The sequence below is a fragment of the Thalassophryne amazonica genome, chromosome 18 (genome assembly GCF_902500255.1).
Source record: "Thalassophryne amazonica chromosome 18, fThaAma1.1, whole genome shotgun sequence".
Classification (NCBI taxonomy): domain Eukaryota; kingdom Metazoa; phylum Chordata; class Actinopteri; order Batrachoidiformes; family Batrachoididae; genus Thalassophryne; species Thalassophryne amazonica.
In genome coordinates this window covers 7,199,842-7,271,930 of record NC_047120.1, presented here as the reverse complement: position 1 = coordinate 7,271,930, position 72,089 = coordinate 7,199,842, and the positions used below count along the sequence as shown (strand labels likewise).

Below are 72,089 nucleotides of genomic sequence, written 5' to 3'. Positions count from 1 at the left end.
TTTATGCTAAAATACTAACAGGCTGATACATTTACAAATGCCATGAATAGCTTCAAGAAACCCTGCACAGCATTATGGGGAAAAAGATAAAAAAAAAAAAAAAAAGACTGTGTTGCTTTGGAATGCCTCGTTAAAGCTACAGAATGCAGAATGTTGTCAGTGGAAAGAAAGCGGTGACGGTCGCTCCAGCAGGATTACTGTCAAATGATGATAGCAGCCGCGGTAACTTTGCAGTGCTAATTAGATGGAAAATAATTACACATAATTGAAAGATACAACAACCTTGAGTTTATGCAAAGCATGACATCAAAACAGGAAAATCTGGCTCTGTTGTCACAGGAATCAACTCTTTTGATGTCACATCTCAATTTAACTCTATGATGTTCCGCACATTATTCCTGTTCATCCGGGTGTCTGTGCTCTCAAATAACTCATCTGCTGTTGTATTTAATCATCACTGATGATGTGCTGTCATTTATCCTTCCAGGCATGGGAAATTTTAAACTTTTTATAGACAGCACGTAATGGCACAATGTTTTGGTGTTTTTCTCTCCAAAACAGTGGAACATATGATTTACAGCAGCATTAAAGATGGTGTCTCTTTCTTGTATCGTCATCATATGTCCAGCATTATGTCGTGTAGCTTGGTGTGAAGTTGCAATGTGCAGCATGAAAGATTTCCCAGGTTTGGGAGAAGGATGCAGATAGAAATGTGCTGAAAACAAAGAGCTCAGTAAGGATGAAATGAGGACTGTGAAGGTCGCAAGTGCCTGGTAGACCTCCCTCTGGAGACAACCACGGGTCCTCCTCACCCGATGTATGAACCACATTAGATGGATTCTTTCATTGCAAAGAAGCAGCATCTATACTCCTACACTGAGTCAGACAACCAGAATAATAATAATTAAATAAAAAGAAGTATGTTGAATGTGGTTCCTGTCATGGTTCATGTTTGATTATGTATCTGTTATGTGTGTGTGTATTTTATCATTGGATGTTGTTTCTCGCATGTATTATTATGAAGATTTTACCTTGTACTTTCTCTTGAATTCTCCGTTATTTCCTCTTTTAACTTGGCAGGAGATCATTGTATATTTTCTCAGCTTTACTTCCTGACAGGACCTCAGGTTTCTGGTGTCAGATACACACTCAGTTTCTAGTGAATTCAGTCACGTGCAATTTTAAGTATCGCAGCCCTTCGCTCCAGCACGAGATTAACTGCTATGCTTGCTCTCTCGTGTTAGTCCTCCATGTCTGAGTTGCAGTTCCTGACCCACGTTGCCTTCCTGAGACTCCATCTGGTATGATCGCTAACTGTACAGTTAGCCTGTTTCTTTGGCTAACCCATTTAGCAAGTCCCTCACAGACACTGTTCCTTTTTGGACTGCCTTGTTTTGTCAGAAGCTTTGCTCTCGCCTAAGTTTAAATGACCTCCCCTGTTGTGAAGGGTCTGTTGTTCTGCAAAAAAGGTTGATGGCTGCAAGTAAAAAAAGTTTGCCTTTTACATCAGTTTGGTTTTCTACTCAGGGGTCTTTGACTCACCTTATGTGTTACAGTTGAAAGATGAAAATGATCGATGTATTGTTTGTAAATCGTATTACTGAATAACTGTCGTAGCAGAAGTGACTCTGCTCACAGTAAAACAGCGATGAGTCCAGGTTGTGAACTGCACACGAGTAGGCACAGGTTAAAATCATGGCATGCATGTGACACTTTCTGCTGTTAGATGTTTAGTGTAGAAGCGATTTGTGGCAGTTATTTTTCACCTGCCCTCAGTGCAAGCAGTTACTGGAAAAAATGATCATCTAAATGCCAAAAATGTGCAATGCCCCTATAGCAATTTTCGAAGATTGTAGAAGCACTTTGATTGGAAATAAAAGCTTTTTACAAACCATCCAGAATAAAAAAAAAAAGCCAATAAAGGCTTCTCAGCTCATCACGTTCAGTGGTGGTTTGGTCAGCACTGTTACTAATAACTGCTGATGAAAATGACAAAATCCAATATAAGCCCATGGATGAGTTGCTGAGGTTTCTTATTACCAGCCAGTCATCTGGAGACGAATTCATCCACAATGACAACTACAGCTCAAATTTCCACTCATTCTGCCATCTTCAGCTTAGAAAAGTTGGCTTCTTTGGTTCAGTGAACAGATCTTATGAAATCAATTATATCCTACTCATAACTGCAATCATCTCCAGACAATCCTTTACCAGATTTTCATTGTGTGTGACATCAGTCTGACCATCTATAACATCCAGGGTCCACCCTGTTCCTCCATTTACCTAAAGCATTTTCTTCTGCTCAGATCCCACAAATTCGGTTTCCTAAACTTTTACTCAGATGGCCGAACGAAGACATAAAGGAGTATTTTAGCTACTTGCTCCCACTTTTATTTGGAAACCCAAAAATGCCTTCTTCTTTTTTTTACAATAATTGACCTACCAGTGATACAATCTCACCAGTTGTTAATGTGCACAGTTGATCTAAAAAAAAAAGAAAAAAAAAAGAAAGAATAATTTTGAAAAAGTCTTTCTTTTGAAAAAAAAATGGAATAATCATTTGTTTCTCTTGTGAAACATCATAGATCCGTGTCAACCTACCAGAAATAAACCCAGAATGATTTGGTAGGAATATGACCAATTTCTGATAGAGAGAAGGGAGCAATGCTTGTGTAAAATTGACAGAGAAAATATTTATTTTTCAAATTTGGAGTTAGGAAAAAAAAAACTATTATTTTTATTATGATGATCCTGTGTGGGTGAATGACACATAAATAATCCTGTGGCTTATAATAATGATATCATGTGAAAATATCATTAGATATCAGATGAAGAGATTTGAAAAGGTTTCAGGTGTACAGGTTTTGGGAGGACCGATGATATTCTTTTCGGGCATTGGCCCCCTGACGATCTTGACTTTTGGCTGTTTCAAAACATTATTCTGTCCATCTTGATTTTTTTTTTATTGTACATGCACCTACTCCAATGCTTGTGCCTTGGTTCTGGTCACTGTTCTCTTTGCCAGTGGTGGGCACAGTTCCAATAATCCAATAACCGATAATTATCGAAGATTATCTTTTCAGATAACTTTGAATACCATTATCAGACTAATTATCTTCCGATAAATTTTTGTCTGAAATTTTTAAACCGATAACGTGGTAAACAAAGCTGAACAGCTACAAACTCTTATAAAATTTAAAATCAGTTAAGAACCTACCTGTTAAATGTTTTGTAGCAGATGTGTAGTTCTACCCTCTGCAAAAAGAGAAGAGCTGCTTCTAGAAGAAACCACTCTATCTTCTGCAGGCAAAGGAAAAGGGGTCACAAAAAAAAATCATTTCTTTTAACCCCATCCTGATATGACGGCAATATCACCCAAGTCATCCAGAGGCATACATTTTTAACTTATGGTTAAAATTTTAACCAAACTAATTTCGGTCAAGTTATTTAAATTAACGTCATGTCTGAAGTTTTATAAAATGAAAATATCAGATATATGTTTTAGTTTTAACACTAGCACTAATTTTTAAGGTTTTAGTGTGGACATGGGACATGCTGTGTCCAGGTGCATTATGGGTATGATAGAGTAATCTCAGTATGTTCACGACATGAAAAATGCATTTAAGACACTCTGATTAGTCTCCACGGATAACAGCATTAAACTCTAGTGCCTAAAACTCTTGTGAATATATTCTGTAGGTTTATAGACATTATTGTGATTGCGTTTATTAAACTCCACGCATCTTAAATGTAGCAGAGTAGCATCAGACACAGATTATTTGGAATTTTGTTTTGGCAAGTCTCTACTGCCATCTACTGGCCAGTAGTGTTCATGGCAGTATTCAAACTGAAGCTGGGCTGATATTTTCAATCACTGTACTTGGTTCCATACCACAGAACCGCACAGTGTAAAAGTTCAGAGTGCACGATTTATGTTCTCACACACATTGTATGTTCAAAAACCACACGTCGGACTCGTGTTTCCAGAAGCAAAACATAAACAGAAGCTTTTTTTTCAAACTTAATTTACAAAAACTCTCAATGGGAGACATCAAAGTTTAAAAAAAACAAACAAACAAACAAACAAAAAATTACAAGACAGGTCTGCGGTGTGTGCAGGTCGCGAGATTTTAAACGCAGCTCGTTATTTCATATATACAAAACGATGCAGGATGCGCGATTAACCTGAAACTCAACTGAAAAAGGGCCAAAACTCGCACTAGCACCAGTAGATCATGGCAGTGTTCTATTTATTTTGACACCGGTTATATCAGACGGTTATCTAATTACAACTTGTTTTTTCTTTGTTTTGTTTTTTTTTTGAAAATGCCTTTTTTTTGGCATATTTTACAAAAGCGCATTTATCTGTAAACGCCAACACACGACACCTCACAACATGTTGGTTTACATAGAATGAACCAATCAGAATGCCATCTGTCTGTGTTTGTTACAAAACTTCAGAATTAGTGCATTATTCAACATTAAAAGATGTTATATCTTAACTTTGCACAAATGACAGAATTGACATTAATGGAGTTATTCTATCAGTATTCATTTTATTTACACCAACCCATAACTCAGCACTGCTTTATTTTCCAACACCTCAGCCTGATGGCAGCGCTGTGATTGGGTAGAGAGTTGAGCTTTGTGGCTCCTCTCAGTTGCGTCTGTGCTGGAAGCCATGTAGTAACCTGGAGCTTCCAGCAGGGGGCAGGACACTCAAAGACAGAAGTCCTGACTCACTGTTTGGGTCTGTGGACACCTTTGATGCTTTCAGAAGTGATTGTGGTGTTAAACTAAAAGTCATCTTGTTAGCAGTTGCAAGTGTACCAGAGACAATACTGGAATTTATCGGTTATCTGTAACTTCCGATACATTTTTGGGTGGTTTATCGTTTTAACTTTATCAAAGATAACTTCTCAGTTATCTGATTATCTGTTATCGAAGTTAATTTTTTGGTTATCTGTGCCCACCACTGCTCTTTGCCTCATTTCCTTGACTATAGATTTCTCCATTTTGCACGTTTGTTTACTCTTCGCATTTCATCTTCACTCGTGAATCACACAGTTCCACCACCAGCCCTTATTCACAATTACTGTCCTTCCTTTCTAAGAGTTCATGGTTAGCAATTTGTGTCATTTCTTTCCATTCAATATTGGAGTATCTCTAACTGCTTGCTCATGTACAGTTGTGCTCAAAAGCTTACATACCCTGGCAAAATTTTTCATTTTGGGGCCATTTTTAAGAGAATATGAATGTTAACACACCTTTTTTTTCCCTCATGGTTAGTGGCTGGCTGAAGCCATTTATTGTCAAGGAACTGTGTTTACTCTTTTTAAATCATAATGACAACAGAAACTACCCAAATGACCCTGATCAAAAGTTTGCATCCCCTTGTTTGAGCTTCTGATTCAGGTGGAACAGAAAAATATAGTCTACATAGAGTAGTGCTCAAATATTTACATCCCCCTGTTCTTAATACTGTGTGTTGCCCCCTTTAACATCAGTGACAGTTTGGATTCTTTTGTGGTCATTGTAGATGAAGCTCTCTGATGGTGAAGCTGCCACTGAATATGTCTTGGACTTTATTTACATCAGTTATGAAGAAATACAAACATTGTGTGGAGTAGACAGTTCTCAAAAACTGAGTGACTGTGCAAGAAGGAGAATAGTGAGGGCCCCTTCACACATAATACAAATAAATAAAAATCAGGGTGAATCACAGTGCAACACCTCGTATGAGTGAACCACAAAAACATCGAGCTGACAAGCAGGCGTGAACGATCCCGCTGCGATGGTTGCGATGTGTCATGCACACTCGTGCATGACACGTCGCTTGCAGAAATGGTTCATATTTTTATTGTCCGCTTGATAAGAGGACAATAAAAATATGAACCATTTGTTCCTCTGTAGATGACCCACGGTCACAGATATGCAGTCATGAAATGACATGAATGAAGTAGTGTGCTCTTATGTCCACATCTACTGGTCCAGTGTGTCCACCCGGCCCGACAAGCATGTCTTGTGGATGGCGCGCCACAGGACAGACATCACGTCATGTGGAACAGAGCTCACGTGGATGATGTGACATTCAGATCACCTGCTGCGTGTTATGAGCTGACAATCCCTTTCACCTGGGGCAGCCTGGCAATATGTGGACTGTGCGCTCGCTCGCTGCTGCCCATTGCAATAGTGATATATGTTGTTATGTATGTCCATGTGAGGACAGTAAGCAGACACACACGCATCACAGTGCACAGTTGTAAGTTCATGTCCATCCAAATATGGTACGTGTTCTCCAGCTGGGATGTCCAGAACCAGAGATTTCAATAGCTGCTGCTGTTGCCGGCTACACCCCCTGTCAGTCCAACACACACCAATGTGTCACTCTGTGTCTGTGTTATGTGAGCTGTCAGTGAGTCTCTGGTCAGCAGCTGACAGGCACCTCACTGTGCTGTGTGCGCTCAGACCTGCCTGTCCGGCCCCCATGTGTTCATGTCTGTGCAGCATTTTATGCAAGTGTGCTCCCCACATGTATGCCACATGTGTATCGGGAGGGGGAGTGTGACACATGTGCAGACATGCGATACACATGCAGGCCACATGTGTGTTACTTTTTGCAAAGGTACACTCATGGGGGCACTGAGACAAATTTCACATCCAGCTCCAAAGTGATTGTCTCCTGACTGTTTTCATGCTAACAGTGTGAATGGCCACACATTTTCAAAGTGCCAAGCGAGCGGTGTTAGATGTTCGTGTGTGTCACCTGGAATTTGGCCAACACCTGCCGCGAAAGGGATCGAATGGGCTCTCACAGGGCACACTCTCTCTTTTAGCCACTGGTGTGTGCAAATAGTTACAAGGCGTTAGAGGCAGTAGTGACGTGTACGAGGTGTTGGAGGCAGCTCCGATTTTTTTTTTTTACGATTGACATGACACCTCCTTCCTGCGCTAGTCGACGTAAATCATGTTATGTGTGAAGGGGCCTTGAGGAAAGCCACCAAGACACCTAGACAACCCAGAAGATGTTATAAGCTTTGTGGCTGTGATTGGAGAATTTGTGCACAGTGCAACTTTTGCATATTGCATGACTACTCTTAGATTCATAGTGGAGTAGAGCAGAGAAGGATATTCTTTCACCAAAACAGATCAAATCTAGGCTTGCATCTCAGATGTACTTTCTGGCAATTTGTAGCTAAATTTGTAGGTCTTCATTTTAAGAAAATCCTGCTCTATACCACTTCATCATGAAGCTGAATAACTGGTGTTACAAAATGCAAAGCTTAATTAATCCATGATTACTGAGGAAAAAAGTGGGCCATAATTTTTAATGGCAACACCAAAGGGAACTCATTATGAGAACCACTGCCAGTTAAGCCAGTTAAACACCATAGCACAAGTTAGGAGCCCTTCACACATAACATGATTGAAGCCGACTAGTGCATGAAGGAGGAATTGCATCCCATTCATGAAAAATTGGAGCTGCCTCCAGCACCTTGTACACGTGCCACTACTGCCTCCAATGCCACGTACACCTGTCACTACAAAGATTCATGCACACCAGTGGCTGAAAGACAGAGAGTGCCCCATGAGAGCCCATTCGATCCCTCTCGCAGTATTGACCAAATTCCAGGTGACACTCAGGAACATCCAACACCGCTCACTTGACACTTTGAAAATGTGTGTCCATTCACGCTGTCAGCATGAAAACAGTGAGCAGACGATCACGTTCGAGCTGGATGTGAAATTTGTCTCAGTGCCCCCACGAGTGTGGCGTTGTAAAAAGCAACACACATGGGGTGCCAGAGTATCAACCCCCCCACACACACACACTTGGCGTGCGGGGGGGTGAGCACACTTGTATGACATGATGATATGTATTTACAGACATGATCATATGGGGGCCAGACAGCCACGTCTGAGTGCACATAGCCGGGCTGCAGCACAGCACGCACAGCACATGTTGGCACGCTGCTGCATGTGAAACTGACCGTAAGATTATGCAGCAGGCGATTTGAATGTCACACGTGACCGGCAGAACACGCGTGACATTCAGATCGCCACAGGACCATGACAATATGTCAAGCCAACAGTACCACAAATACGACACTTTCAGTCATGTATCACCAAAAATACGCTGTAACAAATGCTGTTTTGTCAGTTATTACGGTGCTTTTTTCTTTTTTCCCAATACGTTTATCTCCTTGTTGATTGTAGCCATTTTACACTCCTGTTATAAGACAGTAATTGTAGCACAGTGGTAAAATTTCCATCTGGAAATCTGATCTTTTGTAAACTGTAGGTTTGAATCCTGTGAGTGACATTTATTTTTTATTTAACCAGGGATATTTAACTGCAGGGTACTGTATTGCACCTCATTTTACTTATTACTGATATCAACCCAGTGATGTTCACCAATTATACAGCTGGTTTTATTTTTCTCCACATCAGTGGCACGATGTGGTGGAATATGTTCCAGCTGCTCGCACTGTGTTCGTGAACACATTTGTGGTTCCCCATTTCATGTTTGTTTGCAGATTTTTTTCTGATTTGTGCATCTTTTGTGTTATGTGTGAAGGGGCCCTTACCGATGCACGAGTGTGCCTTCTTGTTTTCACCTTTGCGCCTTGCAGTGAAAGACTCACCATTATGGTTTTCACTTGAATGTCAAGCCATCTGTGGTGTCATGATGTGGCGTGTGATACATTCCCAAGCTCATTCTTAACAGAGACTGTAAACGTGCCACTTGCTGGCATTTCTAATCACCACAGCTGCTTTCAGAGGATTCCAGAGAGGCTGGTGGAGGAGGGCGGCAGTTTGTTCACACGTCTCCTTTCGGTGCAGAGATTCAGCACTACAAAGCTGGCTAACAGTAAAACAATTACATTAGCATAAATATGTTTAATTATACATGAAGATTTGAGACCTGGTGCTTTACAACAGGGAGAAAATGTGCTGAATTATTCAGAAAGTGTAAATATTGGTTAAATCACTATGAAACAACAGAAAGAATGGGACTTCATTAGCCTGTGGTGGCCTGGGAGTGCACCATGTGCTTTTGTCCACACCGCATTACACTGTTTACACAACCTCTGCACAAACACGCACAAACAATGGCAACATGGCTTTACATGTCTGACACACATCACTGATACCAGAACATCTGGTTCTGTGTGGCTTTGACATTTCAACAGCTCTAACTAAAAGAGAACCTCTTCATCCTGAATGACTACACAACACTTCTGTCACAATAAATCCAGTCCAGCTGCCATTAAACAGTTACTATCTTCAGCTGGACATCTCAAGGTCACGCAAGGTCAAAGTCATGTGACCAACAGAAAGGTAATACCAAGCGGCAACCTGAGACTGCTAGAAATAGAGTCGATGCAGAAGTGCAGTACCTTGACCGGCTGCTTGAGGCTTTCTCCAAAATAGAGCACTTTCTCATAGGAGTCCATGTTAAAATGTCCAGCATTAGAGCAGAAATAAACATGTTTACAGCCTGGAAACAACAACAAAAAAAGTTTTTGTCTCAATAGTTAGTTTCAACCTCCATGACAATGAATGTTTTTCAGTGAATGTTTTTTTAGAATAAGATATTTAATGCTGCGTTTACACATAATGACGGCAAGTCACGAATGCCATGAAGAATACATTCTTGGCTGCTGATCACAAATGTGATGATTTGAGGCAGAGGCATCAGGTGTCCTCAGGAGCTGCTGCAACCTGTTACCACGCGTTACAATTAATGGCACGTGTTGCTGGCAAATTATCAGGAACCATTACGCACAGTCAATAATAATGTTGCACGCTGTTCCACACTATTGCGCATAACAGCGCATCATTACATTCTGTCACGTTGTGAATGAGGTGATTTGTCACCACACACACACCCATATTCATCCATCAGCTGCTGAACAATTCAGATCGCTCCAGTTTGCTCCTCAAAATATACAGCAGAAAAAAATTGTGATGCTTAGTTGTGCCACTCCATGGCACAGAGAGGAGGAGGAGACTGAGAGAGCCAGATGTGTGGCTCCATGTGGCTCTCATCTCGTGCATTTTCACAAATATCAGGCACAGCAGCAGCAGGTGAAACACCTGCAAAAGCTTGTTGATGAGCATAGGAACAAAACTTTTAGCTGACTTGGTGTCACTGACCTTCTTCAGCATACTGCAGCAATGAAACTGAATGTGGGGTAGCAGGGTTTAATTGTGCGCACATCAGAGAAGAACGCTGTCACGCTCTATTAAAGATCACCACTAATCAAGACAGATCAACACGCTCAGTTGCGACCTCCACGACATGAGGTGAAATGAGGGTGGTGCATTACATTTCGTGGAAGGTTTTTGACAGCCAAAAACATGCTCCAAGAAAATCACAAATATCACGCACCAACACGCACTATTAAGAAACCGATTCAGATGCATTAAGTCACATTAAGAATGACAGGAATGTGCCAAGAATTACACAATTATGTGTAAATGTGTATGTGCCTATGTGTAAATGCAGTATAAAGCCATAAAGTCTTGTATAGTAGGGGCGTGGTCACTTTGCGTGACAGCAGCTGACTTACCTGGATTTCCACAGCTTGTCACTAGTGGCAATTTTGAGCAATAAATCCAGTAGATCTGTAAATACCAATCATAAGACTGTTTCATGTCAACACACTAAGCCTACTACCTGTGATTCAGACAGAATCCATGAACAAAAATAGACATGTGGATTTCAGGGGCAGACCCCCCCCCCCCCCCCCCCCAAATTTCAAATTCAAGTTCTAATTAATAATTAAAAAAGGTAAATAAAGTATACGTTCTCTACAGTTGTTGTATTTTGAAATATTCACCAAAATGCAGGAAATGGAATGTTGTGAAAGTGTAGGAACACGGACCCACAACAAGGGGCGCAAATGAACGGACAATGGAGGAAGTCAAATAACAACACTTTACTGTTGTGAATAAGCACAACAAACACAACGGATCACAACAATAGACAAAGAAGTCAATTTACAAGAATGTGTCACGTGGGCAGGCTCGAAGATAAGAGACGTCTGTCCAAAGCAGAACCGGAACCACACGATTTCCTCCGCCACCGAACCCCGGGAATACTGGAGCCGCCAAGTCCCGAACTCCCAGGTGGCCACTGCCTCCGCGTGTCAGATCTGGTACTGCTGGCGAGGAACAAAAACAGTTAAATGTGGGTGCGTTTGCACCCAGCAATCCGTATGGCGGGGAAAACCACCTCCACCTCTCGTTGGAAGAATGTCTGCTATTTAACGCACAAAAGTAATAAAGGGTTACTGTCAAAAAGACAACACAGTCAGCTGAGTACGGTACCTTCTAGGTAGAGCGATATCTCAGCAAAGAGGTGGAGATGTCGTCCTGCTGATATACCACTGCTGATCAGATGATTGGTGACAGCTGTTGTAGGTGATAAGTGACAGCTGTCACCCCGGCTGCTCCTGTGAGGCGGCAGCGCCCTCTGGTGCCTGGAGCCCACACTCCAGACAGGGCGCCCTCTGGTGGTGGTGGGCCAGCAGTACCTCCTCTTCAGCGGCCCACACAACAGGACCCCCCCCTCAACGGGCGCCTCCTGGCGCCCGACCAGGCTTGTCCGGGTGGCGGCGGTAGAAATCGGCCAGGAGGGCCGGGTCCAGGATGAAGCTCCTCTTCACCCAGGAGCGTTCTTCGGGTCTGTACCCCTCCCAGTCCACCAAATACTGGAAGCCCCGGCCCATCCTACGGACATCCAAGAGCTGGCGCACAGTCCAAGCCGGCTCGCCATCGATGATCCGGGCAGGAGGCGGCGCCGGACCCGGAGCACAGAGGGGTGAGGTGTGATGCGGCTTTATCCGGGACACATGGAAAACAGGATGGATCCGCAGTGAGGCCGGAAGCTGAAGCCTCACTGCGGCTGGACTGATGACCTTAAGGATTTTGAAGGGGCCGATGTAACGGTCCTGTAGTTTGGGGGAGTCCACTTTGAGGGGAATGTCCTTTGTGGACAACCACATCTCCTGCCCTGGCCGATACGCAGGGGCCGGGGTCCGCCAACGGTCTGCATGGGCTTTTGCCCTCTTCCGGGCCTTTAGCAAAGCAGAACGGGCGGCGCGCCACACCCGACGGCACTTCCGCAGGTGGGCCTGGACCGAGGGCACACCAACCTCTCCCTCAACCACCGGAAACAACGGGGGCTGATACCCCAGACACACCTCAAAAGGGGAGAGGCCGGTGGCTGAAGACACCTGGCTGTTATGGGCATACTCGATCCAGGCCAAATGGGTACTCCAGGCCACCGGGTGCGCGGCCGTCACACAGCGCAAGGCCTGTTCCACCTCCTGATTTACCCATTCTGCTTGCCCGTTGGTCTGAGGATGATACCCGGACGAGAGACTCACCGTGGCCCCCAGTTCCCGGCAGAAGCTCCTCCAGACTTGCGAGGAGAACTGGGGACCGCGATCGGAGACGATGTCTGCTGGAATCCCATGCAGCCGGACGACGTGGTGGACCAGGAGGTCCGCTGTCTCCTGGGCAGTCGGGAGCTTCGGGAGGGCCACGAAGTGGGCCGCCTTGGAGAATCGGTCCACTATCGTGAGGATGGTGGTGTTGCCCTGGGACGGCGGGAGGCCCATGACAAAATCCAGGCCGATGTGGGACCAGGGGCGATGAGGCACAGGCAGCGGCTGGAGCAGTCCCGATGCCCTGCGGTGGTCAGCCTTGCCCCTGGCGCAGGTGGTGCAGGCCTGGATATAATCCCGGATGTCGGCCTCCAGGGACGCCCACCAGAAGCGCTGCCAGACAACTGCCACGGTCCTACGCACCCCTGGATGACAGGAGAACTTGGAGCCGTGACAGAAGTCCAGGACTGCAGCCCTGGCCTCTGGTGGGACATAACGTCTGTTCTTCGGCCCAGTTCCGGGATCCGGGCTCCGTGCCAGGGCCTCCCGGACGGTTTTCTCTACGTCCCAGGTGAGGGTGGCCACGATAGCGGACTCCGGGATGATAGGTTCCGGTGGATCCGACAACTCCGTTTTGACTTCATCTTCATGTACCCGGGACAAGGCATCCGATCTCTGGTTTTTGGTCCCGGGATGGTAGGTGATCCGGAAGTCAAAACGGCCGAAGAACAGTGACCAGCGGGCTTGCCTGGGGTTCAGCCGCTTCGCGGTCCTGATATACTCCAGGTTCCGGTGGTCAGTGAAAACCGTGAATGGCACGGACGTTCCCTCCAACAGATGTCTCCACTCTTCAAGAGCCTCTTTCACCGCAAGGAGTTCTCGATTGCCGACGTCATAGTTCCGTTCGGCCGGGGTCAACCTGCGGGAAAAATAGGCACACGGGTGAAGGACCTTATCGGCCTTTCCGCTCTGAGACAGCACGGCTCCTATCCCTGAGTCCGAGGCGTCCACTTCAACCACAAACTGGCGACTAGGATCGGGCTGCACCAGAACAGGTGCAGACGAGAAGCGCCGTTTCAACTCCTTGAACGCGGCATCGCACCGATCCGACCAGGTGAAGGGAACTTTTGGAGAGGTCAGGACTGTCAGGGGGCTAACTACCTGACTGTAGCCCTTAATGAACCTCCTGTAGAAATTCGCAAAGCCGAGGAACTGTTGCAGCTTCCTACGGCTGGTGGGTTGGGGCCAGTCTCTCACCGCCGCAACCTTGGCCGGATCAGGAGCGACGGAGTTGGGGGAGATGATAAACCCCAGGAAGGACAAAGAGGTGCGGTGAAACTCACACTTCTCGCCCTTCACAAACAGCCGGTTCTCCAACAACCGCTGCAGGACCTGACGGACATGCCGGACATGAGTCTCAGGATCCGGAGAAAAGATGAGTATATCGTCTAGATATACGAAGACGAATCGGTGCAGGAAATCCCGCAAGACATCATTAACTAATGCTTGGAAAGTCACGGGGGCGTTTGTGAGGCCGAACGGCATGACCAGGTACTCAAAGTGACCTAAGGGGGTGTTAAATGCCGTCTTCCACTCGTCTCCCTTCCGGATCCGAACCAGATGATACGCATTTCTAAGATCTAGCTTAGTGAATATCTGGGCTCCATGCAAGGGCGTGAACACTGAATCCAACAAGGGCAACGGGTATCGATTACGAACCGTGATTTCGTTCAGCCCCCTATAATCAATGCATGGACGAAGTCCGCCGTCTTTTTTACCCACAAAAAAGAAACCTGCACCCATCGGGGAGGTGGAATTCCGGATCAACCCGGCGGCTAAAGAGTCCCAGATGTAGGTCTCCATTGATTCGCGCTCAGGTCGTGAGAGGTTGTACAGCCTGCTGGACGGGAACTCAACGCCTGGAACCAAATCAATGGCACAATCGTACGGACGGTGGGGGGGGGAGGGTGAGTGCCAGATCCTTACTGAACACATCCACAAGGTCATGGTACTCCACCGGCACCATCCCAAGATTGGGCGGGACTCTGACCTCCTCCTTAGCCTGGGAACCGGGAGGAACCGAGGAACCTAAACATACCCGATGGCAGGTCTCGCTCCACTGAACCACTACCCCGGACGGCCAATTTTAACATCCAAGGGAACCCGAGAATCACACGGGAGGTGGCAGGAGTCACGAAAAACTCGATCTCCTCCCGGTGGTTTCCTGACACCACCAGAGTTACTGGTGGTGTCTTATGTGTGATTAGAGGGAGTAGGGAGCCATCTAGTGCCCGCACCTGCACAGGCGAGGTAAGCGCCACCAGAGGGAGCCCTGCCTCCCTGGCCCATCTGCTGTCTAGCAGATTCCCTTCAGAGCCCGTGTCCACCAGTGCTGGGGCCTTCAGGGTTAAATCCTCATAAAGGATTGTCACTGGGAGTCGTGTGGCAATATGGGTATGTCCCACGTGAATGTTTTGGCCCACCCCTAACCCAGTTTCTAGGGGCGGGCGTTGGTGTTTAACCGCTCGGGGCAGTCCCTCACTTGATGCTCTATTGAGCCACAAACAAAGCACGCTCCGCGGACCAGCCTCCTTTGTCTATCTGGTGGCCTAAATGTGTCCCTGCTCGTGTCCATAGCTTCAGCAGCAGGGGGAGCTGTAACCACACGGAGCGTAGAGGCCGTGGAGCATGGGGAGGGCGGAACTCGGTCGGAACCGGAAGGGAGAGGGACGGCGCGTGCCCGGCCACGCCCTTCGTCTCGTTCCCGACGGCGTTCTTCTAACCGATTGTCTAATCGTATAACGAGATCAATAAGCCCGTCTAAATCCCGCGGTTCGTCCTTGGCCACCAGGTGCTCCTTCAGGACCAACGACAGTCCGTTTACGAAGGCGGCACGGAGGGCAGTGCTATTCCAGCCGGACCTCGCAGCCGCGATGCGGAAGTCGACTGCATAAGCAGCTGCGCTCCGGCGCCCCTGTCTCATTGACAGCAGCACGGCTGAAGCGTTCTCTCCTCTATTTGGGTGATCGAACACTGTTCTGAACTCCCTCACAAACCCATCATATGTCAGAAGGAGCCGTGAATTTTGCTCCCAGAGTGCTGTAGCCCAAGCGCGTGCCTCGCCGCGAAGCAGATTAATTACATAAGCTATCTTACTAGCATCAGTCGCGTACATGACGGGACGTTGTGCGAAGACGAGCGAACACTGCATAAGAAAGTCCGCGCATGTCTCCACACAACCCCCGTACGGCTCTGGAGGGCTTATGTATGCTTTAGGGGAAGGTGGGAGGGGTCATTGAACGACCTGTGGAACGTCACTGTTGCGCACAGGATCGACAGGAGGGGGAGCCGCAGCAGCGCCCTGAGGGCGCGCTTCCACCTGCGCGGCGAGAGCCTCCACCCTGCGGTTAAGGAGGATGTTCTGCTCGGTCATTAGATCCAGCCGAGCCGTAAAGGCGGTGAGGATTCGCTGCAACTCACCGATTATTCCTCCTGCAGACGCCTGTGCGCCCTGCTCTTCCATTGGCCGTTCAACAGCCGGTTGACGCCCCTCGGGGTCCATGACGTTGGCCGAGATATCCTGTTGTGAAAGTGTAGGAACACGGACCCACAACAGGGGGCGCAAATGAACGGACAATGGAGGATGTCAAATAACAACACTTTACTGTTGTGAATAAGCACAACAAACACAACGGATCACAACAATAGACAAAGAAGTCAATTTACAAGAATGTGTCACGTGGGCAGGCTCGAAGATAAGAGACGTCTGTCCAAAGCAGAACCGGAACCACACGATCTCCTCCGCCACCGAACCCCGGGAATACTGGAGCCGCCAAGTCCCGAACTCCCAGGTGGCCACTGCCTCCGCGTGTCGGATCTGGTACTGCTGGTGAGGAACAAAAACAGTTAAATGTGGGTGCGTTTGCACCCAGCAATCCGTATGGTGGGGAAAACCACCTCCACCTCTCGTTGGAAGAATGTCTGCTATTTAACGCACAAAAGTAATAAAGGGTTACTGTCAAAAAGACAACACAGTCAGCTGAGTACGGTACCTTCTAGGTAGAGCGATATCTCGGCAAAGAGGTGGAGATGTCGTCCTGCTGATATACCACTGCTGATCAGATGATTGGTGACAGCTGTTGTAGGTGATAAGTGACAGCTGTCACCCCGGCTGCTCCTGTGAGGCGGCAGCGCCCTCTGGTGCCTGGAGCCCGCACTCCAGACAGGGTGGTGGTGGGCCAGCAGTACCTCCTCTTCAGCGGCCCACACAACATGGAACCTAAATATTCAAAATTTTCTGGGGGCCTGCCCCCAGACCCCTCTACAGAAATCCCCCGCCCCATTGTACAAAATCTTTGATCTGCTTCTGGATTTGCAGGATGGCTTCCAAAGTACAGGTACAGACTACGGATTTTAGAGGTCACTTTTTATGTTATCTGGGTTTTATTTTGTGCAGAAGCAACTTTTGTGGGGAAAACTGTACGGGGAAGAACTTCTCCGAGCACAACAAACTTTCCAGACTGTATCCTGTGACGGTTTTCTGTCACGTGAATGAGCATAGGCGTGTGTGTGTGTGTGTGTGTTTGTGTGTGTGTGTGTGTGTGTGTGCGTGCGTGCGTGCATGTGTGGTGATATGGTGCCACAGAGAAATAACTTTACTGGAGAAGACACAGGGTGCACAGACACAGTTTGACGTCATGGTCCTGAGCTCATCCTACACATGCGTCCTAATTCAAGTCATGAGGTTCTGCTTTCTGTTTACCAGTGAGGAATAAAGACCAGCTTATTTAACTGCAGAGAGTCGACTGCTTGAAACAGGCAAATGTGAATTTGTGTGATATTTCAGAAAGGAATTACTTTATAATCTCAGAAAAATTCAGCTTTTTAAGGTTATGTCATCAACCTGCACCCACACAGAAGACATTTAACGTCACAGTCCAGAACTCACCAGAGCCAATTTGTTTTCAGACTGCAGTGAATCACACTGAAATCCAGCTCAAATCTGGCTGAATGACCTCTGAGAGGCAGGTTGAAAAGAATACTGCTTAAGCCAGATTTGTGTCATTCAGATTGAGAAAAAACCCTATCTGACTTAAACAGGAGCAAACCCGAGTCTGAAGGGGGCCTGAATGAGTTTATCATTTAGCTGCTGAGAACATGGCTCCGCCCACAACATAGCCCAGACACGGGCTTATTTCTGCTGTTCCAGGTCTCTGTAGAAAACCAGTAGGTGATGTCACGCATGTTTGGTCCAGGATATATACAGTCTGTGAGTGATACACAAGTTAATGTTAGTGTTAAATAGTAACCACAGGAGTATCGCTAATCATTAAAATAGCTTTTCTACATATCACCCACAGAAAGGATTGGGGTGAAACACTGACCTTAACATTATGTTTTGTTTTTCCTCATCAACTTCAAATTACTGACCCACAATCACCGCACCAAGTCTGGTCCAAAGTGGACAAAATGTCTCAAAACAAACAAACACACACACACACACACACACACACACACACACACACACACACACACACACACACACACACACACACACACACACACACACACACACACACACACACAGGCTCAAAAACAGTACAGACATATGTGCTGCTTTAGTGGATCGTAAAATAGTCTGATGATGATAATGAAAGCTTGTGCAGATTTATATCATTTACAGATTTACATCATCACAACTGGAATATGAGAATTACCATAACCATAGCCATGATCAGTACACAGTGCTCACTAGGAAGGAATTCAAATCATCAGTCTACAAAATAAGATAATAATAATAATACGAGTGTAGCACCACACAGTGGCGCGAGGCTCGCTTTATGGTAGACAGAGGCACAAACCAGAAATGTCACAAAAAATCTCAGCAGTGGGGAAAAAGCCACAAGCTGTTGTTGTAAACAGATGTAAAAAGCCACAAACCAATGGTAGGCAAACACAGACATTATAAAGAAGAGTAGACGCTGCATTGGTTGCTGAGGTGCAAGAAATGCGACGACCATCTTGGAGTGGTCACCGTAGTGATTCTATCACTAGGCACAGTGAAGGACTGATTTTATAATCTTATTTTCTTTTATAATCTTTCTAACGTAATATGTGTGAAATACCAATTGTTCCAATACTTTTGGAGGGCACTGTATCCTAAGCTTATGATGAGTGCAAAATGAGTGTGGTGTTATTACTGTTTTGTTTAACACTGGCAGGCCCAGAGATTTTTGTTTCTGGTGACTGCCCCCTCCTCTTTGCAAAACATGGTAATTCCTCTCCATATGCTAACATTTGGAGAGGAATTAACATGCAGCTCAAGTGAGCCTGTCTGGGCACATTCCAAATAAACAATAAGCCACATTCCTCTGTCGTGTCTGATTGAGCTTGAGTGCAAAAGTATTATTTCAGCTGGAATCTGCCACCACTGCCCCTGCAACATTATTCATTTTGCAGTCAATTTCATTGAGGTCATATTTTATTTCATGTACTAAGAGTAACCATTTTTCATTTTATATTTTATTTAGCCAACAAACAGTTTTACCCTATTTTTATCATTTGATCCAAGATACGTTATCTGTTTGTCATAAAAAAAAACACTGTAACAATTGCCTGTCATTTTTAGAAGGGCAGAAGTATTTCTGATGAAAATCCTTCATGGTAATTTGGTTGTAGGCCAAACACCTTTTACAATGACAGTGTACTGTACTAAGCTCACAATATCATAGAAGTGGGATTAGCGCACCCCCCCCCCCCCAAAAAAAAAAAAATTCATCTTGGAATAACAATAAACAGAAGATATAATGTCAGAAGAAAACAAAATTTTATTTCTCCCAAACAAAAGGCTATACAAAGCACACAAATGTAGCGTACAGTCATCATAACTAGCAGTTTCTACATTCCCAAAGTGCGTCCTACATTTGCCACAGGTGTATTTTCGGCAGTGTACACAACATACAGTGCTTCTGTAATTATTGCAGAGTATGCTCACTTGGCACTGTGTCTTTTTCTGCTGAGAAACTCTCATCTCACAACGCTGCTGTTTGCGCTCTTCCCCTAGTGCCTGTTCCTGCAAATGTCTGTTTTGAAGTTCCTCAGCAAGCTCCAGCATGAACAATTGCTGACTTTCTTTTGGTCCTGTACATGCTGTGTATAAAACGTGCATTTGTGGCAGCCATGTCCAGTAGGTTGTAAACACAGCCATGGGCCATCTCCGTGTTCCTGCACACGGAGTAGTTGCGTAATTTCTGGTCCATGATATCAACGCCGCATTTGAAATGGTTGTAATCAACAACAGTGTTGGGTTTTTGTTTTCTGGTGTCCACAATTTCCACTTTCTAATGCACGGTGCTCAGAAGAAAGACAAATTTCTTTTTTTTTGTTGCGTACACCATCAGCAAGACACTTCCAGATATGAACACCTGTGCTGAGTACGAGGTCTGTGATAAAAGTAACAGACCTTATTATTTTTTTTCAAAAACCATATGGATTTGAATCACGCGTGATTACATCAGATATGCTTGAACCCTCGTGGGCATGCGAGAGTTTTTTCACGCCTGTCGGTTACGTCATTCGCCTGTGGGCAGTCTTTGAGTGAGGAGTGGCCCACCCTCTCGTTGTTTTTTCATTGTTTCGGAATGGCTCAGAGACTGCTGCTTTGTTTGATAAAAAATTTTTCAAAAACTGTAAGGGACAACTGAGTGGACACCATTCGATAAATTCAGCTGATTTTCGGTAAAAATTTTAACGGCTGATGAGAGATTTTGGTCTGGTAGTGTCGCTTTAAGGATGGCCCACGGCACCTGACGGTGATCTGTGCTTCGAGGCGGCAGCGTCTCGCCGTTTCAAGTTGAAAACATCCACATTTCAGGCTCTGTTGACCCAGTAAGTCGTCAGAGAACAGAGAACTTTCAGAAGAAGTCAGCATGAGGAGTTTATTTGGACATTCCATTGTTAACGGACATTTTGTAATGAAAGAACGTGCGGGCAGAGTCGCATGTCGGGCCGGACCCGACAGCGGGGGGGTCGCGACAGGAAAAACACCTCCGTGTTGGAAACCTTAACGGGCAAGTTGGAACATGCCCAAGCTGTTAAACAATTTCTCAGTTACTCACTTGTTGAAAGCCATCAAAAGCCGCCTGAATTTTACAAATGGTTTTCAACACGGAGGTGTTTTTCCTGTCGCAGCGCACACAGATTCGCCGAGTCATCACGGAAACGACTCGGCGAATTTGCGCGCACGTCTTTCATTAAAAAATGTCCTTAAACAGTGGAATGTCCGCATAAAGTCCTCATGCCGGCCTGTTCTGAATCTTCTCTGTTCTCTCACGACGTCCTGGGTGAATTAAGCCTTAAATTAGGATGTTTTCAGGTCGAAACAGGCCAACGACGGCGCCTGGAAGCGCTGCGCGATGTCCCGCTCCGTGGGAAGTCCTTACAGCGACAGAAACACCCCATAATCTCTCATCAGCCGTTAAACTTTTCATCGAAAACCAGCTTAATTTCTCGAATAGTGTCCACTCGGATATCCCTCACAGGTCCAGAAAAAATGTTGATAAAGCAACGTGCGCCGTCCGCAGTGGCTATTCAGACAAAGAGATTCCGACGGGCGGGGTGGAGCACTCCTCACTCAAGGCCTGCCCACAGGCGAATGACGTCACCGACACGCGTGAAAAAACTTACGCATGCGCAAGAGGGTTCAAGGTTGTCTGACGTAAAAACATATGAATCAAATCCATTTATTTTTTGAAAAAAATAAAAAGGACCGCTTTTTTCATCACAGACCTCGTACAACTGGCAGCCCGAGGTTTCCTTGGCAGTTGCTGGGAGCTCCCAACGATTTTTGTTGATGGTGCCAAGCAGAGTTGTTTTTCGTTGAAGAAGCCTGTTAGCCAATAACAGAGAGGTGAGGAAATTGTCCATAGTTACAGTCCTTCCCTGGTCCATAAATGGTTCCATCAACTTCAAAACAACATTTTCTGACAGCATCTCTCCCGCCGGACGAGTGGGATCTTTTCCCAAGTAAGAGATGGCATTACACATGTATTTCACGTCCAGATCTGCTTCAATCCAAAACTTCCAAACTTGTCAGGCTTGGATATAATGTACTGCAGAAAGGGACAATGAACCATTGATGGAAATAATTGCTCATCCACGGTAACATGCTGCGTGTAGAATGACACACACTTCTCAACAAACCGCTGTCAGATGTCAGAAATTGCTGCAAAATTGTCGATTTGCCGGATGCATTCCTTGCAGGTGTCCTTGTTGTTAAAGTGAAGGTACCGCTTTATTTCAATGTTCTTATGATTTACAGAAATAATCCTGAATTCTAGGATTATTTCTTTTGTTTTTGTGGTGTTCAGTGGTAGGTTGTTAGCTGAACACCACAGTGTCAGTCGGGTGACCACATCTCTGTAATCAGACTCATTCCCCCCTGAGATGATTCCAACCACAGTGGTATCATTAGAGACTTTTCCTTCTCTATAAAGAGGAACCCTACTTTAGCCAGTGAAGACAATGGGTGAATATGATGATTAAGGTCTCACTCAAAAATAAAGTTTCTCATTCTTATTGTCCCACCCCCCAGATTTGTTCATAATGTGAAAAGAAAAAAGCTGACAAAATTTGGATGTATTATAAAATATTTACTGGTAGCTCAACAGCATCAGTGTTTTGTAATTTTTGGAAAATTTTGGATATGATAAATCACAGTTGTTTTAACATAAACATAAGAATATAGTAGAAATACTTAAAATGAAGACTAGCAGCTGCTAGCAGTTACTTCAGAAGTTAATAAGTAATTTTTGTAACAAAAACAGACTAACACAAAAAAATGACTGAAAATGTCACAATGCACTGTCCAGAGAATGACTTTACTGCAGCTTTAGCAACAGCTTCATTTGTCTTCCTGTAGGTGTCCAGCTCACGCAGTAGCTGCAGATCATTTTGTGGAGCAGATGGCGCACACATGCATGTGAACCAAGCCTTGAGGTAGACCTTCATCACAAACAAGGTTGGGTAGGATTACTTTGAAAGAATACATGTGGATTACATGTATGTATGTACATACATTTGGATTACTTGTAATCTGATTACTTTTGGATTACATTTCAAAGTAATCCTACCCAACCCTGATCACAAATGTGATGAAATGGCCAAGAGACAAGCGTTCTTGTGCAGTAAGTCTGAACTGGGAATGAAAGATGTATATCTTCAGACTGCATATGAGCTTTGCTATCATCTAGCTTGATGGAATGTCTCAGGAGCCTGAATGTGTACATCACCATTGCAGTCAGATCCCAGAAACAGTCGTCAGCAAGTGCAGGAACTCACGGTAATTATCTCTGGAATGAAACTATGTTAATGTTGCTGAATGAAGCGAAAGGTATCAACCTTAACTGGACTGACAGCTGATGCTATGAACTCTACATCTCGTCTGCTTTCATAGCCAGACTGGTCACCTGAGCCCCACTTATATTACATGATATAGGAAACACTTCAGTTCATTAATAGTGAACATCCGTATATCTGAATGAAACTTGTAGTTAATATGCTTCATGAAAGGAAAAAAAATAGAGGGTGGGACCTGGAAAAAGTAGACATTTTTTTTGGCCATAATATTGAGTGGCACCCTAGTGATGATGGATGGGGGTAATGTTTGGCCAAACTTTCCGTGATACAGGTCAACATTGCCTTGCAAAATCTGGACACAGAATAAAGCCGGGTCCTTGGGAAGTGAGTTACCCGGTTGATGGTGCAGTCAGAATGTTTTCATGGTGTAAGAGACCTACAATTTTTACTTAAAACCACTCATAAATTCAGATTTTCAGGTGAGACTCTGGACACATCTGGAGGACAGGCAGCCAGCTGCTGCCAATTATGTCACTCAAAAGAGGGATTAGGTAAAATAAAAGTAGAGCCACACCTTGTTGCAGCCTCTAGGTGGAGGTGGTATGAACTGAGGAATGAAAATCCAAGAAGTACTGGGTTGAGTAGCGAATCAGTTAGATGGAACTTTAAGTGTTTGATGTCTCTACATGGCAACACAAGACAAATAGTTGTCTTATGGATGACAGGAGCCAGCACATGACCATTCAAAGCATTGCCATGTAGCGGGTTATGAAGAATTTCCAACAGCATAAACAGATGCTGAGCCATGTTCCAGTCTATTGTCCACCCCAGAGTTGAGAAGGATGCCCATTCCTATCAGGCCGGATGCAACCTGGAGCACAGTGGTGATTAATGGTCTGGATAGGGATGACAAATCAGACAAGTGGCTCACCAGACTTCCTCCATCTACTGGTGAGCCCTGTCTTGATGGAGAGGAAGCAAAGACGTTGCCCAAACCCCTGTAGTATATGCAGTGACTCATCCTGACCTGCTGAGTTTGTTTCTCTAGTTATTAATGAGGCCTTCCAATCTGCGTGGCGTCTTCAGGTGTGGACAAGAGCACTAGAACTGGAGGACTTGGTGATGGTGGCTAGGCAATGACCTGAGGGTGTGAGCAATGCCAGTGGATGGCTAAGGACCTGAGATGCTGCATGTTGTGTTCTAGAAATTTCTGGTCTATCTTGGTTGCCAGTGCCACCACTGGGTCAAAATCTTTAGGGAGGTACAGTGGTCCTTCAGTCTATCAGTAAGCCCATCTGTGAAGGTAATAATAATAATAATAATAATAATAATTATACATTTTAGTTGGAGGCGCCTTTGAAGTCACCCAAGGTCACCTTACAAAAAGTAAAAGCATTAAAGATCACAAATGTTATTAAAACAAAACATCAACATAATAAGACAATCTCCACTTAGAGGTCATATGCCAGTTTGAACAGATGGGTTTTGAGTTGGGACTTGAATGATGTGATGGAGTTTGATTGTCTTATGTGTGGGGGAGGGAGTTCCAGAGTCTGGGTGCTGAGCAGCTAAAAGCCAGGTTTTTTTTTAGGATGGGTGTGATGGCAGCCAGTTTGAGAGTGGGGGGTACAGTATCAGTGGTGAGGGAGGCGTTAATTATGTTGGTGATCAAGGGAGAAGTGGATGGCAGACAGGCTTTGACAAGGGAGGTGGGAGGAGGATCAAGCTGACAGGTGGCGGTTTTGGCTTTATGCATGAGTTCAGAGATGGTGTGTTCTGATACTGTTATGAAGTCAGAGAGGGAGCTAATGAGACGTTGGCCAGTGATGATCATCCAGGCTGGATCATGTGAGGAGGTGCAAGATGCTGGCACTGAAAAAAGAGTGACTATGAACCAGGGCAAATGCCCATGAAAAGGACGGAAGTGCATAAAAATGATAATGTACCAGGAGTTACAAAAAAAGAAAAAAGAAAAAGGGAAAGTGATCAAAGCATGAACCATGGCACCACCATCCTCGGTGACTGTGGTTGGAGGTTCCACAGACCCTAGAACACATACAGAATCACACTATGTTCACTTATTCATTATTAAAGATTTTTCAGGTTAAATATATTTTGGTTTTAATGTGTTGATATATTGCAGACTATGTTACACAGAAGTTGGGTTCACTGCAATCTAATATTCACAGTGTTGCATATCAAACTTCCAGCATCAAAAAGACCCCACCCACCCGGCAAGCATGATGTTTGTTCCTCTCCCTTCAGACAGCAGGCTGCGGAGCATCAGGTGCTGAACCAACAGACTGAGAACCAGCTTCTTCCCAGATGCTGTGAGGGTGTTGAGTTCTGGTGGAGCACTATGGCTCTGTTGCTTCCTCCACATTACCTACACTACCTCAGACAGGTAAACACCTGTTAATTCCTTGGCCATTTTTGCATTATTAAACAAACTTACAAATGGTGCAATCCAACGTGAGCAAATATTCAGGGAACACGAGGATTTACTTCCAAATGAGGATAATTGGCTCTGAAAACAATTTTGATTACCAAGGCCACTGTGACTGGAGTTGCGCATAGAACTGCAGTTGGCCCAGAGTGCAGTACAGCAAGGAGCCAGGAGTTGTCTGTGCCCACACGTGCTGACCACGCTAAGCGTCCTGGCATCAGGGGCATTTCAGCGTCAGCTGGCTGATCCATTAGGCGTGTGCCAGTCAACCTTGCCCCGAGCCACTAGCTGTGTGGAACACAATCATGCGAATCTCATCCAGGTATATTCCAACATTACAGCACTTTTTGCAGTGAGAGCCAGTTTTCCAAATGTAATCGGAGCTGTTAACTGCACACATTTTGCTATGAAGGCACCAGTACATGATGAATTTGTTTTTGTTTAATAGGAAACATTTTCATTTCATCAAAGTTCAAATCACATGGATGCGCAAATGTGCATCAGGCAGCTGGCACGGTGAGCCATGGGGAGGGGGGGCTGCTTGTGTCCAAATCGTTTATTCATGTAATTGTTCCAAACGAAAACCAGGCATGTGCACATTCAAATATGTTATTTATTATTATTCATTTCTTTTTGTATTTTTGCATAATGGTGAACTGCAGAGCTTCTTAACAGGCTTCCTGTGTTCAGTATTTGTCAGTAAACACGTGTGTAAATTGTGAATGTCACACTGTCAGCGGAGGCATGCTGCACCCTTTTAACATCAGTGTGTGCGCGATGTTCTGCATGTCACCCTCACACACTCACACACCATTGCTCACACAAACATTCTTCCAATTTCATGATTAACAGCGTAGTGAATAAACTGTTCCTGTGTGTCTCCATGTAATGTCAAGACATCTATAGTATAATTTCTTACTTGTGTTCATGTTGTGTGATGTGACATTGTGGGGAATCCCTGCTTCAGCTTGGGACTCCAGCAAGAGCGGACGCATGTCCTCCTCTCTCCCTTAACTCTGCTCCAACCTTCAAAGTCCCTACTTCACCAGACTGTGAATTCTTCAAACAATATTGGATTAACCATGGAATTGATTAGCTGGTTTCTGAACGCTATTGACACCATTTTTTATACAAGAAGATCAGGGCTGGGGGACGATGCGTGCCCAGATGGAACCTACCCTGCGGGCTATGTTCTCGTTGCCTGGGAGACGTGGCAAGTTGTATGCTTTGCACCATTCTCTGTGGAGGACTTATTTATATTTGGTTTTATGGTAGGAGGGCTGGTACTTTTTGGCTTATATGCTGCCCTGACCTACTGGAAAATTGGCAAGACAGCTGCCAACAGAACCACGACCCCTCACCTGTACGTCATGATTAATGAGTTGGGCAAGGCGATGCATTCTCAGAACGTGCGTGAATTCATGCCTACGCACATTTTGATACATCTGAATATATTTGTGTTTACGCCAGCTTCAGGGTTTTGACATACGCCAACTTTTAGTGGAAAGTCCACACAAGTCTTTGTACATGAGGCCCCAGGTCACAAAATAATTACTGAAATACATAGAATTAGTAGCTTCCATTTCTGCCTGGACATTACTCAGCTTGTGTTTGGGAACTCATCTACATTGTGTAAAGAAATCTTACCACACATTTGTCTTTTATATTGAAAGTTGCTTTGCAGGAAATGGCATGTACATATTTTTAAGTGGTTAAAATATTTGGACCCAAGTGCCATGTTGGTATGAAAACGATCAATAGTGAACACATCTGCTTTAAAGGAAAGATGCAGATAACCATAGGCACAAAATTCATGCTGCCACAGAGAGAAATAATGTGCAAGGTCAAGGCAGTCTGTGATACATACGTGTAGTGCTTGAATGCTCGCTCCAGGGAAATCATTAAATCCATAATACTGTGTGTGTGTTCATCGCTGTAATGATGTGTGCGTGTGTGTGTGTTTACACAGCATGTGAGGATGTATACATTCCAGCACCACCGGGGGACTTACAGCACTCATTTCATGCATGAAACACTCATTCCGTTGGTCTTAAAGGAAGAGAAAATCAACCTCCCACCAATGGATCTGGATTTTTTTTTTTTTACAATTGTTTTCTAACGTGTCAGTCCCATGTGAACTTTTTCCAAACTCACACACATTGTGTTTTCTAAATATGCACATGAGCACATCAGTTAAGCTGTTGTGCAAAATGCAATGGACTCACTCATTCATCTTCAACTCCAATTTAGGGTCACTGGGGGGGGGGGGCTGGAGCCTATCCAACCAGGCAGGGTTCACCCTGGACAGGATGCCAGTATGTCACAGGGCCACAAATAGACAAACGAAGACACTTATACCCGCACACACACCTACTGACAATTCAAAGTTTCCAATTCGCCTAACATACATGTCTTTGGATGTGGGAGGAAGCCAGAGCACCCAGAGGGAACCCACGCAAACACGGGGAGAACACATAAATGCCACACTCAAAGGCCACAGGTGGGAACCGATTCTTGACATTCTTGTTCCACCATGTCCGTGGTGGGCACACTTCCGATAATAAAATAACAGATAATTATCGAAGATAATGTTTTCATTATTGGATTATCTTTTTAGATAATTTTAAAAACCATTATCGGACTAATTATCTTCCGGTGAATTGTCGTCCGATAACTTTTACACCGAGAACATAGCAAACGAAGCTGAACAGCAGCAAGCATTTTTAAAATTTAAAATCAGTTGAGACCTACCTGTTGAAAGTTTCTTAAGAGATGTATTGTTCTATCCTCTGCAAACAGTTTCAGGAGAAACCACTCTACCCTCCATAGACAAAGAAGAACTGGTGACCAAAAAAAAAAAAAATTTCCTTTAACACCATACTGATACACTGGCAATATCACCCAAGTCATCCAGAAGCATACATTTTTAACTTATGGTTCAAATTTTAACCAAACTAATTTTGGACACGTTATTTAAAATTACTGTCATGCCTGAAGTTTTTATAAAGTGAAAACATCATATCCAACCACAGAAAATGTTTTAGATCTTTAGGTTCAGCTCATAAAAAATGGGAGCAAAAACAAAATTGTTGAATTTATATTTTTGTTCAGTGTACGATGTCTGTGACAAAAGTATCCGACGTTTTTATTTTTTTCAAAAACTATATGGATTTGAATCATGTGTGCTTGCATCAGACAAGCTTGAACCTTCGTGTGCATGCGTGAGTTTTTTCACGACTGTCGGTTGCGTCATTCGCCTGTGGGCAGGCTTTGAGTGAGCACTGGTCCACCCCCCTCGTCGGATTTTTATTGTTTAGGAATGGCGGAGCGACTGCCGCTTTGTTCCATGAAAATGTTTTCAGAAACTCTGCCAGACAGCCAGATGGAAACCATTTGGACAATTCAGATGGCTTTCGGTGAAGATTCTATCGGTATCACACGGATTAAGGACCATTAAAACTGGATTCAAAACGGCCCACAGCGGCAGAGGGCGCACCACGCCCCGAGCGGCCATCGACACGCTATAACGAGCAGATCACTTCCAAATTTAAGGCTCTGTTGATGCAGGACGTCGTGTGACTAGCAGAGAAGTTTCAGAAGAGGTCGGGATCAGCACTTTATCGGCACATTCCACTGTTAAAGGAGATTTTGTAATGAAAGACGTGCGGACAGATTCGCGCGTCGGGACGCAGCCACTCATGGTGCGGGACAAACAACACCTCCGTGTTGGAAGTCTCACAGGACAAGTTGGAACATGCCCAGCTGTTAAACAATTTCTCGAATACTCACTCGACTGAAAAGCCACCGAAAACCGTCTGAATCTTACGAATGGTTTCCAACATGGAGGTGTTTGTACCGCGCCATGAGCCAGTGCTCACTCAAAGCCTGCCCACAGGCGAATGACGCAACCGACAGGATTGAAAAAACTCACGCATGTGCACGAAGGTTCAAGCTTGTCTGATGCAAGTGCACATGATTCAAATCCATATAGTTTTTGAAAAAAATAAAAAGGTCGGATAGTTTTCTCACAGACCTCGTATATAGGCATGTTGGCGAAGGGAACAGAGGTGATGAGGAAGTAATGGGTAGATATGGTACAGCTGAAAAAGAACGAGATAGATACGAGTACAAGAAGCTGAACAGTAAGGAAGGAGAATGGACTTGCACCGATTGGCCAGACAAAAGGGACAGAGCTGGAAAGGATGTGCAGCAGGTTCGGGTGGTAAAAGATGCACATGGTAATGCACTGACAAAAGAGGAGACTGTGTTGAGAAGGTGGAGGGAATATTTTGAGGAGCTGATGAATTAAGAAAATGAGAGAGAGAAAAGGCTTGATGATGTGAAGAGAGTAAATGAGGAAGTATAAGGGATAATTAAGATTGAAGTGAGGGCAGCTATGAAATGGATGGAGAGTGGAAAGGCAGATGGTCCAGATGACATTCTGGAGGGGGCACAGAAATGTCTTGGGGAGATGGCAGTGGAGTTTCTAACCAGATTGTATAATAAAATCATGGAAAGTGAGAGGATGCCTGAGGAGTGGAGACAAAGTGTGGTTCCTATTTTCAAGAACAATGTGCAGAGCTGCAGTAACTACAGAGGCATAAAGTCGATCAGCCACAGCATGAAGTTATGGGAAAGAGTAGTAGAAGCAAGTCTTAGAAAACAGCCTTTTTAACATCAGTGTGTGCATGGTGTTCTGTGTGTCGGCCTCACACAATCATGCTCCGTAGCTTTCTCGAACATATTCTCAGTTTCATGATTAATCTGTTTAACAGTGTACCGAATAAAAAAACTAACTAAAAAAACTCCATGTAATTTACAGTCATCTATAGTTATAATTTCTTTCCTGTGTTCATGTTGTCTAATGTGACGTCATGGAGAATCCCTGCTCAAAGGGCCTATTTACAAGAAATTGTAAATTTAAATAGGGTGTGGCAAGGGAGAAGTTTGGTACCACGCTCATTTCCACCTTTAATCAAACCTGTTTGATATTCTGGTCGGCCGTCGTGAGGGTATCCCGCTGCTGAAGAGCTACAAGCATCCAACCTCTCGCACTGTGCATGTGCAAACACCACAGATGTTGTGTGTTGGGGGGTTTGGCTGGACATTTTGGTGTTGTTTTCTTTTCTTTGCTCTCCAGGTGGTATGCAAACTGTTTTTTTCTGTGGAGAAGGTGCTGGCGGAAGAGTCCTTCACCTTCATCAGGACTATTGGCTGCACCTGCGGAGGATGTTCACGTGCAGGCCTAATGACTTGCAGCACCTGTGGATGATGCTCACGTGCAAACTTAAAGACTTTCAGCTGAAGCAGATAATGAGATGGCGTTCTGCATTTAAGTCATGAGTGAGTCGAGCAGAATTGCCGGGAACTCGACCTTGTGATGTTCGTTTGTGAGATGCTGAGGACCGCGCCAGGGTTTGACACATCGTGCCTGTGAAGGAGGACGGGTGAGGGACACATGCTGTCAGCACACATCAGAGGTGATGATTGTCTGAATAAGTGTTAACAGTAATTTGGTATTTTGTTACGCAGTATATTTGAACATTGATGAGAATTGTGCAGTTTGCTCCTCACTGTCGTGGCGTACAGATTGATGATCCTCCACCTGTTGTGAGAAGCTGCTCATTTACATACAGTTTAAAATCAGACCTGAATGTGTTGCTGATAGTGTGTGCCTTTGAAGGATATTTATTGTAGCTCTGTTGACTTACCTCACCTTTTCCATCCTTCACAGAGTCAGTTTGTCGTATCTACCTGGGGGGTGTTCAGCGGTGAATCTGAGTCCAGAAGCGCCAGGCTTTGATCCATTTGGGCGCTGGAGAGCACGCCGTCCTTCACCTCACCAGACAACCGAACATTTATGTTGTACACAAATGATTCCACAGGAGGGAAATAAATTTGTTTTGTTTTTGGAACCGCTTTCTGGTTATTTAGCGCTGGGCCCTTGTCAGATGCTGGTTTCGTTCTCTGACCCGCGTCAGCACATAACAGTAGTTTCCGGCCATTCCAAAATGGACCCAGCGGCAGAAGTGGTTCCATTTGCGGAAAGAGTTCAAGAACACTTGGAGAAGATATGGGAGCAATTAGCATCTCGCAAACCAAATTAAACAAACAGATGCCCGCGTTACGGAGCTTGCAGCGCAAGCCGTTCCGCTTCCTGCTGCTCCAGCTGCGGCACCATCGATACCGGTGCAGATAACTCCGTCACCCAGAGAGTCGGCTTCCGAACCAATTATTTGTCATCCGGAGCCTTATGCGGGAAACGTTGAAGCCTGTGCTCCGTTTTCGACGCAATGTTCTGTGGTTTTTGCTCAGCGACCGGCTTCCTTCTCTTCTGATGGTAGCCGTGTTTCATATGTGACAAATTTGCTCCGAGGTGACGCCTTAGCTTGGGTCACTGCGTTGTGGAGCAATAACTCTCCATTGTTAGGATCCTTTAAGGATTTCTCCCAGGAGTTCCGATTGGTTTTTGACCATCCGGTGAAAACAAATACCGTTGCCCAACGGTTGCTGAATCTCAGGCAGGGGAGGCGGAGTGCGGTGGATTATTCCGTGGATTTCCGAATTTTTTCTGCTCAGTCCGGTTGGAATGCTGCAGCTTTGAGAGGAGTGTTTGTGGATGGTTTGAACGATTCATTAAAAGACGAGCTAGCAGTCCGTGATGAACCAAAAGATTTAGATGAGCTAATATCTTTGGCTATTCGTCTAGATGATCGGATAAAGGAGCGTGGACGCGAGAGAGGGCGGACATCAGAGCGAGTCTTTTCGTCTCGGGGCTTTCCCCGACACAGATCAGGGCCGTCTCTTCTTCGCCCCACTGAGACTCCTCCGACGGGACCTCTGGCTCCTCTTGCGGATGAGCCCATGCAGCTCAAACGAGCTGAAGCCGCCATATTGCCCCGGTCACATAAGCGTCAAGAAAGATAATGATGACATATCTCCAGGTGTTTTTAGACAGGCATAATAATGCACAGAAAAAAAAAAAAAAAAAAAAAGGGGGCAGACATTTGGTTAGACCTGTTTTTGTTTTCATTTAGGGGTTATAAATTGTTTAGGGACTTAGAGGCGGTTCTGGTGGAGTGAACGACTGGTAGTTCGGAGCTCGGCTGGACTCAGGTAATCGTATGTTTTCATTATTTGGATTTACATAATTTCTGTTTGAGGATTGGGTCGTTTTGTTTTGTTGTTTTTATTTCCCTGTTTCCCTAACCCCAACCTCACATGCTCTAAGACCGTTTGTCTTTTGGGTTGTGGGGTGGTGCAGGTTGGTTACGCTGAGCGTTTCTCAGAAGACCTCTGCACCTAGGGGGGGTTGTCAGGGGCGGTTTTTTTTGGGTTTGGTTGATGCCCGGTTCCACTCCAGCCCCGGTGGGCCTTTGACCGTTCGTCATTGGTGTTACCGGGGTGTGGTGCAGCGGTAATGTACCTCAGTCGAAGTGGTGGGCCGATCTGTGCCGTTCGCCATTTCGGTAGTTCCACCCCTCCCGATGGGCTGGTGGTATGGTCGGGTTGGGGCACCGGACATATTTCCGGTTTTCCGCTGAGCTTAGGGGATGGGACTGGGTTAGTTTTTCCTGTTTCCTTCCCCAGCTTGGTAGTTTTGTGCCGTTCGCCAAAATTGAGCTGACGATAGGCTCTGGGAGTGATCTGAGGTCTTTCGGGGTGCTGGGGGGGGGGTAACAGGGTTTGCCGGTTGTTTTATTTGCCCCCGGGGTGGTTTATTGAAGTCCGCCGGGGGTTGGATTTTTGTGGTTTTTATGTTTCCTTCCAGGTTCCACCTCCAGGGTTGATGGGACGGTCCTCTGGGGGGGAATTGATTGTGGGGCCGACTAGCCAAGTGTGGCCGGGTCTGGGGTTCTTGGGTTGTGGGGAGGGTGCCTCCTGGGGTTGATGGTATGGTCCTCTGGGGGGCGCTGTTGCTCCATGTATACCTGGGGACCTCTGTGGGATTCCGGCTTTGGTTGTTACTCCTGGAACTGGTGGTAAAGGTCTTCTGGGGGGTGTTGGGCTCTGCACGTCGTTCTGGGGGGGTTGTTTGTTATTTTTCTTTGTGAATTTATGTTTGTATTGTGTTGTTGGGGCTATGTTGGGTTATTGGATTTGGGAGTTTTTCTTTTCTTCCCGGGGTTGGATGGGACGGTCCCCTGGGGAGGGTTTGGGTGGGTTTTGTGTTTTTCTTGTATGTTGGGGTGTATATGGGACTCTTTTGGGGTTTTTGTTGATGCCAGTCGGTCTTCCAGCCGCGGTGCCCTGTCCTGCTGTCTGCTGTGGACTTTGGGAGCGTTACGCTGTCTGCTTCCTGTCGTGGACCCCGGAGGGAGGTGCTGTTCTCGGGCCTGGTCTGTTCAGTCGCCGGGAGGCTTCCCGTTGATGGGGGGGGGTACTGTTGTGTGTTGGGGGGTTTGGCTGGACATTTTGGTGTTGTTTTCTTTTCTTTGCTCTCCAGGTGGTATGCAAACTGTTTTTTTCTGTGGAGAAGGTGCTGGCGGAAGAGTCCTTCACCTTCAGCAGGACTATTGGCTGCACCTGCGGAGGATGTTCACGTGCAAACTTAAAGACTTTCAGCTGAAGCAGATAATAAGATGGCGTTCTGCATTTAAGCCATGAGTGATTCGAGCAGAACTGCTGAGAACTCGACCTTGTGACATTCGTTTGTGAGATGCTGAGGACCGCGCCAGGGTTTGACACATCGTGCCTGTGAAGGAGGACGGGTGAGGGACACATGCTGTCAGCACACATCAGAGGTGATGATTGTCTGAATAAGTGTTACCAGTAATTTGGTATTTTGTTACGCAGTATATTTGAACATTGATGAGAATTGTGCAGTTTGCTCCTCACTGTCGTGGCGTACGGATTGATGATCCTCCACCTGTTGTGAGAAGCTGTTCATTTACATACAGTTTAAATTCAGACCTGAATGTGTTGCTGATAGTGTGTGCCTTTGAAGGATATTTATTGTAGCTCTGTTGACTTAGCTCACCTTTTCCGTCCTTCACAGAGTCAGTTTGTCGTATCTACCTGGGGGGTGTTCGGCGGTGAATCTGAGTCCAGAAGCGCCGGGCTTTGATCCATTTGGGCGCTGGAGAGAGCGCCGTCCTTCACCTCGCCAGACAACCGAACATTTATGTTGTACACAAATTATTGCACAGGAGGGAAATAAATTTGTTTTGTTTTTGGAACCGCTTTCTGGTTATTTAGCGCTGGGCCCTTGTCAGATGCTGGTTCGGTTCTCTGACCCGCGTCAGCACATAACAACAGACCTGTCTTGTAATTTTTTTTTTTTTAACTTTGATGTCTCCCATCGAGAGTTTTTGTAAAAAATAACAAATGTAAATAAAATTTGAAAAAAAGCTTCTGTTTGCATTTTGCTTCTGGAAACACGAGTCCGACGTGTGGTTTCTGAACGTACAATGTGTGTGAGAACATAAATCGGGCGTTCTGAACTTTTACACCGTGCGGTTCTGTGGTACAGTTTGAGCTGGAACCGAATACAGTGATTGAAAATATCAGCCCAGCTTCAGTTTGAATACTGCCATGAACACTACTGGCCAGTAGATGGCAGTAGAGACGTAAAAACTTGCCAAAACAAAATTCCAGATAATCCGTGTCTGCTACATTTAAGATGCGTGGAATTAATAAACACAAACACAAACACAATAACAACGTCTATAAACCCAGAGAATATACTGTATTCACGAGAGTTTTAAGCACGAGAGTTTAATGCTGTTGTGTGTGGAGCCTGTTCAAATGCATTTCTCCTGTCATGAATGTACTGAGATTACCCTATAACCCATAATGCACCTGGACATAGCTATATATATATATATACGAGGTCTGTCCAAAAAGTATCAGACCTTTTTACTTTTTTCAAAAACCATATGGATTTGAATCATGTGTGCTTGCATGAGCCAACCTTGAACCTTCGTGTGCATGCGTGAGTTTTTTCACGCCTGTCGGTTGCGTCATTCGCCTGTGAGCAGGCTTTGAGTGAGCACTGGTCCTCCCCTCTCGTTGGAATTTCATTGCGAGGTGGAACGATTTGGAGCTTTGCTGCATCAAATTTTTCCAGAAACTGTGAGAGACAGCCAGGTGGAAACCATTCGGAAGATTCAGATGGCTTTCGGTGATGATCCTATGGGCATCACACAGATTAAGGAGTGTTACAACCGGTTTAAAGACGGCGCACAATGGCGGAGGGTGCGCCGCGCTCCGAGCGGCCATCGACAGGCTGAAATGACCAGATCATTTCCAAAGTGAACGCTGTGTTGATCCGGGACGTCATCTGACTACCAGAGAAATTGCAGAAGAGGTGGACATCAGCACTTTTTCAGCACATTCCACTGTTACAGGAGATTTTGTAATGAAAGACGTGTGGAAGTTGGAAGTCTCACAGGACATGTTGTGACATGTCCAGCTCTTACACAATTCCTTGGATACTCACTCGACTGAAAAGCCACCGAAAGCTGTCTGAATCTTCCGAATGGTTTCCACCTGGCTGTCTCTCTCAGTTTCTGGAAAAATTTGATTCAGCGCTGCTCCAATCATTCAGACATTTTCCTCGCAATGAAAATCCAATGAGGGGGGTGGACCAGTGCTCACTCAAAGCCTACTCACAGGCGAATGACGCAGCCGACAGGCGTGAAAAAACTCACGCATGCACACGAAGGTTCAAGGTTGGCTCATGCAAGCAGACGTGATTCAAATCCATAAGGTTTTTGAAAAAAATAAAAAGGTCTGATACTTTTTGGACAGACCTCGTATATGTCAACTGTGTTGGTCCTGTTTGATCTCACTGTGGTCCACACAGTATTTTTTCTTATTTACAACCCAATTCCAGTGAAGTTTGGACGTTGTGTAAAATGTAAATAAACAGAATACAATGATTTGTAAATCCTCTTCAACCTATATTCAGTTGAATACATCACAAAGTTAGATTCTTAATGGGACAAGTTTGGACATGTCTGTCTCGGCTTTCAATGCTTACCAGTCCAGTAAGTATCAGTGAAATTGTGGAGAGCTGGACATGTCCAAACCTGTCCTCTGACACGCCAAAACGGAGGTGTTCCATTGTCTCGCTTCCAAAGCGAATCGGTCTTTACGCGCGAAGCCTCCGCGCGGCTTTCCATGACAAAATCTCTTGTTAAAAGTGAAATCTGCCAGAAAATGGCTGATGTCCAGCTCTTGTGATAACCAGAGAAAGAGCACACGACGGTCTCGTATCCACAGAGCCATCCATTTAGAAATGGTCCGGCGGCTTGTTCCGCATCATCGCAGCTCGGAGCGCGGCGTGCCGAGCGTCCTTAAAGGGGTCCTTAAAGCTGTAGTAACAGACCTTATTCTCTGTGAAGCCCGTAAAATTTTCACCGAAAGCCAGATAAATTTTTTGAATGGTTTCCAGGTGTCAGTCTAACAGCTTCTGAAAAAATTCTGATGGAAAAAAAGTCCTTTTCATTCCGCCATTTCCAGACAATGAAAATCCGACGAGGGGGCGGGACCACTCCTTCCCAAGACGTGCTCACAGGCGAATGACGTCACCGACAGGCGTGGAAAAACTCACGCATGCGCACGAGGGTTCAAGCATGTCTGACGTAAAAACATATGAATGAAATCCATATCGTTTTTGAAAAAAATAAAAAGGACCTATACTTTATTGACAGACCTCGTATATATATATATATATATATATATATATATATATATATATATATATATATATATATATATATATATATAGCCATTGCTACACATATAGAATATATTGTGTTGCTGAGTATTTAATGCATTCCTCATTCACACGTGCTGGTTATGCTGTCGCAACCCATGAGCACAGCTAAAAGCACGCCTTGTCTATTTGACCCAATAAAGCAATACCCACTGAACTGCTTCATTATACACAGTGGTGTCAAAAGTACACACATTTGTTACTTAAGTAGAAGTACAGATACTGCAGTTTAAAAACACTCTGGTAAAAGTTGAAGTATCAACTTGACCTCTTTACTCAAGTAAAAGTGAAAAAGTATGTGCTCCAAAACCTACTTAAAGTATAAAAGTATAAAGTAACCTTTAAAAAAAAAAAAAAAAAAAGGTAGATGCCACTATATGAATTGAAAGCTTAATTTAAAAACTGATTTGTTCTACATGTGGCCCAAGACCCAAAACCCAAAATTACCCCCGAACACCACCTGCACGAAAATGTTTCAATTCTAGAAGCTCTGAAATGCAATCTTGGACTATTCCAGACAATAAACTGCAGTGAGTGCAGCATCCATTTAGTGAAGGAGGAAAACAAACAAAAAAAAACAAACAACTTTCCTTATTCAAATTCATTCCAGTAGTATTCTGCTCTTACAAGGATGCAGCAGTTTTCTAGTTTGGCAGATAGTTCAGGAGGAAATCACTGAAGAAATGAACACATTGAAAATATGGTTTGACTGAAACAAATTGTCATTAAATAAGACAGGGATGAAGTGGAGGTGTAAGAGTCACTAGGTGTTCACAGGTAACACTTATTTCTGTATGTATGTATTTATTTATGTATGATCATTGTTAGTTGCTTTTATATTTTCTGTTGTATTTCTATTCAGGTTCTTTTTGCCTCTTTCTCTAAAATTGTATATAATAATCATTAGATTATTAATATATAAACAAAAATACATTTAAGAAATATTACAATTTGAAAACAAATGCACCCGAACGTTATGAGAGCTGCAATTGCTTAATGCTAACTTTTAACATTGAAAATGCCATAGACATGCTAACGCGTTAGCGTCGCTCCCGTTATGAAGTTATAAAATACATCTATCAACTGTTTCAGAAGACCATAACAGGTCGGTTTAACATAGAAAATGTAAATAATACTCACAGACGTATGCTCTTTAGGGTTTTAGCGGGGGAAAATTAAGCGAAAGAAAAGAATAAACGAAGCAATAGGTCGAAGCATTGCTTCAATCTGCGAACCACTGCTTGGATTGGTTCACGGTTCAAAGCAAAGCCGTGCTGCAGAAAAGTTGATTACAGGCGCACATGACGTGAAATACATATATATATATATATATATATATATATATATATATATATATATATATATATATATATATATATATATATATATATATATATATATATAACATTAAACTGAAGCCAAGAGTAACGAGGCTGTTTGTTTTAAAAAATGTAAGGAATAGAAAGTACAGATACTTGTGTGAAAATGTAATGAGTAGAAGTCAGAAGTAGGCAGAAAAATAAGTAAAGGAGTAAAGTATAGATACCTAAAAAGTGTACTTAAGTACAGTAACGAAGTATTTGTACTTTGTTACTTGACACCTCTGATTATACATACAGTGCGTCCAGAGAGTATTCACTGCACTTTACTTTTTCCACATTTTGTTATGTTACAGCCATATTCCAAAATGGAGTAAATTCTTTTTTTTTTCCTCAAGGTTCTACACACCACAGCCCAAAATGTAAGTGAGGTGACCAACAACTCGATGGTCATTCTGTTAGAGCTCCAGCATTCCTCTGTGGAGAGAGGAGAACCTTCCAGAAGGACAACCATCTCTGCAGCAATCCACCAATCAGACCTGTATGGTCGAGTGGCCAGATGGAAGCCACTCTTTAGGAAAAGGCATATGGCAGCCCACCTGGAGTTTGACAAAAGGGACATGATTGCAGGCATCATCCCTACTGTGAAGCATGGAGGTGGCAGCATCATGCTGTGGGGATGTTTTTCAGCAGCAGGAACTGGGAGACTAGTCAGGATTGAGGGAAACATGAATGCAGCAAAGTACAGAGACATCCTGGATGAAAACCTGCTCCAGAGCGGTCTTGACCTCAGACTGGGGCAACGGTTCATCTTTCAGCAGGACAATGACCCTAAGCACACAGCCAAGATATCAAAGGAGTGACTTCAGGACAACTCTGTGAATGTCCTTGAGTGGCCCAGCCAGAGCCCAGACCTGAATCCGATTTAACATCTCTGGAGAGATCTGAAAATGTCTGTGCACCGACGCTCCCCATCCAACCTGATGGAGCTTGAGAGGTGCTGCAAAAAGGAAAACTGCCCAAAGATAGGTGCACCAAGCCTGTGGCATCATATTCAAGAAGACTTGAGGCTGTATATCCTGTAAAAGGTGCCTCAACAAAGTCCTGAGTAAAATTGTTTTAATTTTTAATACATTGGCAAAAAACAAAACAAACAAACAACACACCTTTTTCATGTTGTCATTATGGGGTGTTCTGAGTTTAATTTTAAGGGAATAAAATGAATTTATTCCATTAAGGAATAAGGGTGTAACATAACAAAATGTGGAAAAAGTGAAACGCTCTGAATACTTTCCAGATGCATAAACTGCGTTATCTATATAACACATTCCTGTCTATACCATGTGATGCTGTATATAAAATGTTTTAACATATATGGGACACACTGCTGTATCTATAATGTGCTGTTGCATCTATAACATGTTCACACACACACACAGTTATATTTCTATACTTGGCAAACATCAGTGTGACAGTCTCTCTTGGTCCAGACTCTGCAGCATATCCAGCATGATCAAGTGGCGCACAGAAATTCTTCAGGTGAGAAAAGAAGGTTTTTGAGCTTATGTTTCTGGGGTCACCATGGTCTCTGGACTGTGGTGTGGTGATGCTGAGACCATTGTACTGAATGAGCATTTGTCATTTTCAGTCTGGTTGAGGCCGATTCAAACATCAGGGTGGCTGATCCAGCACACAGATGAGGCCCTGCTGATGGACACCTGGATCTGGCAGATAGATGGAGACTGAAGATGAGGATGATCCCTTGACCAGGCCTTACAAAAGAGATAAAAAAAAATAAAAAATCTCAGTGGAAATTATGATTAAAAAAAACAAAACAACAAAAAAACAAATAATGTATAAGTCCATCTCACTTTCGTTCAGGACCTGGGAGAGTTCTCAGTGGAGCACCAGCACTTGCTCCCAAACCTGACCTGATTAGTTTTTAACATTTAACTTCTCTCATCCCATTTTGTTCAAATATTTTCCAGGATTTGAGCTTTGTGACTTTCTTTACAGCCGTTCTCTGGGTGCATCAGTCTCACGCACACGATCAAACCTGCGAGCGTAGCAGTAGCACTCATGCACCAGCAGCCTCCACGCCACTTCATTCTCTTCCTGTCACACAAAACTGGTTTTATTTCCTTCTGTCTCTGTGCCTCTTCCATAAATACCCATTCCCCCGCCCCCCACCCCCCTCCTGGTACAATGTACCACCTGCCAGGCTGTGGCTGCCAGTCCTCACCACATCACCAACGTGCTGTGGAGCACAATCCCAACATTGAAAAACCCTTCAAACCAGCACACATTCCTCTGCAGACACATCCGTTCTTTCCCTGCTCTCATCCTTCAAACATCCTCCACATTGTCATTTTAAATCAAAGTCTTCAACATCCTCATTCTCTTTTTCTGATCAACATTCTCACTGTGCTTTTCGTGTGTATCAGCTGTTCACTGTGACTGTTGGGATTCACAGAATCACATTTGACATACTTCCAGCACGTCTCTTCCACAGTTTGTCATGAAGGTGGACATTAAAGTGTCTTTTGTGTGGGGTCACAGGGTTCACTGTCCCCCTGAGTCTTGGCGCAGTTCTGGCAGGCAGAACCCACCCCATATGCCAGTCTGTATCCAGGCCTGGACGGTTCTGGACTAGACAGAGCAGATTAGCCTGGCCTGGACAAAATAGGTCCAGGTGGATGTGGGCCATTTCTCTCCTCTGTCCAATGGAAAAAGAGCCACGCGGGATCTTTTTCTGCAATAATGATTCACTGGATGACATGATATATGCGTAATTACTGGAAATGGCTCACAGAAAGAAGACACATCGTATCACACATGGCAGCAGCTGGTAATTAGCTGTAATTAGGTGGCGGCTGGCATGCAGAGAAATGTATGGCATTGATTATTGTTATTATGTGGCTCCAAACGAAAAAGAAACAAATCAACTTCATTAATAGTGCTTACTTAACATGCTTGCCCTCTGTCCCACCTTCCTCTCTCTCTGCATCATATCATTTTCCCTATTTTATGGAGTATAAGTCACATTTTTGTTGTTTAAGTATTTTATTTGATTTTTACCCGAGGCCAAAATATGGCAATCAGGTATTGGGAAGTCCTTGCATCCGTCCGTCTATCCATCTGTCCGTCTGTGCTCGGCATAAGTCCAGTCCTATTACTGCCACTGTCTTCAAATTCACAGGGAACATTCTTGGGACACAGACCTTCAACAAGTTCAAAGATGGCTAACCTTGACCTATTTAAAGAGGTAAAAAAAAATCACAATCTGTTCCCTATTTTTGTGTTCATATGGCCGAGGATATTGTAGCATCTTGTTATATTTTTTATTGAGGAGCACAATCTGCAGGAGCAGACTGCACACTGCTATGTCATTTTGAATCTTTTTATATGATACAGTTGTTAAGGAAAATAAAGTTACAGCAGATCACTTTAATGATTACTTTGTTAATGTGGGTAAAAATTTAACAAATTCAGTTGTATCTTCCAAAATTAGCTTTTTTGGATTACAGTAAAACAATAATATTTTGGATTCAATGTTCATTAAAGAAACTGATGAATATGAAATAATTGACATTGTTCATAAACTCAAGAGTTAAAAAAAACTGATAGTGATAATTTTTATATGTTTTTGATAAAAACATTATTGATTGTATTGTTAAACCTTTCACGTATATTTGTAATTTGTCACAAATTACCGCAAAATTTCCTTACAAAATACAGTGATACCACTGTTTAAATATGGTGACAAACATGTCTTTTCAAATTATCAACCAACCTCACTCTTACCACAATTTTCAAAAATTTTGGAAAAGGTATTTATAAAGAGGTTAAATGATTTCATAACCAAACAACTACTTAGTGAACAGCAATATGGTTTCAGAAAAAAAAGCAATATACTATAGTTTTTTTTATTATTTATTTATTTCCAGAAAGCATTTGATACTGTAGATCATACTTTATTATTGGATAATCTACAAAAGTATGGTATCAGGGGACTGGCACATGATTGGATAGCTATTCTTGTAAACAATAGGTATCAGTGTGTCCATATTGGTGGGACAAACTCTGAATTCATGATGATTACTTGTGGGGTGCCCCAGGGTTTAGTTCTGGGGCCGCTGTTGTTCCTTTTATATATTAATGAAATGACATATGTCTAGTTGCCAAGTCTGTCTGTTGTATTTTAATTGCTGATGACATGACAGTGGGGATCATTTGGGAAAGACCTTGGACATGATGGAGAAGGAACTACAGGAATTTAAACAATGTTTTGATTCAAACAATTTGTTAAAACAAAGTGTATCATATTTGGAAACAAGTCCAGGACTTTCTGCAGAAATTTATCATTAAATGATACTGAAATTGACATTTTAACTGATGCTAAAGCCATTGCAATTCTGCATAAAGCAGGATATTTCATCTTCCAACACCCATTAACTATTTTATATCATTCATTGCTCGTTCCATATCTGATCTATTGTATTGAGGTTTGGGGAAATACAGAAAAAAAAACAAAAACAAAAAAAACTAATACTAATCCTTTTTTTTTTTGCAAAAGAAAGCTATAAGAATTACACTAAGTAACACATTTTTATTTTTGTTTTGTTCCTGGGTACACAGTGTGTTTTCCTAACCTGTTATGCCTTAAATAAATAGAAAATAGCTGTTATTCCACAGAAACTTTGCTTCTGTGATCAGGACAATGATATTTTGAAATTTGTCTGTTTTCAAGAATATTCGATTCGCCTTCACTACTACTGAGTAGTCTTCTAGAATATTCTTTAACTGCTAGAACTGTCCAGAATTTTCTAGAAGTTTCCAGAACTATCTAGAAATTTCAAGAAACATTTAGAACTTTCTAGAACGTTAAAGGAAATAAAATCAAAGTTTGTGCTGAATGTAGTCATTTTTCCATAGACTTTAGACATAAGCAGTTGAAATATAACACTTAGAAGCCAGGAACAAAAATTGTGTTACTGTTGGGTATTTTCGCCTCCAAACATTCTTAAAACCTTGATAAGACAAACAGAGTCAAGAACCACCAGTGAGACAGAAAGTCAAATTTATCTCGCGCGGAGTGCAGTCAGGCTGTACACCAAAGCTACACTAAAGTCTGGCCTGCGCTCCTGCTCTTTTATTTAGGACTTCCCTACATACATGGGCGGTACAGCTCCTAAGGGGAGGAGTGATAGCGCGTGAGCTGTTGCCACAGAACCGCTGATTACACAATACATTCAGGACTTTCAGAACCTTTTTAATCTTGGGCTCAATTAAGATGTGTTTAAGACATCTAACGATTAATCACACTTCTTCTGACACAAGGACTAATGTATCATAATCACACTGTGGTTGGAACATTCAATTCTCTATTCTTTATCTCACTGCTCCGCTTATGGCTGCATTCTGCCTGGGTCATCTTCACATGTCCTGAAAAAGAGCTTAGCGTGCACACAGAGATACCACAACTTGCAGAAGCACGTCATGTCACATATCTTAAGTAACCTTCACCCATCACATCAGTACAGTACACTTTATCAGAGCAGAGAGAACTACATTCTACCAGAGCAGAGAACACAAAACATGCATGATAAAATAAAACAGTGTATCTACAGAATAACTCCAACAGTTACATAGTGTTATCTGTAGCAAATCATAATGTGAGCCAGCGAATCCCTAATTTGCCTGTTTACATATTTTAAAATTCTAGGACTTTGTTGATTACGTCACAATACAAATTATGTATAAAGTTAAAAATAAACTGCTGCTACAACATGTACAGTATCTGTTTAAACGGAGGGTCTTCAGTTAAAAGTTGAGAGGAATATTATTTTTTGAGAAATTAATGATGCAAACTTTTTCAGTCTGTTGGTCCTGCACTTGGGAAGGAGCAGTCTGTGGCTGAAGAGGCTCCTCTGGATCCTGATGACAGTGTGCAGAGGGTGACTGGCATCATCCATAATGTCAGGTAGTTTGTCCAGTGTTCTCTTCTCTGCCACCGTCAAACAGTCCAGCTTCATGCCAACCACAGAGCCAGCCTACCTAATCAGTTTGTTCAGCCTGGATGTGTCCTTCTTGTATGTCCTGCCCCCCAGCACACCACGGCGTAAAAGAGGACGCTGGCTACTGTGGAGTGGTAGAACATTCGCAGGAGTTTCCTGCAGATGTTAACCCTCTGGGGCCGACGCCGTCATATACGATGGCTAAGACCAAGCTTTACTAAATTATAAATAATTTTAATGATGTGAGATAGAAACTTACTTTTTTTTTTTCCTGAAATGTTAACTCCGCAGACTTTCGAGCCAGTCATCGGACATCTTTGTACTCCTCATAGAAGCTGTGTGATGACGTGCGCAATGTGAGTGTCCAATCGGAATTGGTTCACATCACATGGTTTTCCAAAATCCAATCGTAGGGCAGGTTTACCTCACGTGAAAAGCCAAAGTTCATTTTCAGGAGTGATGTGTTACTAGTTGGCCAGTTTGAATAGCCCCCTGGGTGCTCCAATGAGTACATACTAGTAGTAAATACTCAGTGCGCCCTGCACCATTACGCACAGCGTTCAGTGAAAGCACACAGAGCAGACGGAGAGCCTCTGATGACAATCTCATGTGCTCAAACAAAGAGTGTGTGACTATCAGGATTGCTCCACTAGTTTGCATGTGAATGTTACTGGATAACTCTGTTGCTTTCGCTGCATAAAACACTGTTTACATATCAAAATAAATCGCATAGACCATTTTGTATATATTGTTCAAAATGTGCATTTGTGTTTATTGTTTGAACCTTTTTGTTGTAGTCTTTCACACAAGACCTCAAATTACCTTCATAAAGTGTCAAAACAGTTGTTTATTATAGTTTGTTGTGTGTTTTGAATAACTGTGTGGAAAATTATTTTTCGCTTAATTTTTTCTGTGCCAATTTTTGACTGTAAAGCTATATTACACTTATAAAACACAACAAAAACATATACGAGGTCTGTTAGAAAAGTATCCAACCTTTTTATTTTTTTCAAAAACCATATGGATTTGAATCACGTGTGATTGCATCAGCCAAGCTTGAACCTTCGTGCGCATGCGTGAGTTTTTTCACGCCTGTCGGTTGCGTCATTCGCCTGTGAGCAGGCTTTGAGTGAGGTGTGGTCCACTCCCTCGTCTATTTTTTATTGCAAATAAATGTCTGAATGATTTGGAGCTTTGCTGCATCACTTTTTTTCCAGAAACTGTGAGAGACCTGCAGGTGGAGGCCGTTCAGAAAATTAATATGGCTTTCAGGGACGATTTTATGGGGATTACACAGATTAAGGAGTGATCCAGAAGGTTTAAAGACCGCCCACAGCTGCTGAGAGCGCAGCGTGCTCCCAGCCCCCATCGACAGGCTGACACCCCGCTGGAACAAGCAGATCATTTCCAACGTGAAGGCTTTGTTGATCCGGGACCTCGTCTGACTTTCACAAAAAGGCTGAAGATGTGGACATCAGCACTTTTTCGGTACATTCCACCGTTACAGGAGTTTTTTTCATGGAAAGAAAAGCGGAGGGACGTGCCACGGAGCCGTTCATTACGCGGGACAAAACCACCTCGGTGTTGGTCTCACAGGACGGCTTAAAGGTGGATTTCAGATGGATTCCGGTTGCTTTTCAGTCAAGTGATTATCCGATTGTGATTGTGCATGAGCTGGACCTGCCCCAACATGTCCTGGAAGGCTTCATCACAGCGTTGCTTTGTGCCATGCAGCTCCACCGTGACGCGCGGAATTCCTCCGCACGTCTGTCTCAATGTGCCAAAAAAAATGCTGATGTACACTCTTTTCACAATTCCTGTGCTAGTCAGAAGACATACCGGATCAAGACAGCGTCCAGTTTAGAAATGAACGGCACATTCCACTGTTACAGGAGTTTTTGTCATGGAAAGAGGAGCGGAACCACCGTGGAAAGGGAAGGGAGCAGAGATCAATCACTAATGATTAAATGCAGAGTGGTGCATACAGAGCAAAAAGAGAAATAAACACTCAGTGCAGTCTAAGTCTATAGCAGCATGACTAAGGGATGGTTCAGGGTCACCTGATCCAGCCCTAACTATAAGCTATAGCAAAAAGGAAAGTTTTAAGCCTAATCTTAAAAGTAGAGAGGGTGTCTGTGTTATGTGTCGGACGCAGGAAGGAGAACCGACCAGCGTTTGAAGGACCCAGTATAAAATAAGCAGAGCACGGTACAAAGGATAACTGACTTTAATAACATAACAGTGATGTGATAATACAAACAAATAAGTGCGCGGTCTGGCGTGGTGGAATGCCGGTGTGCTCCCAGCAGCATAAACAGTTCGGACCCAAGGACCCCGCCGACACCACCCAGGTGGCCGCGACAAACCGAGTCTGTGAAACAAGAAACCATCATGTGAGTCCACACTCCACACACAGAGAGACCACTCAAAGGTGTACACAAACAGCAAACACTTCCTGGCTTAATTACTAATCAGCTTCCCACCCTGCAGGCATGGAACACCCAGTTCACATTCTTCACTGCAGTGGAAGCTGAACAAACGACTAACATAACAGCTCAATATAATAAGGTGTGAGGGACACCACATTTACTGACTGTGCTCATGTTAGTCACAAAACCTAACGTACCTCAGGAAGTGTGCTGACGAGCGTGAGACCTCACCCCCTCCTCTTTCACAGACCATGGCATCAAACCTGGACGTTCTCTGCATCCATAATGATGAGATGGCTCCCAAGACGACGATCTCACCCGTCTGGTCACAAGGTCGAGTCTCTGGCAAATACACACTGTGTACTCCAGACTTAAATGCCACCATGCTCCAATCCGTGTAGATGCACCACAGCTGTGAGTCCTGACGAGCTGCACATGATCAGCCTCAGGTGATCAGGGTGAGGTCCTGATAACTCAGCCACACAGCCACTCAGTCCTAAACGCGTGCCACCTGGAAGGACAAACAACAGACAGAAAACAGAAGACAGAAACAAAAGGCAGCCAGGCCCCCAGCCACAACAGTCTGTCTCCCTGATCTGAATTCTTAAAAACCCTAGGAACTACAAGTAAGCCTGCAGTCTGAGAGCGAAGCGCTCTATTGGGGTGATATGGTACTAAGAGGTCCCTAAGATAAGATGGAACCTGATTATTCAAAACCTTATAAGAAGAAGAATTTTAAATTCTATTCTAGAATTAACAGGAAGCCAGTGAAGAGAGGCCAATATGGGTGAAATATGCTCTCTCCTAGTCCCCGTCAGTACTCTAGCTGCAGCATTTTGAATTAACTGAAGGCTTTTCAGGGAACTTTTAGGACAACCTGATAATAATGAATTACAATAGTCCAGCCTAGAGAAAATAAATGCATGAATTAGTTTTTCAGCATCACTCTGAGACAAGACCTTTCTAATTTTAGAGATATTGCGCAAATGTAAAAAAAAAAGCGGTCCTACATATTTGCTTAATATGCGCTTTGAAGGACATATCCTGATCAAAAATGACTCCAAGATTTCTCACAGTATTACTAGAGGTCAAGGTAATGCCATCCAGAGTAAGGATCTGGTTAGACACCATGTTTCTAAGATTTGTGGGGCCAAGTACAATAACTTCAGTTTTATCTGAATTTAAAAGCAGGAAATTAGAGGTCATCCATGTCTTTATGTCTGTAAGACATTCCTGCAGTTTAACTAATTGGTGTGTGTCCTCTGGCTTCATGGATAGATAAAGCTGGGTATCATCTGCGTAACAATGAAAATTTAAGCAATGCTTTCTAATAATACTGCCTAAGGGAAGCATGTATAAAGTGAATAAAATTGGTCCTAGCACAGAACCTCGTGGAACTCCATAATTAACCTTAGTCTGTGAAGAAGACTCCCCATTTACATGAACAAATTGTAATCTATTAGATATATGTTCACAGTCTGACCGAGACACTCAAGGATGAACTGGCAATCCGGGACAAACAAGACTCCCTTGATCAACTCATCGCCTTAAGCCTGGTTCACACGTCAGGACTTTAAAATTTTCTGTAGGTTTCCAAAACCTGAGAGAGCACACACGTGAAGTTAAAAAAAAAAATCATAGCTCTAACAGGTTTGGTCGTACAGTGTGTGGTGTTCAGCCACACGATAAGGACAACAACACCACACATGAATGGATTTAACACACGAACATTCCCAAATGTGACTTCAGAGTAAACAAAGAGATACTTTGTGGGCTAATTAAACAGAGGTGGAAAAAAAAAAAAAAATACAAAAAGAAAAATTGTTCTTTAAATGAGTGGAGACAGCGTGACCACCGGACTTTCTGGTAAGTCAGAACAGCTGTTTTGATTTTATTTTCCGCTCCATACGTCTGTCACCTTGCTTTCTGATTGGCTGCACATCACATTCAGCAGGCTGCGTGCTCGTTTTGGTCGGAGGACACAACACATGCTGCGATATCGGGCCAAAAAAATCCAACATGTTGAATATCCCCGATCAGAGCGTTCCTGACGGCCTTCCGAGCAGATCAGAGCGCTCTTAACACACCACACACGGCAGGAATATCTGATAAGATTATCTTTCACTTCATCATGATTGTCGGGGCGTCCTTAAGATTGTCAGAAGGGGAAGATCGTGTCCGATATCGGCCTAATTATCCTGCTGTGTGAATCCGGCTGAAAGGCAGAATGCGCATCTTCCCCTCAGATCTCTCTGCATCCCATGCCTTCTTCCTCGTGCTCCACCAGGAGGAAGAAAGCACTATTTCACTTGGGGGAGCCCAGTGAACAGGACACCTCTGCGGAGCAACAGGTGGCTTTCTTCCAGAGGCGATTTCTCTAAAACTGGAAGGGAAGCTCAACTTCCTCTAAAATATAAAAAAAATTAACATGTCATTGATGCTATAAATCAGTCTGTTTTAAAGGCGCATGTTAGATATCATATGTTTATACAGTGCTACCAAACTAAAAATAAATAAATAAATAAAACTTTGTATTTCAGCAAACAAAATGAATAAAAATCTGCAGAAAGACAATAGAAATGGACAAAACTGGTGATTTGGAGCCAGGAACATTCACAGAGAAACAAGCATCAGGTACCGGATTAGATGTTGTGTGAGTAAGATCCAGGTGATTTAATCTCTGCTTTGTTCTTCAACAAATTAGTATTTAAAGCATGTTGCACATTAATTAATGAACCAGTTCGCAACACAACATCAAAGTATTCGTGATTGTAAGTCTATCTATGCACATATTTAATAATTATTGGTCGCTGATGTATTTTATTGTTGAAAATTAGTGACAAAGAAACCGAAACATGTTGAAACACCGATATGAAGTAATGGTTCAGTGTTTCAAAGCTTTCGATATAATTGGATATGGTGACATCTGCTGGCCAATCTTTAACATAACATTTGCATGAAAAAAATAAAGGCCAAGATGTCATGAAACACTCAGGCTCTGTTATGTATGTTTAATAATAAACAGACACCTATGCTAGGATCCTGTGCATTGATTTCAGCTCAGGGTTTAATACCGTCATCCCACAGAGACTAATGGAGTAACTGCTCCTACTTGGCCTGAACATCGATCTTAGACTTTCTAACCGAAAGACCACAGTCTGTCTGTGTTGGAAATAACATCTCCAACTCCATTATGCTGAGCACTGGTTCTCCTCAGGGCTGTGTACTCAGTCCTCTGTTATTTACTCTGTTAACACACGACTGTCTCCGGACATGAGGAGAACCACATCATTAAGTTTGCGGATGACACCACGGTGGAGGGACTCATCTGTGAAAATGAGCAATCAATGTATAGGAAAGAAGTCAAAAACCTAGAGGGCTGGTGCAGAGAGAACTACCTGGTGCTCACCCTGGCCAAAATGAAGGAGATGATTATCGACTTCCGGAGGTCACGGCCTGAGCAAACTCCCCTCAGCATCAGCAGGCAGATAGTTGAGAGAGTGGAGAACATCAAGTTTCTCGAAGTGGAGATCTCTCAGGACCTGACCTGAAACAAGAACACCTTTGGGATCAGGGAGTGAGCACAGCAGAGACTGCACTTTCCAAAGAAGCTAAAATGAGCCTCTCTCCATACTACCATCCTTAGGACCTTCTGCAGAGGTGTGGTCAAGAGTGTTCTGACATACTGTATTTCAACATGTTCTCAAGTTACAGTATATCAGTCAAAAAAGCCCTGCAGAGGACAGTTAGGGGAGCTGAGAGGGTCATTGGAGTTTCTGTCCCCTCTGTCCAGGAACTCTTTTTGAGCCACTGCAGGAGCAGGGCACTGACCATTGTCAGGGGCCCCTCTCACCCTCTCCATAACCACTTTGAATTGCTGCCATCAGGCAAATGCTACTGGAGCATCAAAACCAGGACTACCAGATTGTTCAACAGCTTCCTCCCTCAAGCTGTTAGATTACTGAACAACTGACCGGGATTTTGTCACCACTGCACTTTAGAGCCCCTTCACACATAACACGATTGAAGCAGAATGGCGCACGATGGAGAAGGCAAATGCCACTTGTGAAAAACTGAAGCCATCTCACATGCCTCGTACAGCTGTCGCTACAACCATTTGCGCACACCAGCGGCAGAAAGACAGCGAGTGCCATGCACATGCTCATTCGATCCCCTGATTCACTGGTGTCGGCCAAATTCCAGGTGTCACACATGAACATCCAACACTGCTGGCTGGACACTTAGACAAGGCGGTGCTATTCGAGCTCCCAGCATGATAGTAGACAGCAGCTGACCACATTCGAGCTGTCTGTGAAAATTGTCTAAGTGCCCCACAAGTGTGTCATCACCAAGCAACACACATGGGTGTGGCTGTGCCAAACTATCCCCCAACACATGTGGCTTGCGTGTGTACCGAGCTCCCACAACATCTGTGGCTTGCTTGTGTATCGTGCCGCCCAACACATGTGGCATGCATGTGTGTCTCAGCTCCCCCGCTCCCCCCAACACATATGGCCTGCGTGTATGTTGCCCCCAACACAGAAACAGAGAGTGACACTTTGTTCTGTGTGCTGAATGAACAGGTGGGCTTAGCTGCACACAGCAGCAGCTGATGAGATCTCTGGACCTCTGAGTCACAGCTGGAGAACACGTACCATGTTTTGAAGGACATGGCCTGACAACTCTACACCGTGAGGCGAATGCGTGTGCTTGCTGTCCTCACGTAGAAATATATAAAAACATATTTTGCATTTGCCACAGGCTGGAGTGGCTGCTCAGCACCCCGACCGGCAGGCTGCTCCAGTTGAAATGGACCGTCTTATCACGTGTACACTCAGCTGGCGATCTGAATGTTACTTCACCCACGTGAGCTATGGTCCACATGATGCAGTGTCTGTCCATTGGCGCGCTCATCGCTGGAAAAACGTGCCACTCGCTAGACATGTGCACGGGGCCGGCTGGACATGCCAGGCCAGCAGATGTGGATATAAGTGTGCACTGCTTCACTCATGTCATTTCATGACTGTACCCCTATGACCATGGATCATCTACAGAGGAACAGAGGGTTCATACTTGTATTGTCCGCTCAATAAGATGGATTCAATAAACTGCATGTTTTTTGTTATGGTGTGTGGTTTTTATTTGTTCCCTCACAGCAGTGGCACGATGTGGTGCAACATGTTCCAGCTGCTTGCACTGTGTTTGTGCACAAAGATGAGCATGCATGAAACCGTCACCGCTGTAACATGCAGACCTGGCCGACCGTGCATCCCTCCTGACAGCAGGTTGAATGTTTCGCGGTTACCCATTTCCTTTTTTTTTGTTCACGGATTTTCTTCCGGTTTCTGCTTCTTTCACCCAACATGTGTGAAGGGGCCCTTAGATTTTAACTGGGCACTTTAATAACAAGCTGCTACTTGGACACTTTAACAGACAATTTCATTTCATTCCATTTCATTTTCATTCTGACATCTCAGGGATATGTATGTGTATATATGAGCAGCCTAGTCTCATTTATTTTCGTCCTCCCGTCACGAATTAAGTCAAATTTTCATGACAGGGTTTTTTTTTTTAACTCACTATTACTAATCCTACTCCTACCCCCAACCATAACCTAATCCTACTCCTTCCAACCACCCTAACCACAACCCCCCCCACCCCCCATGTCACTTTTAATTTTGTGCAGCCGTCACGGAATTAATTTGTGCTGCTGTGACGAAAATGAGGCGCCTTTCGTCACAGTATCACGAACCAATAGATTAATGTATATTTTGTGCTGCTGAATCACGACTTGCCGTGAGACTGGGTTGGTATAAGTATGTAAGGGGTTGGGGGATTGGTGTGATAGATTTTTTTTTTTTTATAAATGTGTGTTTTTAATTCTTTGGAACCCTACAAGAAATGCCCTCTCATTCTGCATGCACTACAACTGTATGTACAGTTAAATGATAATAATGGTTGATTTGAATTGATTTTGATTTAAAGGTTCTATGTGCTTCTTGATATTTTTGATGATATTTTCCTGTAAAAAGATTAATATACTTGTGTTATAATGTGACTGCAATCATAAAATACTGTATGTAACAGAGATATAAATTGTGAAATGATTGCACAACTAGGGGCTGTTATGTCCATTTCACATATTTCAAATTACATCTAAAAAAAAAAATTGACAAATTTTATGATGTAAGCCGACAATGAGCTTCCCCTCTTTGAAAGACCAGCAGCTGCCACTGCTGCCTTCTTCCAGTCCAATGGGATTGAAGTGGACTGTGACACCACTGAGGCCTGCCACTGTGCCTCTGAGAAATGACAGCAACAATCCAGCCATCAATATGAGGTTTGTCAACAGAAACTGCACTGTTAAAGCAAGGGCGGAAGCTGAAAGGAACAAATGTCTTTATAAAGGAAAATCTGACAAAACGGAACGCTGACATCACCAGAAAAGTATGATACTTAAAAAAAACAAGGAAAAATTCAAATCACATCGAGCGCAAACTGGAAAGTTTTCATTAAACTCAACGGGACAAGCCAGAGTTTTGGTCATCAAAAGCACCAAGGAACTGGACAAATACCAAGGATCATCATAAACTGCACTGTAAGGTCCTCAATCCACAACATACACTTTTGGTTTTGCTCCCATTTTGTATGAGATGAACTCAAAGATCTAAAACTTTTTCCACATACACAATATCACCATTTCCCTCAAATATTGTTCACAAACCAGTCTAAATCTGTGATAGTGAGCACTTCTCCTTTGCTGAGATAATCCATCCCACCTCACAGGTGTGCCATACCAAGATGCTGATTAGACACCATGATTAGTGCACAGGTGTGCCTTAGACTGCCCACAATAAAAGGCCACTCTGAAAGGTGCAGTTTTGTTTTATTGGAGGGGGATACCAGTCAGTATCTGGTGTGACCACCATTTGCCTCATGCTGTGCAACACATCTCCTTCGCATCATCCGTGAAGAGAACACCTCTCCAACGTGCCAAATGCCAGCGAATGTGAGCATTTGCCCACTCAAGTCGGTTACGACGACGAACTGGAGTCAGGTCGAGACCCCGATGAGGACGACGAGCATGCAGATGAGCTTCCCTGAGATGGTTTCTGACAGTTTGTTCAGAAATTCTTTGGTTATGCAAACCGATTGTTCCAGCAGCTGTCCGAGTGGCTGGTCTCAGACGATCTTGGAGGTGAACATGCTGGATGTGGAGGTCCTGGGCTGGTGTGGTTACACGTGGTCTGCGGTTGTGAGGCTGGTTGGATGTACTGCCAAATTCTCTGAAACGCCTTTGGAGACGGCTTATGGTAGAGACATGAACATTCAAAACACGAGCAACAGCTCTGGTTGACATTCCTGCTGTCAGCATGCCAATTGCACGCTCCCTCAAATCTTGCGACATCTGTGGCATTGTGCTGTGTGATAAAACTGCACCTTTCAGAGTGGCCTTTTATTGTGGGCAGTCTAAGGCACACCTGTGCACTAATCATGGTGTCTAATCAGCATCTTGATATGGCACACCTGTGAGGTGGGATGGATTATCTCAGCAAAGGAGAAGTGCTCACTATCACAGATTTAGACTGGTTTGGGAACAATATTTGAGGGAAATGGTGATATTGTGTATGTGGAAAAAGCTTTAGATCTTTGAGTTCATCTCATACAAAATGGGAGCAAAACCAAAAGTGTTGCGTTTATATTTTTGTTGAGTGTACAATCATGACACAGTCTGAAAGAACTTATTATCCACAAGTGGAGATAATACTGACAACTCAAATGATTGCTGATCATGATGAACTGAAAACATTTCAATACACTGACCATAATTTATTGGACTTGGAACACGACACTGACCCGGACAATAATTTCTTCTTCAATATCACAAATGAATGGTATTACTACACAGAGTACAACTAGATCATTAAATCAGATAGTAAACTGTCAATAATCCATTTGAATAGCAGAAGCCTGTATGCAAACTTGAATAATATCAAGGAATATTTAAATCAGTTCAAAAAATAATTCAGTAGAACTGCCATATCAGAAATATGGATCAACACTACAAAAGGAGTGGATTTTGAACTGGATGGGTATGAATTTAACTGTAAAAATAGAAAGAACAAGACCGGAGGTGGAGTGGCTGTGTTTGTAGATAAAACTTGAATTATAAGGTAGTAGACACTATAACAACTGTGACTGATAACTTACTGTATTAGAATGCATAACAATTGAAATTTGTAAAGAGAAAACACAAATATGATAACTAAGGATCACATAGTTAACCCTATCAACTTCATTCCACTTCTAAAACATGCAGAAATGTAAGGATCTACGATAAAGTATGCGGGCGTGACAGCTATTCAAAGTGAAATGGCGTGCTCCGAAACACCAAAGTTTGACGAACTCTAGCAGCCATGCCTTTTGACCTACAGAAATTCTTTTGATAATTTTGATCAGCATGGGGTCATGATGATGTGTACCAGATTTTAACACACCTGAATGAAATCCCTAGGATGAGTTTGTCCAAATGTAAGTAGTGGAAATGGCCAAAAATGGCAAAAATTACCTCAAAATTAAAATCAAAGGGATTGGCAGCACTGCATTAAAAACCGACATCATTGTGTACAGGATCTTACTGCGTGGGATCAGGAACACTTCAGAAAACCATTGTCAGTAAATACAGTTTGTTGCTACATCCACAAGTGCAAGTTAAAACTCTATTATGCAAAGCAAAAGCCATACATCAACAACATCCAGAAATGCCGCCGCCTTCTCAGGGTGCGAGCTCATTTGAAATGGACAGACGCGAAGTGGAAAAGTGTGCTGTGGTCTGATGAATCCACGTTTCAAATTGTTTTTGGAAATCATGGACGTTGTGTCCTCAGGACAAAAGAGGAAAAAGACCGTCCAGATTGCTACCAGCGCAAAGTTCAAAAGCCAGCATCTGTGATGGTATGGGGGTGTGTTAGTGCCCATGACATGGGCAACTTACACATCTGTGATGGCACCATCAATGCTGAAAGGTACATCCAGGTTTTGAAGCAACACATGCTGCCGTCTTTTTCAGGGACGTCCCTGCTTATTTCAGCAAGCCACATTCTGCACAACAGCATGGCTTCATAGTTAAAGAGTGCCGGTAATAAACTGGCCTGCCTGCAGTCCAGACCTGTCACTCAATGAAAATATGTGGCGCATTATGAAGCGCAAAATATGACAATGGAGACCCCAGACTGTTGAACAACGGAAGTCATACATCAACCAAGAATGGGAAAGAATTCCACCTACAAAGCTTCAACAATTAGTGTCCTCAGTGGTAAACATACCACTGTCCCAGCTTTTTTTAAATGTGTTGCAGGCATCCATTTCAAATGAGCAAATATTTGCACAAAAACAATAAAGTTTTATCAGTTTGAACATTAAATATCTTGCCTTTACAGTGTATTCAACTGAATATAGGTTGAAGAGTATTTGCAAATCATTGTATTCTGTTTTTATTTACATTTTACACAATGTCCCAACTTCACTGGAATTGGGGTTGTAGTGGAAATGGCCAAAAATTGCAAAACTGAAACTTCAAATAAAAATGGACAACTTCCTGTCAACATTTCAACACTATATTAAGAGACTTTTTGTGCATCCCAGCATAGTAAATATGTGTACTAAATTTCGTGAGGCTATGACAAAAAAACAAAAAAACAATGGGGAGGGTCTTTTGTGTAGGTGTACGGGGCGCCATTTCACCATTTCACTGTGAACATGTGAGCAATCCTCAAAATATTACATTTTGGATCTGGCTGTTGACTGTGCAAAGTTTGGTGAGTTTTTAAGCATGGGAAAGGGGTGAAATTGGGGCTAATAAAAACAACAATAAACAGCGTGATTATAATAGGGTCCTCATCGGATGACTTCGTTGTCACTCGGGCCCTCATAATAATAAACATTGCGATTTCAAGAGGGTCCTCATCGGATGACTTAGTCATTGCTTGGGCCCTTATTTAAAGGAATATGGGACATACTTAATAGCATTATTAAACGTGGCTCCAAATAAAGTTATCCTGAATATTTTATTGATAACTAACATTAAAATGGACAATATGGATGACTTACTCAACAGCTTTAATTATTTGTGAGTGTTGGATCAAACGTGGCTGAAAAAAATCCCTGATCCATTGTCATCCAAGGACTGGACTGATAAGATTGACAGCAATCCAAGCTCATTGTTCCTTACACCAGTGGAATAAAAAGAAATAATAAATATTGTAAATATGTGTAAATGCAAAACATCTAGGGATTGTAATGAAACTGATATGATATTTTCTAACAGACCTCCGAGCTTTTTATTTTTTTCAAAAACCATATGGATTTGAATCACGTGTGATTGCATCAGCCAAGCTTGAACCTTCGTGCGCATGCATGATTTTTTTCATGCCTGTCGGTTGAGTCATTTCCTTGGAAGCAGCCTTTGTGTGAGGATGTGTGCAAGGAAAATGGCCGAACGATTGGAGCAACGTTATTGCAACAAATTCTGCCAGAAAATTGGCGACAGCCAGGTGGAAAACATTCAGAAAATTAAGATGGCTTTCGGAGATGAAGCTATGGGCGTCACACAGATTAAGGAGTGGTACAACCGGTTTAAAGACGGATGCACAACTGTGGAGAGCGCGCCGCGCTCTGGCCGGCCATCGACATGCCAAAATGATGAGATCATTTCCAAAGTGCCAGCTGTAGTGATGCGAGACCGTCGAGTGACCATCAAAAATTGCGGAAGAAGTGGACATTAGCACTTTTTCGGCACATTCAATTGTTACAGAAGATTTGGGTATGAAGAGTGGCTGCGAAATTCATACCGAAGTTGCTGACGGCGGAGCAAAAGCTCCTCCGTGTTGAAGTCTCACAGGACATGCTGGACTCCACACAAAGTGATCCCAGCTTTATGGACACCATTATCACCGGGGATGAGTCCTGGGTGTACGGGTACAACCCGGAAACCAAACTCCAGTCGTGACAATTGAAGCATTCCACGTTGCCACGACCAAAGAAGGTGCACCAAGTGCGCAGCAACGTGAAGGTGATGCTGACTGTTTTTTTTTTACTCCTGCGGTGTGGTACACCACGAGTACACACCACAGGGTCAAACAATAAAGAAAGAGTACTACAGGGATGTCCTCCGTCGCCTCCGTGATGCTGTACAGCGCAGGAGGCCGGAGTTGTGGGCCACAGGAACTTGGCGCGTTCATCACGACAATGCTCCAGCACATTCCTCGAACTTAATTCGGACTTTTGACTAAAACCAAACTCCTGTGGTTCAACAGGCTCCGTACTCTCCTGACATGGCCCCTTGCGACTTCTGGCTGTTCCCAAAACTTAAAAGACCATTAAAAGGAACACGTTTTGAGACGAGGGAGGACATTATGGCTGCAACGACGGCGGAACTGCACTCAATTCCGAAAGAGGCTTTTTTGGAATGCTTCCAACAGTGGCAACACCGCTGGGAGAAGTGTGTGGAGTCCCAAGGAGACCACACACACACACACACACACACACACACATTGTCAGATCCCGCTTTTTAGATACACGGCACACGCTCACCCTCCGATGAGTGTTTATGTAAAAACCAGCTCTCCCTCTCTGGGGTCCGACCTTCGTGTCTCCACGGGTATTACCCGGCAGGGCTGCACAAAGGCTGTTCAAGCTGGTGGCGAGGAGAGTCGTCTAGCTGCTCACTGCCTCCATCCGGACGTCCACCCCGCTGAAGCTGATCTCGCACCCCGGTCCAATAGCCTTCTCAGGAACCAGGATATGAACTAGCCACCTCCATTAACGGCAGCTCTCCTCTTATGGATCAGGGCTCTTGGAATGTTGCTAGATTTTAAATTTAGTGACTCGTACAGAGAGTCCCCAGGATGTGTTATTTTCATTAAAAAAAAAACCAGACTAACCTTTTAGAGCCTTTTGATGTTGTACACCCAATAAACTTTAACTTTTACACCTTAAGAAGCATCAATAATCCAATGTCCGAGCCTTAACACTAACTGCATGCTTGGAATTTTATTGCAGGTTTTGCAAGTGCCGATAATCAAAATAGGTTATATGGTGATAATTTCACAACAGTAATTCAAGTATAATTAGAATAATGATTGGCAGAGATTTTTGTTTTTAATTCAATAATTCTGACTGATCTTACTTTGACTGGGACTGGATTGACTTAATTTTTTCTAGGAGTGAGGAAAGGAGATTTTTGAGGTTAGGGTCCCCAGCTCGATGAACTCGATTTCCTCTTCATCAGCTATTAATCGTTAGCTGACTACGATCCTTGTGTGATCTTGTAATCCTTCAGGAAGTTAATCCACATAAGAATTTATTCCGTCTTCAATCAACCAAAAGTTGATCTAATCCATTCTGGTATGCTGTGATGTTCCGTGAGAGAGAAATCGTTGAACATTCCCCACTCAGACTTAAGGCCAGTGGTTATCCTCCATTGTTCTGCTACTCCGTGACTGGACGGCCTGAGTGGGAGTTGAAATCTCTCTCAAATGATCTTTTATGGCTCCAGTCCTCACTCCACGATTCCAATTGCTGCTCACAAGATGGTCAAGTCTTGTGATCTCCTCATAGCAGGGGAGTAGTGGCAACAGCACCTCTCCCTGGAAGAATAACCCCGTTTCCTGGTGTTTCAACAAGTTATGTTCTTGACTCCAATCGTCCTCAGATGATCTTGGTTACCATGGGGACGCTGTTGACTCACCTCCTCCCTTCTCCTTCTGCTTTACTGGAAATCCCCGCAGCCCCTACCAGTAACTTATTTCTCACGTTCCTCTTCTGTTAACACTTCAGCTTTTCTGAGAATTCATTCTTTTAAATCATTTCTTTAGAATCACAATCATTTCACTACAACTCTTTCACATAATCCATATGATCATATACAAACACTCATTCCTTATTCATTTCATTTTTACCAACATCTTAATCATTTGATCAGTTTATCAGCTTTTCTTGCCCTACTTGCGACATCTTCACTTCCTCTTTCTCTGATTCTGCACTCTATGAAAAACTCATATCATTCATTTCACTTATTTGTAAAATACATTTTCTAATCAACTCTTAATTTTAACACATTAATACTTCATTTGATCATACTTGTCATGTTAGAATCATTTTTAGATATATTCCCTCGTCTTCACCATGAGTTCATTCCATGGGCCTCCCCATTTACAATGGAAAAGTCCGGTATGACCTCACTTACTCCTGGAAGGTACCAAACACTGCAGTTTAATCCAACAGCATGTATATTAATTCCATGGCTCGTATTATATTCCAAGATGAAAACAAGCTGAAAGCAAGCTTAAAGTCATCTTTCCTGACAATACATACACACATACGAGGTCTGTTAGAAAAGTATCGGACCTTTTTATTTTTTGCAATAACCTTATAGATTTGAATCACGTGTGATTGCATCAGCCAAGCTTGAACCTTCGTGCGCATGCGTGAGTTTTTACACGCCTGTCCGTTGCGTCATTCGCCTGTGAGCAGGCTTTGTGTGAGCACTGGTCCTCCCCCTTCATCGGATTTTCTTTGTGAGGAAAATATCTGAATGGCTGGAGCAGCATTGCATCAAATTTTTCCAGAAACTGAGAGACAGCCAGCTGGACACCATTCGGAAAATTCAGATGGCTTTCAGGGACGATTTTATGGGCATCACACAGATTAAGGAGTGGTACAGCCAGTTTAACGACGGTGCACAATTGTGGAGGGCGCCCCACGCTTCGAGCAGCGATCGACAGGCTGAAACGACCAGATCATTTCCAAACTGAATGCTGTGTTGATCCGGGACGTCGTCTGACTACCAGAGAAATGGCAAATAAGGTGGACATAGCACTTTTCCGGCACATTCCACTGTTAAAGGAAATTGTCATGAAAACAGGAGCGGAGGAATTCGCCACGGAGCTGCTAATGGCGCGGATCATGCCCAGATCTTCGACAATTTCTCGGAAACTCACTCGACTTAAAAGCCACCAAAAGAAGTCTGAATCTTCCGAATGGTGGAAGAGCTGGTCATGTCCCGTGAGACTTCCAACACGGACGTGCTTTTTGTTCTGTGCCATTAGTGGCTCCATCCTGATGCGTGAATTCCGCCACACGTCTTTCATTACAAAATCTCCTCTAACAGTGTAATGTGCCGAAAAAGTGCTATGTCCACCTCTCGCCATTTCTCTGGTAGTCAGACGACATCCGGGATCAACACAGCCTTCACTTTGGAAATGATCTGGTCATTTCAGCCTGTTGATCGCCGCTCCGAGCGCGGTGTGCCATATGGTTTTTGCAAAAAAATAAAAAGGTCCATTACTTTTCTAACAGATATCATATCTCAGGTTCGTTTTACCTTTTTTAATTAAGGGGAGCAGAGACAAAAAGGGTTAACTATAGAAATATATCCTTATTTATTCCCAACCTTATTTTGTTAAGATCATCCCAATTACAAGCATTAAAAACACATTGTAAGTGGAAAAAAATAAACTCAATAAAATTGCCAAACTCACATCCACACAAAAAAGAAACATGCAAATGAACCAAACACCAGTATGTTACAGTTAGAAACACATTAAATACTTAAGGCGATAGTTAAAAAATAAATTGCAGGTATGGAATAAATAGATCATAAAGCCAGCACGCGATATGTTATTTCTTTTTTTTCCCGCCCCCATCTGGCTTTATAACCCCTACAATGTCCATGCAAAGTTTAAATTACCGGACTATTAATAGAATTCAGCTTGGTCATCTAATATCCAGAATAGCAGCAGTGGGAGGAGTTACACAAGGCATGGCCAGCATCTGAATTATTGAGCGACGCAGCTGTGCCCAGCAGCCACCACTGGAGGTGCAGCCTGGTCCCGCTGTGATGTAGACAGCACATTAGCAGACAAAAATAATTTGTAAATGTTTATCAATCAATCAATTTTTTTATATAGCGCCAAATCACAACAAACAGTTGCCCCAAGGTGCTTTATATTGTAAGGCAAGGCCATACAATAATTATGTAAAACCCCAACGGTCAAAACGACCCCCTGTGAGCAAGCACTTGGCTACAGTGGGAAGGAAAAACTCCCTTTTAACAGGAAGAAACCTCCAGCAGAACCAGGCTCAGGGAGGGGCAGTCTTCTGCTGGGACTGGTTGGGGCTGAGGGAGAGAACCAGGAAAAAGACGTGCTGTGGAGGGGAGCAGAGATCGATCACTAATGATTAAATGCAGAGTGGTGCATACAGAGCACAAAAAGAAAGAAACAGTGCATCATGGGAACCCCCCCAGCAGTCTACGTCTATAGCAGCATAACTAAGGGATGGTTCAGGGTCACCTGATCCAGCCCTAACTATAAGCTTTAGCAAAAAGGAAAGTTTTAAGCCTAATCTTAAAAGTAGAGAGGGTGTCTGTCTCCCTGATCTGAATTGGGAGCTGGTTCCACAGGACAGGAGCCTGAAAGCTGAAGGCTCTGCCTCCCATTCTACTCTTACAAACCCTAGGAACTACAAGTAAGCCTGCAGTCTGAGAGCGAAGCGCTCTATTGGGGTGATATGGTACTACGAGGTCCCTAAGATAAGATGGGACCTGATTATTCAAAACCTTATAAGTAAGAAGAAGAATTTTAAATTCTATTCTAGAATTAACAGGAAGCCAATGAAGAGAGACCAATATGGGTGAGATATGCTCTCTCCTTCTAGTCCCTGTCAGTACTCTAGCTGCAGCATTTTGAATTAACTGAAGGCTTTTTAGGGAACTTTTAGGACAACCTGATAATGAATTACAATAGTCCAGCCTAGAGGAAATAAATGCATGAATTAGTTTTTCAGCATCACTCTGAGACAAGACCTTTCTGATTTTAGAGATATTGCGTAAATGCAAAAAAGCAGTCCTACATATTTGTTTAATATGCGCTTTGAATGACATATCCTGATCAAAAATGACTCCAAGATTTCTCACAGTATTACTAGAGGTCAGGGTAATGCCATCCAGAGTAAGGATCTGGTTAGACACCATGTTTCGAAGATTTGTGGGGCCAAGTACAATAACTTCAGTTTTATCTGAGTTTAAAAGCAGGAAATTAGAGGTCATCCATGTCTTTATGTCTGTAAGACAATCCTGCAGTTTAGCTAATTGGTGTGTGTCCTCTGGCTTCATGGATAGATAAAGCTGGGTATCATCTGCGTAACAATGAAAATTTAAGCAATACCGTCTAATAATACTGCCTAATGGAAGCATGTATAAAGTGAATAAAATTGGTCCTAGCACAGAACCTTGTGGAACTCCATAATTAACTTTAGTCTGTGAAGATTCCCCATTTACATGAACAAATTGTAATCTATTAGACAAATATGAAAATATGTTTATAAAAACAGAAACCAGCAACTCACCAGTAAGAAGACGGACCTGTCTGCTCAAGACCCCAGTGGAGGCGCACTACAACTAGCGTCCACTTCCAAAATAAGTGGCTTAGAAAAATCTGCAAATGCTAGCACGGGCACAGATACTAGCTTGGCCTTCAATGCCTCAAACGCCTGCTCACACTGCGAAGTCCATACCGCCTCTAAAGCTTTGCCCAAACCCTTTTTGGACTTTGTACCTGCCAGTTCAGCCACCAACTGGTGTAGAGGGCCCACAACCCTGGCAAATCCCTCCACAAACCGGCGGTAGTAACTGGCAAAGCCCAGGAACGAGCGCAGCTCTGAGGTATTGGTAGGACGCTCCCATTGAGACAGCTTTGATCTTTTCGGGGTCCGTCGACACCCCTTGGTCCGAGATGACATGGCCAAAGTACTCCACCTTCCGCTGGAAAAATGAACACTGAGCTGCGCCTTCAGGCCTTCTGTGTTAAGCTGACCAAGCACCATCTCCAGATGCTGAAGATGTTGTTCAACAGAGGAGGAGTAGACCACGATATCATCAAGGTACAGCAAAAGAGACTGACCTTGCTGGTCACCAAACAGCCTCTGCATCAGCCGCTGGAAGGTGCTTGGGGCATAACACAAGCCAAAAGGCATGCGGTTAAACTCAAAAAGGCCAAAAGGGGTACAAAAGGCCGTTTTAGGACGATCTGCCTCAGTCACAGGGACCTGGATGTAACCACTGGCTAGATCGAGTGTGGAAAACCAGACAGCGCCTGACAATGTATCCAGTGTCTCCTCGATCTGAGGCAAAGGGAAAGCATCTTTCCGCGTTTTACTATTAAGTAGACGGTAATCTACACAAAGGCGTAAGCCACCATCCTTCTTTCTCACCAATACAATTGGTGAAGCGTATGGACTGCTGCTTTCCCCAATGACTTGAGACTCCAGCAGCTGATTTATGTGCGCCTTAACTGCCTCATATTCAGAAGGCGGGATATGACGATACCTCTGGCAAATTGGAACATCATCCACCAGGGGTATGTCATGTGATAGAAGAGTCGTACATCCCAACTCATTTTCATGCTGGGCAAAGACTGACTGATAACATTGCAATAATGACTTCACCTTCTCCTGATCCTGAACTCCTAAGGCAGGTAGTTCCAGAGACGCTATTCTATCAGGCACAGAGGACAAAACAACCTGAGAATTTGTAGAAGCCAACAGGGTTCTATCCTCAGTCACACCAGCTGGCAAGCTCATAATCTGCGCCACACCCAGACTACCAAGTGTGGTCCGTGGGTAAAGCAGGAAGGCCTTTGTCCCCACATTAACCACAGGGATATATGAAGTCCCTCGAACCACTCTCACTAGGCATGGGGAGACAAGTAAGCCCGCGGCTAACCCAGTCTCTGGTGGCTCTAACAAAACACTCTCTCCATCAAACTCCTCTGAACAAGTGCAAGCCACCAACTTCATGGTACCTCCAGGCACCCGCACCACTCGTCTACCCCGGACTTTTACTGTACTAGTCATCAAATCCTCAACTGACCCGCCTCATGGCATTTCTGTAACGCAATGATGACCGGTTTAGATGCCTCTGAAACAGCCAGTGTATCAAAAAGAGATGAGCCAAGTGCAGTAAAAAGCGCACCATAACAACGCTTGATGACATTCATCCCCAAAACACCAGGAACTGAAGAAGCAGAACCAGGCGGTCCCTAACCACTAAAATACCAATGTAAGGAGCCAATGTAAGGAATTGCCAGCCCATTTGCTGCTCTAAGCTGAAGCCAATTAGAGGAATGGAGGCAGTCCTGACCCCAAGTTGCAAAATGCTTCATGAACAAACTTTCTGTGATGGTAGAAACCATAGAACCAGTGTCCACCAAACGAGACCAAAACATCCCCGATTGACACATCTATATTTGGACATTGCGCAATCAGTCCGCTGGCGGTATCCAACTGTGAGCCTAAGGGTTCCTCACCTGAGCTATGGCTCAAAAGCTCAGTGGGCTCTAGTTTCCCGGCGGCCAGTCTGATTGAACAGGCCTAGCGGTTCCTGAACCCGAATTATGCCTGGATTGATGTTGATTAAAGACTCGAGAACGTGTACAGTTCCTAGCACAGTGTCCTGATTGCTGACACCTACGACAAATTAATGGAAATGAACCTAAGCTCGTCTCTAAGGGATAAGGAGCCTGCAATGATACAACAGTTTGAGTAAGTTTATTCAACTGTTCTTGCTGCTGCTTTAATATGTCCATAAGCTCTCTTAAACAAGGCTCTGGTGGCTCACCCTGCTTACTTGACTGGACACTGCCTCGCACGCCACACTGAAGCACCTGTATGTATGTTATGGGCTGCATCTCGCTCATTCTGTTAACCTTATATTTCTTTTCCAAATTCTCCCATTTTTTGCATCCAGCCCTTGTTGTGTGGGCCGCTGAAGAGGAGGTACTTTTCTCCCACCACCACCAGAGGGCGCCCTGCCTGGAGTGCAGGCTCCAGACATCGGAGGGCGCTGCCGCCTCACAGGAGCAGCCAGGGTGACAGCTGTCACCCATCACCTGAGACAGCTGATATCAATCACCAGGGAGGTATATCAGCAGGACGGCATCTCCACCTCATTGCCGAGATATCGCTCTACTAAGGAGGTAACGAACTCAGCCAGTTGTGTTATTCAGAGAAGTAATACTTTGTTGCTTGTGCTTAGGTCAGCTGAAGACCGTATTGGACGTGGTTGGATAAGTACTCACATTCCAATCCTTCAGTGCTGTTTTTGAGTAGAGGTGGAGGTGGTGTTTCCACCCTGTGTGTTGCTGGGTGCGGCCGCACCCACACCTGACTGTTTCTGTTCCTTGCCAGCAGTACCGGATCCGACGAGCGGAGGCAGTGGCCACCTGGGAGTTCGGGACTTGGCGGCTCCAGTATTCCCGGGGTTTGGTGGCAGAGGAAATCGGGTGGTTCCGGTTCGACTCGGACAGACGTCTCCTATCGTCGAGCCTGCCCACACGACACCATTGGAATTCGGCTTACTGCTATAATTGTAATCTGTTGTGTTTGTTGTGCGTGTTCACAACAGTAAAGCTTTGTGATTTGACTTCCTCCATTGTCCGTTCATTTGCGCCCCCTGTTGTGGGTCCGTGTACCTACACTTTCACAACAGGATATCTCGGCCATCGCCATGGATCCCGAGGGGCGTCAACCGGCTGTTGAACGGCCAATGGAAGAACAGGACGCGCAGGCGTCCGCAGGAGGGGTAATCGGTGAGTTGCAGCGGATCCTCACCGCTTTCACGACTCGGTTAGATTTGATGACTGAGCAGAACGTCCTCCTGAACCGCAGGGTGGAGGCTCTCGCCGCGCAGGTGGAAGCGCGCCCTCCGGGCGCCGCTGCGGCTCTCCCTCCCGTAGACCCTGTGCGTAACATTGACGTTCCACTGGTCGTTCAACGACCCCTCCCACCTTCCCCGGAAGCATACATAAGCCCCCCAGAGCCGTACGGAGGCTGTGTGGAGACGTGCGCGGATTTCCTTATGCAGTGTTCGCTCGTCTTCGCACAGCGTCCTGTTATGTACGCGACCGATGCTAGCAAGGTAGCTTATGTAATAAACCTGCTTCGCGATGAGGCACGCGCTTGGGCTACAGCGCTCTGGGAGCAGAACTCACGGCTCCTTCAGACATATGATGGGTTTGTGAGGGAGTTCAGAACTGTGTTCGATCACCCTAATAGAGGAGAAACCGCTTCAGCAGTGCTACTGTCAATGAGACAGGGGCGTCGGAGCGCAGCTGCCTATGCAGTCGACTTCTGCATCGTGGCTGCGAGGTCCGGCTGGAATAGCACTGCCCTCCGCGCCGCCTTTGTAAACGGACTGTCATTGGTTCTTAAGGAGCACCTGGTGGCTAAGGACGAACCGCGGGATTTAGATGGGCTTATCGATCTTGTCATACGATTAGACAATCGGTTAGAAGAACATCGTAGGGAACGAGACGAAGGGCGTGGCCGGGCACGCGCCGTCCCTCTCCCTTCCGGTTCCGACCGCGTCCCGCCTTCCCCACGCTCCACGGCTCCGGCACTCCGTGTGGCTACAGCTCCCCCTGCTGACGAAGATATGGACACGAGCAGGGCAACATTTAGGGCACCAGATACACAGAGGAGGCAGGCCCGCGGAGTATGTTTTAATTGTGGCTCGACAGAGCAACAAGTGAGAGACTGCCCCGAGCGGTTAAACACCAACGCCCGCCCCTAGAGACTGGGCTAAGGGTGGGCCGAGACATTCACGTGGGACACACCCACATTGCCACATGACTCCCAGTTACGATCCTTTATGAGGAATCAACCCTGAAAGCCCCAGCACTGGTGGACACGGGCTCTGAAGGGAATCTGTTGGACAGCAGATGGGCCAGGGAGATAGGGCTCCCTCTGGTGGCGCTTACCTCGCCTGTGCAGGTGCGAGCACTAGATGGCTCCCTACTCCCTCCAATCACGCATAAGACACCACCTGTAACTCTGGTGGTGTCCGGAAATCACCGGGAGGAGATCGAGTTTTTTGTGACTCCTGCTACCTCCCGAGTGATTTTGGGGTTTCCCTGGATGTTGAAACACAATCCCCGGATCGACTGGCCATCCGGGGTAGTGGTTCAGTGGAGCGAGACCTGCCATCGGGTGTGTTTAGGTTCCTCGGTTCCTCCCGGCTCCCAGGCTAAGGAGGAGGTCAGAGTCCCGCCCAATCTGGGGATGGTGCCGGTGGAGTACCACGACCGTGTCGACGTGTTCAGCAAGGATCTGGCGCTCACCCTCCCCCCCCACCGTCCTTATGATTGTGCCATTGATTTGGTTCCGGGCAGTGAGTTCCCGTCCAGCAGGCTGTACAACCTCTCACGGCCTGAGCGCGAATCAATGGAGACCTACATCCGGGACTCGTTAGCCGCCGGGTTGATCCGGAATTCCACCTCCCCGATGGGTGCAGGTTTCTTTTTTGTGGGTAAAAAAGACGGCGGACTTCGTCCATGCATTGATTATAGGGGACTGAACGAAATCACGGTTCGCAACCGATACCCGTTGCCCTTGTTGGATTCGGTGTTCACGCCCCTGCATGGAGCTAAGATATTCACCAAGCTTGATCTTAGGAATGCGTATCACCTGGTTCGGATCCGGAAGGGAGACGAGTGGAAGACGGCATTTAACACCCCCTTGGGTCACTTTGAGTACCTGGTCATGCCGTTCGGTCTCACAAACGCTCCCGCGACTTTCCAAGCGTTGGTTAATGATGTCTTGCGGGATTTCCTGCACTGGTTCGTCTTCGTATACCTGGACGATATACTCATCTTTTCTCCGGACCCTGAGACCCATGTGAAGCATGTACGTCAGGTCCTGCAGCGGTTGTTGGAGAACCGACTGTTTGTGAAGGGCGAGAAGTGTGAGTTCCACCGCACTTCTTTGTCCTTCCTGGGGTTCATCATCTCCTCCAACTCCGTCGCTTCTGATCCGGCCAAGGTTGCGGCGGTGAGAGACTGGCCCCAACCCACAAGCCGTAGGAAGCTGCAACAGTTCCTCGGCTTTGCTAATTTCTACAGGAGGTTCATTAAGGGCTACAGTCAGGTAGTTAGCCCCCTGACAGCCCTAACCTCGCCAAAAGTTCCCTTTACCTGGTCGGATCGTTGCGATTGCCGTGTTTCAAGGAGTTTGAAACGGCGCTTCTCGTCTGCACCCGTTCTGGTGCAGCCCGATCCTAGTCGCCAGTTAGTGGTTGAAGTGGCGCCTCGGACCCTCAGGGATAGGAGCCGTGCTGTCCCAGAGCGGGAAGACCGATAAGGTCCTTCACCGTGTGCCTATTTTTTCCCGCAGGTTGACCCCGGCCGAACGGAACTATGACGTCGGCATCGCAGAACTCCTTGTGGTGAAAGAGGCTCTTGAGGAGTGGAGACATCTGTTGGAGAGAACGTCCATGCCATTTACGGTCTTCACTGACCACCGGAACCTGGAGTATATCAAGGACGCCAAGCGGCTGAATCCCAGGCAAGCCCGCTGGTCACTGTTCTCGGCCGTTTTGGACTTCCGGATCACCTACCGTCCCGGGACCAAAAATCAAAGATCGGACTGCTTTGTCCCGGGTACATGAAGACGAAGTCAGAACGGAGTCGTCGGATCCCCCGGATCCCATCATCCCGGAGTCTACTATCGTGGCCACCCTCACCTGGGATGTGGAGAAGACCGTCCGGGAGGCCCTGGCACGAAACCCGGACCCCGGAACCGGGCCGAAGAACAGACTCTACGTCCCACCAGAGGCAAGGGCTGCGGTCCTGGACTTCTGTCACGGTTCTAAGCTCTCCTGTCATCCTGGGTGCGAAGAACCGTGGCAGTCGTCTCGCGCAGCGTTTCTGGTGGGCGTCCCTGGAGACCGACGTCCGGGATATATCCAGGCCTGTACCACCTGCACCAGGGGCAAAGCAACCACCGCAAGTCCTCGGGTTTGCTACAGCCGCTGCCCGTTACCTCATCGCCCCCTGGTCCCCACATCGGCCCTGGATTTTGTCACGGGCCTCCCGCCGTCCCAGGGAAACACCGTCATCCTCACGATAGTGGACCAATTCTCCAAGGCGGCCCACTTCGTGGCCCTCCCAAAGCTCCCAACGGCCCAGGAGACAGCGGACCTCCTGGTCCACCACGTCGTCCGGCTGCATGGGATACCATCAGACATCGTTTCCGATCGCGGTCCCCAGTTCTCCTCGCACGTCTAGAGGAGCTTTTGCCGGGAACTGGAGGCCACGGTCAGTCTCTCGTCCAGGTATCACCCCCAAACCAACGGGCAAGCAGAACGGGCCAATCAAGAGATGGAGCAGACGCTACATTGTGTGACAGCTGCGCACCCGGCGGCCTGGAGTACTCATCTGGCCTGGATCGAGTACGCCCACAACAGTCAAGTGTCATCAGCCACCGGCCTCTCCCCTTTTGAGGTGTGTTTGGGGTATCAGCCCCCATTGTTTCCGGTGGTTGAGGGAGAGGTCGGTGTGCCCTCGGTCCAGGCCCACCTGCGGAAGTGCCGTCGGGTGTGGCGTGCCGCCCGTTCTGCTTTGTTGAGGGCCCGGATGAGGGCGAAGACCCATGCAGACCGGCGGCAGACCCCGGCTCCTACGTATCGTCCTGGGCAGGAAGTGTGGTTGTCCACCAAGGACATTCCACTGCACGTGGCCTCCCCGAAATTACAGGAACGGTACATAGGACCGTTTAAGATCCTCAAGGTCATCAATCCCGCCAGAGTGAGGCTTAAGCTCCCGGCCTCACTGCGGATTCATCCAGTGTTCCATGTCTCGAGAATCAAACCACATCACACCTCACCCCTCTGCGCTCCGGGTCCGGCACCACCTCCTGCCCGGATCATCGACGGCGAGCCGGCTTGGACTGTGCGCCGGCTACTGGACGTCCGACGGATGGGCCGGGGTTTTCAATATCTGGTGGACTGGGAAGGGTACGGCCCCGAAGAACGCTCCTGGGTGAAGAAGAGCTTCATCCTGGACCCGGCCCTCCTGGTCGACTTCTACCGCCGACACCCGGACAAGCCTGGTCGAGCGCCAGGAGGTGCCCGTTGAGGGGGGGGGTCCTGTTGTGTGGGCCGCTGAAGAGGAGGTACTGCTGGCCCACCACCACCAGAGGGCGCCCTGCCTGGAGTGCGGGCTCCAGACATCGGAGGGCGCTGCCGCCTCACAGGAGCAGCCAGGGTGACAGCTGTCACCCATCACCTGAGACAGCTGATATCAATCACCAGGGAGGTATATCAGCAGGACGGCATCTCCACCTCATTGCCGAGATATCGCTCTACTAAGGAGGTAACAAACTCAGCCAGTTGTGTTATTCAGAGAAGTAATACTTTGTTGCTTGTGCTTAGGTCAGCTGAAGACCGTATTGGACGTGGTTGGATAAGTACTCACATTCCAATCCTACAGTGCTGTTTTTGAGTAGAGGTGGAGGTGGTGTTTCCACCCTGTGTGTTGCTGGGTGCGGCCGCACCCACACCTGACTGTTTCTGTTCCTTGCCAGCAGTACCGGATCCGACGAGCGGAGGCAGTGGCCACCTGGGAGTTCGGGACTTGGCGGCTCCAGTATTCCGGGGTTCGGAGGCAGAGGAAATCGGGTGGTTCCGGTTCGACTCGGACAGACGTCTCCTATCGTCGAGCCTGCCCACACGACACCATTGGAATTCGGCTTACTGCTATAATTGTTATGTGTCGGACGCAGCTCGGAGAACCGACCAGCGTTTGAAGGACCCAGTATGAAATAAGCAGAGCACGGTACATAAGGGCTAACTGAATTTAATACATAACAGTGATACAAAAAATAACAAAAGAAAGTGCGGTCTGGCGTGGTGCACTCCCAGCAGCGCTAACGGTCCGGAGCCAGAAGCTGTTCGACCCAAGGACCCCGCCGACACCCCCCAGGTGGCCGCAACAAACCGAGTCTGTGAAAGAAGGAACCATTATGTGAGTCCACACCTCTACACACAGAGAGAACACTTAAAGGTGTACAAACAGCAAACACTTCCTGGCTTGATTACTAATCAGCTTCCAACCTGCGGCATGGAACATCCAGTTCACAAAACTCCATTGCAGTGGAAAGCCGAGACATGACTAACATACAGCTCATATAAAAGGTGTGAGGGACACCACATTTACTGACTGTATAAATGTTAGTCACAAAATCTAACGTACCTCAGGAAGTGTGCTGACGAGCGTGGAGACCTCACCCCCTCCTCTTTCACAGACCGTGCATCAAACCCTGGACGTTCTCTGCATCCACTGATGATGAGATGGCTCCCGAGACGACGATCTCACCCATCTGGTCACAAGGTCGGGTCTCTGGCAAATACACACTGTATACTCCAGTCTTAAATGCCACCATGTTCCAATCCATATAGATGCACCTCAGCTGTGAGTCCTGACGACCCGCAGGTGATCAGGGTGAGGTCCTGATAACCTCAGCAACACAGCCACTCAGTCCCAAATGCAAGCCACCTGGAAGGAAAAAC

The 72,089-nt window shown here is 45.0% G+C and overlaps 1 long non-coding RNA gene across 1 annotated transcript; it reads left to right on the top strand.

Annotated features, from left to right (window-relative positions):
- Window positions 1-22,244: 22,244 nt before the first annotated feature.
- LOC117531258 lies at window positions 22,245-46,360 on the top strand. Its single transcript, XR_004566593.1, has 5 exons — window positions 22,245-22,351; window positions 25,099-25,103; window positions 27,394-27,403; window positions 45,115-45,120; window positions 46,347-46,360. It is a non-coding gene; the product is annotated as an uncharacterized LOC117531258 (long non-coding RNA).
- Window positions 46,361-72,089: the final 25,729 nt, after the last annotated feature.